The sequence below is a fragment of the Helianthus annuus genome, chromosome 11 (assembly GCF_002127325.2).
Source record: "Helianthus annuus cultivar XRQ/B chromosome 11, HanXRQr2.0-SUNRISE, whole genome shotgun sequence".
NCBI classification, from domain to species: Eukaryota; Viridiplantae; Streptophyta; class Magnoliopsida; order Asterales; family Asteraceae; genus Helianthus; species Helianthus annuus.
The window spans coordinates 46,657,900-46,729,988 of record NC_035443.2 but is presented as its reverse complement, the minus strand read 5'-3'; the positions used below and the strand labels follow the sequence as shown (position 1 = coordinate 46,729,988).

Sequence of the window (72,089 nt, the reverse complement as noted above, 5' to 3'; positions counted from 1 at the left end):
GGGCTTAGTACTGAAGCAAAAAGTCCACGCAGGGACTTAATTACAACTAAAATAAATAAACAACAAAAAGGTCTTCAATGACCCCTCCTCTTGGACTTCCCTTTGAGTAGGTCCGACAGACCCTTAAAGAAGCCTCGGTTGCTTTCCCGTACCGTTCGAATTTCTTCTTCACAGTGGTCCAATCTATCGAGGACCTCTTGCTGGCGCTCCGGCGGGATCAGCTGCGGCTACGGCGGCTGATACAGAGGTTGAGGAGGTGGCGGACGCTGGTACCCATAAGTTGGGTAACCAGTGGTCCAAAGACCACCATAGGGTCCCTCTGGGTGACGAGCGTTGTAGTCCCATGCCTCCTGATATGGGTCCACATTGGCGTAGTCATAATGGGTATGCGCCGGTTGCTCGAAAGGGTTATACGCCGCTGAACCGGCGTATGCAGGTATTGGGTTATCAAAACCCAATGGAGGTGCCATAGGCACTGAGTTGACCTCTGGAATGGGGTTTGATGGACCCCCCCATTTGCGGTTCATCTTTTTCTTCCTGGAGTGGCGGATAATGACTGCCACTCGAGGGCTGGGGAGTGCTGATGCGGACTCCCTCTCACACGGACATCCGTGCGTTTGACCTTCTCCGCCTCGGTGGCTCCGGAGGCGGTTGTTGCTCCACTGGTGGTGGTGGTGGCGGAGTGACTGCCACGAAACGAGAATCCTAGGAAGGATCCTGTTGCTGTTGTTGCTGCTGCTGATAAGGAGATGAGTGATGAGAGGGGGTAAAATAACAGTCAATATTCCTGAACCTCTCCTCGTAGCTTTCCGGACCACGATAAGGTGATCCGTGAAAGGATGACCCATCGGAGATTTCGATGGGGTGGTTCGGTGTTCCAAACGCAGGCTCCACGGGATTGGTGTCTTCGTCCATGTCGTCCGCGGGATCCCCCGAGAAGTGATCCTCGGGTCCTAGTGGGTTAAAACCCACGGGTTCTGGAAGGTAGTTAGCCGGGTTGAACCGGCTTTGGAATGCGGGGGTAGGGTCACCAAAAGAGTGGTGAGAGTTGGATCTCTGTAAAGGTATGAAAGAAGGTGGTTGGTTGTTGGGCTCGTTCTCTGATTGGGGCCCAAAAGAATGTTGATATGAATGTGAGGAACTGAGAGAGACTGACCGCCTCCCTGGTTCCACGTAGAGCCTCCATGGCTCCTGCGGGCTCGTACTCATAGTAATAGAGGGTGTTCGCCGGTGCGATGGTCCGGCCTCGTGATCATGACCCGTAACTGGGCCCTTGCCTCGTCCTCGTAGAAATCTTGATTATGACCTGCAAATATGGTTAAGATAACGACCAACATATATAGAAATAAAAGATCAAATAACAAAACAAAACAGAGTTTGTCCTATGTTCGATGTCTAGACTCGGAACTCGAGGAATGTGCAATTCGTGCACTGAGATTAAACATAAAAGGCTAGTGTTTAATTCACTCAGTGTTGGCTCTGATACCAACCTGTCACACCCCTAATTTCCACGTGTCACCGGTGAGCCCGGTGGGGGAGTATCGTGACGTAGTTGATATCATCATAGTCAAACAACACAAATTATAATGCACAGCGGAAGCAATAAAAATAGATTTATTTCAACCATATAAAATGTAATATCCAGTATCACATAGTAGCTGAAATAGATCCACAGGCGGATCAATATAAAGAGGAAAAATTGTTCAACAGATGAATGGCATCCCAAGCTTGCGAGACTCTAACGATGCTAAGGAGTAGCCAGCCTATTACGTATAGAACCTGCACTTAATCTTTTTGGGGAAAAATACGTCAGTTTACACTGGTAAATACAATTTAACTGACTCATTTTAAAAATGTTGTAAAAATTGATTTAAATGCACATGGCACAAAACTTTTATAACTTGGGATAATTAATTAAATCTAATCTTGTAAAAGAATTACATGTTTGTTATGCGTTCAGTCGCCCGGTTCATGCCGGGTTTAAGGTTAATAGACACACCACTTAGTATAAATCCGCGGCGGGGAAACCAATGGTTATACCTGAATTATATGGACACATTGTCGGGTGTACGCCTACACCCGCGTGTCAAGGTCGTGGCCATTTCATGAATGATGCCAATGATATCCGGGACATGGTCATTAAACTCCCAAAGGTGTAAAACAAACAAACCAATTTCTAAACCGGTCACATTGATAATACCCAACTACTAATGAGTTAGGGTCAATTGCCCGACCAAGCGGTATTTTATATACCGTACCCCAAGCCCGTATAAGGGAAAATAAGTTAAAAGTATTTACCTGAGTAAGTAATAACCACAATAATCAAATGCAAGTGTCTTTTACTGGTCTCCTATTCTGGAACGAAGGTTTATAATAACCTATTAAAATCCTAACGGGTCTTTAGTATAGCCTAAGCTTAGACCGGTTAGTTTCAAGGAATAAATACGGTTTAATCGCATGGAAGGCGAAAACCGGGAAGGAATGTGATTTAGGCCCAACAAGTTTGGAGACTTGTATAACATGGGTAAATTGATCACATTCTGGATTTTGAAACAAAGATGATATGGTTTGACCCGTTTTGGCTAATATGCGAAAACTAGTTACATAAGCCGATCCGAATGCGAAAATGCGTAACGGGTAACCATATAAATCATATACAAGTTTCCTGAGATTATATGCACCAAATATGTTGTAATATCAGTAAGATATGTCCTATTATGCCCCAAATGATTTTAAACTCAAATTACGCCTCATAAGGGCATTTTGGTTATTTAAAAGGGTATAAAAGAGTTAGACTAGCAATCTGAGTTATATATCTGAATAAATCAGTAATTATACTTAGTTAACTAGGTTATAACAGTAGGGTATCATATATATGTGAATTTTATTAATTATAACCATCTTATGCACCAAAAGGGCATTTTGGTAATTTCACATAAGCCTAAAATGTCAAAACTGGAAATCTAAGTTTCAATATTTAGTTTACTGTTATAATATAGAATTTTACTAAATATATCAGTAGGTATTGGTTCTTATACATATAGACTAGTTTTGACATAAACTATGTCGTAAAAATGCCTAAAAAGGCGATTTAGAGCCATTTCCGGGTTTTAAAAGGAAAGCTGACGTTTTTTATAATTCCATAAGGCTCAAAATAACATATTTAACATAATCAATCAGTAGAAAAAGGTTTGAGGTCAAAAGGATTTATAAAATTCATTTTATGGCTCAAAAGGGCAAAACCGTCATTAGCCGAATTAAGTTTAGAACACTAAGTTATACTCAGCCTAAAATTGAATAAAAATCCTTAAAAATCCCAAAATATTATTTTATAACAGTAGGTACTAAGTTTTGTATAAAAATTTGGGTTTGGATAGGCTATATGCAATTTACGCCATTAACTCATTAAGAAAGCTCCTAATTATGCTAATGAGCATAACTTTAATTCTAGACCTCAAACTGATGTCAAATTTCGGGTACAAGTCTATAATTCAGTAACTAAGATGTCTACCCTTTTATATTTTCAAAAATCATATTTTATGGACATTTGGGCATAATAGTCAACATATGGGCATTTAACGGAAATTTGCATAATAATTAGACAACTAGTGAACTAAGCCGTATAATCACAGAGGGTTATACTAACATGTTACTAGGTCCAAAAGAAGCTCTAAGGCAATATTAATCTTGACTAAAACGGGTCAGAACTGAAAGTCAAAGCGAAAGTCAAACTATGCAACTTTCGGTTCCAAACCAGGTCTAAACAGAAAATTGTCGAGTTGAACATGTTTTTATATTTATTACCAAGTTATATTAGTGATCAAACAGGTTGCATGTATCCTACATTGCTAATTATGTATTAATTTGGATTTAAGCATTCTGTTGACTTTTTTAAAGTAAGCTTTGACTCGACAATTTGCATAGTTAGAGTGGGATTCTGGAAATACCCTTTTAAGGGTTCGTTACCCACATCATTACCTTCTTAAAGGTATTTTTAATTCAAGATATTACTGAGTAATTATGGACTAATCTCGAAGTCAAACCTTAATTACGATGGTTTGACTTTTAGCTAATTAACTAAGCTAAAAGGGTTAAGGGAGGTTAAGGACACTTACAAGAGTCCTAATGATGCTTATGGAGCCTAAGAGAAAATGGTTGCTGACCAGGAGCTCCAGAAATGCCTTGAACAAGAATGCAAATGAGCAAGTCCAAATGGTCACAACTTAGCTCCTTATATAGTGAACCATATGCCTTAGGATCTTGACATGTAACTCTATAATAGTTAGGAGATGATCCCAGGTGCCCCTATAAGACTAAATACTGCCTAGCAAGTCCCTGGTTTCGAAAACCATAACATTAAGGCGGTGCAACAGGTTGAACAGGCAGCTGTCCATTTTCTGCTGCCAGCGACAGGCTTACGGACCGTAAGCCTAAGCTCTTGCGGTCCGTATGCAGCTCTTGCGCACCGTATGCTAAGATGATTGCGGTCCGTAACCGACCTTTGCTGAAATCGCCCAGGTATGCACCTTACGTACTGTAAGCCTAGGGCCTTGCGGTCCGTAACCGGTGCTAGAAAACAAAAATTTTACAAACTTCAAGCCTTGACCATGCAACTTCGTGGATTCCGAATCTCATGCCCTCTTTTTCAGTTGAGGGACCAGTTAAGGGTGAGCAAGTTTAGGTCCGGACCGAAAATAACCGAGAACCGAACCGAAAATAACCGAGAACCGAACCGAAAATATACCCAACCCGACCCGAACCCAAGTACCTAGGTATTTAGATCGGTTCCAAATTTTCATATAAAATAGGGTCGGGTCGGGTCGGGTCGGGTCGGTTCTCGGTTCTTTACATGGTGAAACCCGACTTGGACCTATGGACCAGAACCGACCCTATATTTAGGGTAGTGAATCGGTTCTGTATTTTATGTTTGATCGGTTCTCGGGTCGGGTCGGGTAATGGTCGGGTCGGGTCGGGTTTTTCCTTTTGCTCACCCCTAGGACCAGTTTGCTCAGCCATTGCATGCCTAGCATGCTCTTACACATTTGGCATCTTGTAAAAGTTTAAATTGACGGAAACTTCAAGGTTTCAAGTCTTGGATTCTCACGAGGGTTAATTATGTTAGTTAACTACTTTTAAATTTCCTTTATACAAAGGTTTAATCATCATTTTAGTAGTAATAACCTTAATGACCAAATTTCCATATAAAAGATGGAATTTTATTTAATTAGGAACAACCGGTTACAATAAAAGATGTCTATCAAAATGATTTAGGGATCTTGGGATTTATAATGCGGGTCGTTCAGAGGTATTTTAATAACATGACGCCCTTTTTGAATCCTACCATACATCTTTATTTGACCCGGGTCCCTGACACGTTTGTCACATGACACGTGTCTTTACTTTATTGGGCAGGAATTTTTGAGGTGTTACAACAATCATCATCATTATCATCTGCAACAGATCATTGACAATCATCATTTAGTCACAACTCAGATAACAAAAATTTAGTAAAAATCAAAAATAAAAACACATACAATGATTATGGAAAACCACATATCAACAAAAATTAACCAAAAAATCGAAAGATTCAAATCTCAAGCAAACGAAACCCTAATTTCAAAAAGAATAAGCGGTGAACATATTCATAGATCAATAATCAACAGATGTTGTACTCTATATCATAACCCTAGCAATGATTACATGAAAAGACACAAAACACAAAGGATTAGTATAAATAAGAGGCAATCATGAAAGTATTTCAACTAAAAAAAGAAGAACAAACCTTTTGATGAAGTAATCAATGAACAAAAGAAGATTTTATGGTGGCGTCTGCAAGAAGATTAAGGTTTGCAGGGTTTGTGAAATTTGAATTTGAATCGCCGGAATAGAGAGAGAGAAGGAACTCTACGCATTTGTAAAGAAAGAGGAGAAGTGAGAAGAGAGATTATATAAGGAAAAGGGCAGTGGTACTGTTGGGCGGGAAAAGAGAACTGAGGATGCCCTAATTAACACATGTGGCCCAAATAACTTTCATTTATTATATATAATAGGTATTGTGTATTTTATATACATAGATACTTCCAAAGATAATGGCTAACCAATTACCAAGAAAGTGTGAAGTGATAAAGTTGGTTGATTATACGGGTTTTAAGTATAAGATTGCAGTACAGAGCATCGGTTATAAAAGTAAGAGGATAAACGGGCCAGAATGGACCCGGTTCGTTGAAACTTATAGAAATAACAACATAGACAAGCTGTGTTTAAAAAAATTGAAGCAAGCAAAATTTGAGATAAATGTTTTGGACAATGAGGGATTGGAGATTAGAAAAGATGGATCGAACAGAGATTATGTTCATGGATGCTTGATACAGGCTGAAGAAGAAACATACTGCAAGCAGGTTAAAAATTCCTACTTATTTTTATATATTGCCAGTGTATCTTTTGAACTGTTACCAAAACTTCTAATTTATATTTTGTATCCTATATAAAATCTAATATGACATTTCTAAAATTTATGAAAATTATAACATTTACCACACGATTTGCTGAAGCTGTTGTCGCAAAGGAGGTTAAAAATTGATAACTTGTTTGCCAAAGTACATGGACCAAAGCAGAGTAGTAAAGTTGATGTCCATTATGTTTTCTCTCCTAAAAACAAAAAGGGATTAGCTGCTGGTTTTATGGGACCAGGATGGACAACTTTTTGCTTCGAAAATGATATTGAGGAAAGCTGCCAATTGCTGTTTCAATGGATGGGAAGTACTCCTGAAGACGACTTTAACTTTACTGTGAAAGTTTTTAACAAAGACGGGATTGCACTTCACGGAGCGACGAAACATCACTGCAGTTGTACCAATCACCAACACCGCAAAAGGCGTCCACATTATAAAAATAAGTTTGAATACCATGTTTTACAGACATACAACTTGGTATTTACATATCCACTTTTAATATAGTTGATTTTACTTATAATCTTGGATCTGTCTGTTATTACTTAAAGTATATGCTATTTTGAATGAATAACTAAAGAAAAATTTTTCCTTTACAGGCAATACCGAGGAACTTTGTTCGAGAACACTAGCTAAATGATTACCGTAAAGTTGTGCTGTCATTTGGTCATGTGAAGTTTTTGGTACAGCTGGTTGTTAGGAGAGATCCTAGAACACCTGACGACAACAACCATCTAGTGATGCATACAGACTGGCAGCGTATCATGGATGAAACAAGAATATCTGTGGGGAAAAAGCTGAGGTTTGAGATAGTCGAAGGAAAAGTGTAAGAGGAGATAAAATACACTTTGAAGTTTGTTGACATGATCTTTGAACACCGTTTCAGCCTTGTATAATTTATGTTTTAGTTGACATGTTTGATGGACAAATTTCGTGTTTGGAAACTAACTTAGGAATGAAGTCTTAGTATATACTTTCAAAACTGTGGTTTTACCTTTTTATATTTTGTAAGTAAAAATTACTATATTTTGCATCTAAACATTACTATTTTCCATTACATTTCCCGGTCACTCAACAAAAAGAAATATAACACTCAAAATTAATAAAATAGTATACAGATTGGAATTACAAATAACAATGTTTTAAAAACTGCTCCTACCAAAGGGACAAACTCAACATCTGTTTCGCTAAACTTTGCAAACCAAAACATCTGTTGAAGACAACCACTATTAAAAGAAAAGTCTGTTACTTAGACGAAACAACCTCAGCACATGAGGCAAACAAACTCTGCTGATGAACCGAAAGGTCTGTTAACACAAAGACTGCTGAAGCAAAAGTTTGCTAAAGAGAAGCTCTGCTGATGAAGCAAAATGGATAATGAACCTAAGGTCTGTTGTGCACCAACAGATATTAGACAATTCAACAAAAGATCTATAATATAAGATCTTTAACAGATGATGATTAACAGCTCATAAGGTCTGTTGAAGCACGCTATAACAGTGCTTAGCCTTTAACAGATCTTTAACAGTGCTTAAGGGTTAACAGATGTTAGCACGTTATAGCACGCTATAACCTCTTCTGATGAAGCAAAATGTATGATGAACCTAAGTTCTGCTATGCACCAACAGATATTACACAATTGAACAAAAGATTTATAATATAAGATGTTTAACGGATGATGATTGATGTGTGTAAAATGCAACATATAAATCACATCAATTAAGGCATAAAACTAACCCTTTTTAAGTACTAATGTTGGAAAAAGAGTGTGTTTGTCTTCCTTTTGTATTTTCAGGATGAAATGAGCTCAAATTCACAAAAGAAGCAAAAAGACAACTAATTCTAGCATAAATACAAGGAAAGGAATAAAAGAAGACTGCCCGGACCCTCAACGGCATCCTCCAAAGCAAAGAAGAGAAAACAGAAGCCTGAACACGCCCCGTGCTCAGCCAGCACGGGGCCGTGCCCAAGAAGCAGCATAAAAGACAAACTGGTAGAAGCTTCCATTGCCCACCACGGGGCCGTGTCCAGTGAGCACGGGGGCGTGGTGAAAGTACAGCAGGCGCATTAATTGTAATTGCGAATTACAATTAATGAGAAGAGAGAGTGTCAGACAGGCACGGGGGCGTGTCCAGCGGACACGGGGCCGTGCCCAGCCTTCTGTTCAGCCTATAAATAGGGGTGCTTGGTTTCATTCCATCTCATCCCTTGGCACACCACCTCTCTCACACCTCATCCACCACCCACCACCACCATAACACCATCATCCACCACCATCATCCATTGTCCATCGTAGAGTGTGTGAGTCGTCTCAGGATCCAAGATTGATCGTAAGAGTTCTTGACAATCAAGGCCATGTTTGCCTAAGTCTCTTACATCACTTGGTGAAGACAAGTGTTTAGTATAATACTTTTTATTTTTAATCTTTTGCACTTTTTATTTGGTTTTGTATTAATGACTTTAATAACTAGTTGCTTATGTTGAAGGTGATCTTTCCTTATCGTTTGTCCGTGGTGTCTTGGCATTATTTTACTGTCTATATAAAATAAAAGATTTTCACCATTCATATCTCCACGGTCTATATGGAGGTATGTTGGCTACCTGGTCGGGGGTTAAGGGAACGGTTTGGTAAGGGTCTTGCCCTTGTTCAGCGTTTAGAGGTCCTGCTTGGGACCTGGGTCAAATTTAGTAGGATCTCCTTCAATGCCCATAGGTATTGGATGGCGGGGATCCAAACTCTTTGAACCCCTCATAAGTTAACTACTATTAATACTATAACCCGGCTATTTAGTACTGTATCCCTGCTGACTCAGACTACTTAGTCGAGGGTAACGTCACCGCCAAAAGCGGGGCCTACCATAATTTGCATTAATAACTTAATTCATTATCTTCCAATAATCCGACCCTTTAGGATTGTATCCTTGCTGACTCAAACTACTGGGTTGAGGGTAACGTCGCCTTCAAAAGAGGGGCCTACTACAATAACTAAGATAATCTCTTAAACAAGTGAAAAAGTGCGAAAATAATCAAAGGTTATACTAATACACGAGTCGGATCCAAGTGATTCATCTTGTCTATCTGTTTTTATTTTATTTTATTTTTCAGCATTTAGTTAGTTTCTATTTTCTTAGTTTAAAAACATTTTTCTCACTTTTTGATTTGATTAGACGTTGAGGATAAACCGGTATTAAAAGCTCTTGTGTCCTTGGACGACCTCGGTATCTTACCAACACTATACTACGTCCACGATGGGTGCACTTGCCCATATGTGTGTTTAGTGTTAGTAAATATCGTGTTTTATAAATTTAAAACTTGGCTAAAGGTGTAAAAAGGGCTTAATTATACATCTAAATTATATATACACCGACACACATCAAGTTTTTGGCGCCGCTGCCGGGGACACAAGGATTTTAAGAAAGCTTAAAATCGACGGCCTAATCAGTTTTTCAAAACCTTTTCAAAACGCGCGCACATTTTTCTGCATTTTAGTTTAGTTTGCATTTACAGTAGCCTGAACAAGGGGCCGTGCTCGCTGAACACGCCCCCGTGCTGCATATTTTTAGCTAGATACCCAGATACAGAGTCTGACCACGGGGCCGTGCTCGCTGAACACGCCCCCGTGCTCAACGTGACCAGTAACTTTAATTAAAACGCCCAGATACAGACCCTGAACACGGGGCCGTGTTCACCCAACACGAGGCCGTGTCCAGCTTCTGTTTCCGTCTTTATTTTTGTTTTCTGGTCCCGAGGCTCAGTTGTGGTCTGTTGAGTGATTCTTATGGATCAATACTCAAGAGGCTACAACTACACCTATGATAAGGATGATTATAGGGGTAATTATTGCACTAATTGTCGTAACACACGCTCGGTACAATATAATAACTCATATCAACCATCCAATTCATACAACCATTATGAGGAGCCCAGGTACGAGCCATCAACTTCATATACATCCTATGAAGACCAAAGGTATGAACCTCCTCCCTCATACTCATATTTTGATGAACCAAGGTATGAACCTTCATACTCATACTTTGAAGATTCAAGATATGAGCCACCACCTTCATACTCTTATTATAAGGAATCATGGCGTGAACAACCCACCTCATATGAGTACTATGAAGAACAAAGTTTCGACCCTTATCCATCATATACTTACAATGAAGAACAATGGTGTGAACCATCTACTTCATATGAGTACTATGAGGAGCCAAGGATTGAACAACCGGATTCAAGCTTTGAGGATCCAAATTCTTTTTCTCTCACCGAAGTGACCAATAGGATATTAGAACACATTAAAACTATCGAACGTTACATGAAAGAATCTCGCGCAAGGGAAGAGGAGTCCCGCGCAAGAGAAGAGTTAAATAGTAATAATAACGTAGAGATAGTTGAAGATGTAAAAATGGAAGAACAAGAAAGTGAAAAACCGACACATGAGTTAAACAACGAAAAAGGTGAGTCCAATAATGTTAAAATTCAAGAAGAGTCTAATTTTGAAGAAATTAATCTCTTGTCACCTACTTTCGAAAATCATTGTTTAGTAACCCCTCATGCCAAGTTTTTAAAAGAGTTAAGCACTAGTGCTAAAATCAAAGAATTAGTAAGTGGTAAGTTAACTAATGATCAAACTTCGCTAATAAAAGAAGACCCTTTTGAAATTAGCATTACACCGGTTCCATGTTTCTTTCAAAATTCATTTATTAGTAATATCACCATTGATAAAGATCTTTGTGTTAACATAATGCCTAACTACATTTTTGAAAAATTAAGTATTAGTGATTTTACTCCACTTCAAATACCCATTTTTCTATCCGATCGAAAAGTGATAAGATCAATCGGTGTAGTTGAAGATGTTTTGGTTCACACAAATCAATTGGTAATCCCAACCGACTTCGTCATCCTTGATGACGCCCCTCTAGTCTTGGGAAAACCTTTTGTACAAACTCATAAAGCATTGAAAAACCGGAAATTCAACAATCTACCTCTTCAATTAGGGGCATTCAAAAGGAGCATAGATCTTGAGCGTTCAATGAAATATCCTTTTGGCAATAATGACCCCCTAATTGAAGATGAAGCTGAACCACCCGATACAACTAAAGAAGATGACCACTTTGTCGAGGAAGAGATAGCTATAGAACAAACCTTTAAGGTTCTTAATCTAGATGAGCCACAAAATACGGCGTCTTCTAAAGACCCGCCCATTGAGCTCAAAGAACTTCCTAAAGGTTTGGAATATGCTTTCCTAGGCAAGGATGGTAGTTTACCTGTAATTATTTCTTCCAAATTAAGTAACATAGAAAAAGAGAAGTTAGTTAATCTGCTTAAAAAACACAAAAACGCGATCGCTTGGAAGCTTGTAGATATTAAAGGAATAAGCCCTTCTATGTGCACGCACAAAATTTTAATGAATGGTGACTACAAAACAGTAATTCAACCACAACGAAGAGTGAATCCCAATGTTCAAGAAGTGGTTAAAAATGAAGTCATCAAGCTGCTTGACGCCGGACTAATCTACCCTATCTCTGATAGTCCGCGGGTAAGTCCCGTCCAAGTAGTCCCAAAGAAAGGAGGTATGACGGTAATAACTAATGAGAAAAATGAATTAATACCAACGAGAACCGTCACAGGATGGAGAGTTTGTATAGATTATAGGCGATTAAATGGAGCAACAAGGAAAGACCACTTTCCTTTACCCTTCATTGATCAAATGTTAGAACGACTATCCGGTCATAAATTTTATTGTTTCTTAGATGGTTTTTCAGGTTACTTTCAAATACCGATAGCACCAGAAGACCAAGAGAAAACAACTTTCACATGTCCCTACGGAACTTTCGCATATCGACGCATGCCATTCGGTCTATGTAATGCGCCCGCAACATTCCAACATTGTATGGTGGCCATTTTCCATGATATGATAGAAAAGACAATGGAAGTCTTCATGGACGACTTTTCCATCTTTGGAGATTCATATGACCAATGCCTCGATAATCTTGAACGAATGCTATCCCGATGTGAGGAAACTAACCTCGCCCTTAACTGGGAAAAATGCCATTTCATGGTAACAGAGGGAATAGTACTCGGTTACAAAATCTCAAGCGAAGGAATGGAAGTTGATCGAGCAAAAATAGAAACTATTTCTCGATTACCTCCACCATCCTCCGTAAGAGCAATCAGAAGTTTCTTAGGACATGCCGGATTTTATAGAAGGTTTATCAAGGACTTTTCAAAAATTTCAAGACCTCTAACAAAATTACTTGAAAAAGATGCACCCTTCATCTTTGACAAGGAATGCAATCAAGCATTTCTAACCCTCAAAGAAATGCTAGTCAATGCACCCATCATGATAGCGCCCGATTGGAAATTCCCTTTCGAAATCATGTGTGATGCAAGTGACTTTGCTGTTGGAGCAGTCTTGGGACAAAGAAAAGAAAAGCATTTTCACCCAATCTATTATGCTAGTAAAACGCTTAATGATGCACAAGAAAATTATACAACTACAGAAAAAGAATTACTAGCAGTAGTATTTGCTTTTGATAAATTCCGTTCTTACCTTGTTCTTTCTAAAACTGTAGTCTATACAGACTATGCAGCCATCAGGTACCTCTTCAAGAAACAAGACGCAAAACCCCGTTTGATCAGATGGATTCTACTCCTCCAAGAATTCGACATCGAAATCAAGGACAAAAGAGGAGCAGAAAACACTGCTGCAGATCATCTCTCGCGCCTAGAAGACCCAGCTTTGGAAACAACCAGGGACGAGCAAATCAATGAGAAATTTCCGACAGAATCCTTGGAGATGATGGAGTGTAGACAAGAACCATGGTATGCCGACTATGCTAATTACCTAGCTAGCGGTATAGTCACCAAAGGATGGCCACATCATCAAAGAAAGAAATTCTTTGCTGATGTAAAGCATTACTTTTGGGAAGACCCCTATCTTTTCAAAATGTGTGCCGACCAGCTCATCCGAAGGTGTGTCCATGGTAATGAAGCACGAAGAATTCTCCGTCATTGTCATGAAGGTCCATACGGAGGACATCATGGTGCCGCAAGTACCGCACGAAAGGTATTTGATTCAGGGTTTTATTGGCCAACCATTTACAAGGATGCACAAAACCTTGTAAAGACATGTGATGCCTGCAAAAGATCAGGTAATATTTCTACCAAAAACGAAATGCCTCAAAATGGCATTCTCGTTTGTGAAATCTTTGATGTGTGGGGACTCGATTTCATGGGACCTTTTCCGCCGTCAAAAGGAAACAAATATATACTTGTGGCAGTCGATTACTTGTCTAAATGGGCGGAGGCCAAGGCTCTTCCAACAAATGATGGAAGAGTAGTGGTAAAATTTCTGAAAAAATTGTTTTCTCGCTTCGGGACACCAAAAGCTTTGATAAGTGATAGAGGAACCCATTTTTGCAATCATCAACTCGAAAAAATATTAACAAGGTATGGGGTCTATCACCGGGTCTCAACAGCATATCACCCTCAAACAAATGGGCAAGCCGAAGTGACTAATCGAGGTTTAAAACGAATACTTGAAAAAACCGTAGGACTAAATAAAAAGGAATGGGCCGACAAATTAGACGATGCTTTATGGGCCTTTCGAACCGCCTATAAAACCACTATAGGCACAATCCCATATAAGCTCGTCTATGGAAAAAGTTGTCACTTGCCAGTAGAAATAGCTCACAAAGCCTACTGGGCAATAAAAAATGTGAACTTAGATTTAGAAACTGCCGGTAAAAATCGATTCTGTCAAATGAATGAATTAGACGAACTAAGGAATTATGCATATTCTAACTCCGAAATTTATAAGGAAAGAATGAAAAATTTACATGATAAATATATTAAGTCTAATGAACTTCGGGTAGGAGATCAGGTTCTATTGTTTAATTCACGACTTCGATTATTTCCTGGTAAGCTAAAATCTAGATGGTCAGGACCTTTTTCCGTCACCTATGTTTTTCCGCACGGTGCAGTAGAAATTAAAACTCGAAACAATGGCCAACGGCTAAAACTCTACCGAGGATCCATTGAGGATGAGGAAGAGGAGATCTCACTTCAAACGGTTAACGAATAAACTCGTACCCGACATGTTACGAACAGGCAAGTGTACGTCAAAAAACCGGTAAGTCTTCTAACCATTTTCGGAAAAAGGGGCATGCACACGAGCACAAAAAAAAAAAAAAAAAAACTTTGCTCGGCACGGGGCCGTGTCGAGGCAACTGTCGGGATAAAACCCTCTTTTCATAACAGTTACCTCATTCCACACGCCCCGTATTGCCGAAAACGCTCTGGTTCCAGGCAATTTTCCACAGATTTCCGACGTCACTACCACGTTTAACAACATCAAGGTATGATTCTATCATCTTTAGTAGTTAGATTAGTTACTTGCATGTAGTTAAAACATCAAAAATTGGGGAAAAATCTAGGGTTCTTCGTGTTCATCCGGATCGAACTTCAAATTTTTGATGCAATCTGTTAGTAGTAGTTTAGATTAGTGTAGTAGAAAGTAAATAAACATGTATTGTTGATAGATTCGTTCGATTTCCCACAAAAACCCCAAACCCTTGTTTTTGAACCGAAAAAGACAAAATTGGAAGGGTAAAAGGTTTGTTTCGGGAAAAAACGACACTTAGGGTTTCATTTTCGGGGGAAACCGCTGCTATTGGGCTAAAAATTTTCAGGTTTTCGAAACCGGGGCGAAAAATGAAGTTTTTGGGTTACAGACGCCTGGACACAGGGCCGTGTCCACTGAACACGGGGCCGTGTCCAGCCCACTGTTTGCAGTTTCGCTCCAAATATCCTAGTTTCGTACTAACTTTTGGTGTATTCTTTCAGATGTCAAAGTTCACAAGGTTCAACGCAAGCGAACTCGACGCTAGGGCACGATATGAGACACTCCAAACAAGACCCGAGGAGTATCCTAGGCGAGCATGCACGGACCTGTTAACCATGGTGAACCAGCTAGACCGATTCAACAACATCGTGACAGGACCACTAGCAGTTGCATTGAACACTCGGCTTCGGTCGGTGCATCAATGCACCATGGAGTTCTACAGTACTTTCAATTTCACCTCGAGGTGTGACCCGTTTGACAATGAAGGGGTTGCATTTCGGTGTGGCGGGACAAGGTACTCGATCTCCATGGCACAGTTTGGAGCTATAATAGGACTGTACGGGGAAGAGGAATCGGGGAATGAGGATAATACTGGGGGATTACGAGACTTGGATGTAAATGAACGTCAAGCCGCATGGGCTCAGATCGGTGAAGGAATCTACAACCCTAGTAGCACCAAGAGTACCAAACTGAGGGACCCGCTTTACCGCTACATTCACAGGCTCCTCACCTACTCGCTAAACCAGCGTCACGACAGTAGTGGCGTTGTAGGGTTGAAAGATTTGGTTGTCCTTCACTGCATCCACAACCAGAAGCCTCTCGATGTTCCATATCTCTTGTTACGAAACATGCACCTCAATCGCCTTGCTCACGCTCCAACGCCTATCTTCTTCGGGGGATGGGTGTACCGTCTTTTCAAGCATTTCACGAGAATTCCAAGGTCCTTTGAAAGGAGTCCATGGTCGGGACGAGTTGACTACCACATTTGCCGAGCCATGAACTTACTTTATGAGGCGGAAGACGGGACAGTGAGCTTCCAAAGGACACAAGGCTATGCATGGAACCCACAAGAGGCCCTAGTTCTCCATGCACCACCTCCCCACTACCAATACCAACCCCATGGTGATCCGGGTCAATCCTCCTCACAAGGAGGCGGTTTTCCTAACTTTCAAAGCTTACATGATCTTTTGCAGGAAAACCTCATGTGTACCAGGAACACCTACAACCTCGCCAACAACACATACCACCAGGTTGGAGCTATTGAGCGCAACATCAACGATATACAAGATGATATCGGTAGCATCCGGGAGTACATGGCAGGGCATGGGGATGGAGGTGATGATAGCGGTGAAGACATGGACGTTTGAAGAGATAAGGGGCGGGTTGATGGTGAGCCCACAGGTTTAAGTACCCTTTTCTACCGAACAATTTATGGCCTGCGTGCCACTTGTTGAACAATTTACTTTCCTTGACTACTTTTTATTTCCGTTTTATTTTTCTACTTTATGTTTGGAGACAATTAACTGTGGTAATGTAGGATGTTTTATGTTTGCTTGGTGTGGTATTAAGTGATGAAACAGGTACAATGCAAGGGTTAGAGTGCTAAACCTTAGCACTCACAGGCCCAAAATGGAGAAACCGGGAGACGAAACCTGTTTTTTCAGGCTCACAGACTGTCCACACGGGGACGTGTCCAGCCGACACGCCCCCGTGTTCATCTCCCAGACCTGCTGTTTGGTTACTGACCTGCAATTATTTGCCAGACACAGGGCCGTGTCCAGCCGACACGCCCCCGTGTTCATCTTCTGTAAGTTTTCAATACTGGCAGTTCGCCACGGGGTCGTGTCCAGTGGACACGGGGCCGTGTCCAGACTGCCAGTAACATAAATCTTTGCTTTTTAACACCACACCACACATCCAGTCAACCTAAAAATTTATTTTTGGGACACATTTAGGACAATGTGTAATTTAAGTGTGGGGGGGGGGGGGAAGCTAACACTTTGAAATTTTGCAAGTCCTAACAACAAGCCTTACACAAAACTCTATTGGAACCGCTAAACACCCAAATTTTTTTTCAAAAATCCTTTCATTTTTACTTGTCTAAAGTTTAAGTTAGGAATCACAAGATCAATAAGGTTATATTTTTATAAAATTTACAACCGAAAGCGTCGTGATACAAGAACCAACATAAGAAAATTACGAAACGGCATAACAAGTCTAGTTAAAATTTAATTATATATACTTGATCACATTAAAAACCCATTCCCACAAAAGTGAGTTTTGAGCCTTTATTGAGCATACAAATTTACATCTTTAGACTAAATGCTCATTTTTCGTTTCTTGTATGAATAGCCGCTTGGTTCTTACAACTCTAGAACTTGCCACGACGATTCATTCCCGGTCCTTACCAACTTAAACCCAAGTAAGTAAATGATGGAGGCATTAGGACTAACCATTTTTCTTTCTACACCATTATTTTTCAATTTTTTTTACCACCTACCCAAAATCCCCCTAGTTAACCCCTTTGAGCCTAAACCTTTCATTTCATTACCCTAAAAAACCCTTTTTACCCACCAAAAACCTTTTGATTTTTCACCCCTTATTTTAGTAACAAAGCTCGGTTTTTCGCAAGCTCGTTCTTTTATGTGACTAAAATATATATATATATATATATATATATATATATATATATATATATATGATGATGATGAAGTTAAAAACAATCAAAGCTATACAAACAAAAGCTTGTTTGGAGGAATACTTCAAAATAAAAAGTCACTAAAAATTTTTTTTTTTCGAAAACCGACGCTTTTTACGCTTTTCGCCCTTTTACTAACCACTAACCCAACCACCCACCTTTAGCCCAAGCCTAACCCTTCACCCAAAAAGTCCTCTTGATATTTACAAAGGTAAAAAGTTAAAAAGGAGGAGGATTGATTGCTTGGCAAGCCTATGGAAGGTGTGAGTTCCATACCGCTCTCGAGTGATTCACTAAAAATACACCTACGGCCGAGTGTTGAGTGATTTATCCCGTGAGGTATGTGAACTTGTATATAAATAGAATTTTAAAAAAAGGCATGTTATGCCCAAATAAGTAATTTATCCTATGAGACGTTCTCAATAAATCATAACGAATAGAATTGTGAATAAATAAAAATAAAACCTAAAAAGACCTTGGATTCCCGACACTCTATGACAAGCCAAAAACTTTCTCTTCTACCTATTCCATTTGGGAGTGTAAGCCACATTTTAAAGAGTTTTGCTTGAGGACAAGCAAAAATTCAAGTGTGGGGGTATTTGATGTGTGTAAAATGCAACATATAAATCACATCAATTAAGGCATAAAACTAACCCTTTTTAAGTACTAATGTTGGAAAAAGAGTGTTTTTGTCTTCCTTTTGTATTTTAGGATGAAATGAGCTCAAATTCACAAAAGAAGCAAAAAGACAACTAATTCTAGCATAAATACAAGGAAAGGAATAAAAGAAGACTGCCCGGACCCTCAACGGCATCCTCCAAAGCAAAGAAGAGAAAACAGAAGCCTGAACACGCCCCGTGCTCAGCCAGCACGGGGCCGTGCCCAAGAAGCAGCATAAAAGACAAACTGGTAGAAGCTTCCATTGCCCACCACGGGGCCGTGTCCAGTGAGCACGGGGGCGTGGTGAAAGTACAGCAGGCGCATTAATTGTAATTGCGAATTACAATTAATGAGAAGAGAGAGTGTCAGACAGGCACGGGGGCGTGTCCAGCGGACACGGGGCCGTGCCCAGCCTTCTGTTCAGCCTATAAATAGGGGTGCTTGGTTTCATTCCATCTCATCCCTTGGCACACCACCTCTCTCACACCTCATCCACCACCCACCACCACCATAACACCATCATCCACCACCATCATCCATTGTCCATCGTAGAGTGTGTGAGTCGTCTCGGGATCCAAGATTGATCGTAAGAGTTCTTGACAATCAAGGCCATGTTTGCCTAAGTCTCTTACATCACTTGGTGAAGACAAGTGTTTAGTATAATACTTTTTATTTTTAATCTTTTGCACTTTTTATTTGGTTTTGTATTAATGACTTTAATAACTAGTTGCTTATGTTGAAGGTGATCTTTCCTTATCGTTTGTCCGTGGTGTCTTGGCATTATTTTACTGTCTATATAAAATAAAAGATTTTCACCATTCATATCTCCACGGTCTATATGGAGGTATGTTGGCTACCTGGTCGGGGGTTAAGGGAACGGTTTGGTAAGGGTCTTGCCCTTGTTCAGCGTTTAGAGGTCCTGCTTGGGACCTGGGTCAAATTTAGTAGGATCTCCTTCAATGCCCATAGGTATTGGATGGCGGGGATCCAAACTCTTTGACCCCCTCATAAGTTAACTACTATTAATACTATAACCCGGCTATTTAGGACTGTATCCCTGCTGACTCAGACTACTTAGTCGAGGGTAACGTCACCGCCAAAAGCGGGGCCTACCATAATTTGCATTAATAACTTAATTCATTATCTTCCAATAATCCGACCATTTAGGATTGTATCCTTGCTGACTCAAACTACTGGGTTGAGGGTAACGTCACCTTCAAAAGAGGGGTCTACTACAATAAGTAAGATAATCTCTTAAACAAGTGCAAAAGTACGAAAATAATCAAAGGTTATACTAATACACGAGTCGGATCCAAGTGATTCATCTTGTCTATCTGTTTTTATTTTATTTTTCAGCATTTAGTTAGTTTCTATTTTCTTAGTTTAAAAACATTTTTCTCACTTTTTGATTTGATTAGACGTTGAGGATAAACCGGTATTAAAAGCTCTTGTGTCCTTGGACGACCTCGGTATCTTACCAACACTATACTACGTCCACGATGGGTGCACTTGCCCATATGTGTGTTTAGTGTTAGTAAATATCGTGTTTTATAAATTTAAAACTTGGCTAAAGGTGTAAAAAGGGCTTAATTATACATCTAAATTATATATACACCGACACACATCAATGATCAACAGCTCATATAGTCTGTTGAAGCACCCTATAACAGTGCTTAACTTTTAACAGATCTTTAACACTACTTAGGGGTTAACAGATGTTAGCACACTATAACAGTGCTTAGCCTCTAACAGATGTTAATGTATCTCAGACCCCAACAGTTTTCCGACTAAACAATTGATTAAATTTTCATTCATCAATCTTACAATAATATACAACCCTACTACTTATCCAGTCCATCAATATCACCAAACATGTATAATAAAGGTTAACCTTACTTGATATTCAACCAATAGACATTACATAACATATTCATCATTGTAGGCATTACAAACAAAACTTTTAACCACGGTTTGTTAAAACAACAGTTAACAGACATAAATAAAAACCACAAGGATTCTTCAAAAATCAGTGGTTTCTACTTATCTCTCATAACAATTGTTTTTTCATAAGAATCTAATTGTTAACCTTAGTCAGCTTCTTCCGGGTTCTTCTCACATTAGTGGATAGCTCACCAACGTTGGCAACATCAACATCTTGAGCCATCTGCTTTCCATTGGGACTTGATCCAGAATCCACTGTTTGAATATAAATTTATATTGGTAAATACAAAAAACTTATCTATTAATTTAATATATTTATATTTATATAATTAAAAATAGTTTTTAAATCCCGATATTAAAGATTATTATAAGTTAAATAAATAAACAATTACAAGTTAATAGATTTTTTTTGAATGACAATTACAAGTTAATAGATAAATATCTTATTTTCAACAATCCCAATACAATTTCACCTCTTCTTCTCCGGCGAAAAAACTCTACAGTTTCTTCTTCCTCAGAGTTGACGATCAGAAGTTTGAAGTTTTAGATCAGGTATTTTTTTTGTTCTCTTGTGTATTTTATAGGTATGCTTTAACATGTTCCTTTCAGTTTCCTCATTTCAAATTATATAAACATCAAAATCATAATCTATTGATGTTAAAATAGATAAACTTATATGAACTTATTTTCTTTATTTTATAACAAGATTTATATCAACCTATTTAGTTACATTTTGATTCATTCCATTTAAGTACACAGTGTTAGATTCATATTGTTGGTTGTAGGGACCATATTGAAATACACAATATATAAGTTTGGTCCTAGAGAGTGTTGGATATTTTTTTATACCTTAAATAGAATGTTTTTCAAATACAATTAATTTTATATTATAGTATTTAACTGTTATTGTATTTTTTACTTTCAGATAGAGTTTATGATAATTATCAACGTCTCTCAATTGGCAGACCTAAATGAGGGATTGGTAAGCTATATTCTTAAAACAAATTAGCTCAAATCACAATTGTATGCTAAAAATTGTATTTATATAATTAAAGATATATTAAATATTGTGTATTTTATATACATAGATACTTCCAAAGATAATGGCTAACCAATTACCAATAAAGTGTGAAGTGATAAAGTTGGTTGATTATATGGGTTTTAAGTATAAGATTGCAGTACAGAGCATCGGTCATAAAACTAAGAGGATAAACGGGCCAGAATGGACCCGGTTCGTTAAAACTTATAGAAATAACAACATAGACAAGCTGTGTTTAAAAAAATTGAAGCAAGCAAAATTTGAGATAAATGTTTTGGACAATGAGGGATTGGAGATTAGAAAAGATGGATCGAACAGAGATTATGTTCATGGATGCTTGATACAGGCTGAAGAAGAAACATACTGCAAGCAGGTTAAAAATTCCTACTTATTTTTATATATTGCCAGTGTATCTTTTGAACTGTTACCAAAACTTCTAATTTATATTTTGTATCCTATATAAAATCTAATATGACATTTCTAAAATTTATGAAAATTATAGCATTTACCACACGATTTGCTGAAGCTGTTGTCGCAAAGGAGATTAAAAATTGATAACTTGGTTGCCAAAGTACATGGACCAAAGCAGAGTAGTAAAGTTGATGTCCATTATGTTTTCTCTCCTGAAAACAAAAAGGGATTAGCTGTTGGTTTTATGGGACCAGGATGGATAACTTTTTGCTTCGAAAATGATATTGAGGAAAGCTGCCAACTGTTGTTTCAATGGATGGGAAGTACTCTTGAAGACGACTTTAACTTTACTGTGAAGGTTTTTAACAAAGACGTGATTGCACTTCACGGAGAGACGAAACATCACTGCAGCTGTACCAATCACCAACACCGCAAAAGGCGTCCACATTATAAAAAACAGTTTGAATACCATGTTTTACAGACACACAACTTGGTATTTACAAATCCACTTTTAATATAGTTGGTTTTACTTATAATCTTGGATCTATCTGTTATTACTTAAAGTATATGTTATTTTGAATGAATAACTAAAGAAAAAATTTTCCTTTACAGGCAATACCGAGGAATTTATTCGAGAACACCAGCTAAATGATTACCGTAAAGTTGTGCTGTCATTTGGTCATGTGATGTTTTTGGTACAGCTGGTTGTTAGGAGAGATCCTAGAACACCTGACGGCAACAACCATCTAGTGATGCATACAGACTGGCAGCGTATCATGGATGAAACGGGAATATCTGTGGGGAAAAAGCTGAGGTTTAAGATAGTCGAAGGAAAAAGTGTAAGAGGAGATAAAATACACTTTGAAGTTTGTTGACATGATCTTTGAACACCTTTTCAGCCTTGTATAATTTATGTTTTAGTTGACATGTTTGATGGACAAATTTCTTGTTTGGAAACTAACTTAGGAATGAAGTTATGTAGTCTTAGTATATACTTTCAAAACTGTGGTTTTACCTTTTTATATTTTTTAAGTAAAAATTACTATATTTTGCATCTAAACATCACTATTTTCCATTACATTTCCCGGTCACTCAACAAAAAGAAATATAACACTCAAAATTAATAAAATAGTATACAAATTGGAATTACAAATAACAGTGTTTTAAAACTGCTCCTACCAAAGGGACAAACTCAACATCTGTTTCGCTAAACTTTGCAAACCAAAACATCTGTTGAAGACAACCACTGTTAAAAGAAAAGTCTGTTACTTAAACGAAACAACCTCAGCACATGAGGCAAACAAACTCTGCTGATGAACCGATAGGTCTGTTAACACAAAGACTGCTGAAGCAAAAGTCTGCTAAAGAGAAGCTCTGCTGATGAAGCAAAATGGATAATGAACCTAAGTTCTGTTGTGCACCAACAGATATTAGACAATTCAACAAAAGATCTATAATATAAGATCTTTAACAGATGATGATCAACAGCTCATAAGGTCTGTTGAAGCACGCTATAACAGTGCTTAACCTTTAACAGATCTTTAACAGTGCTTAAGGGTTAACAAATGTTAGCACGTTATAACACGCTATAACCTCTGCTGATGAAGCAAAATGTATGATGAACCTAAGTTATGCTATGCACCAACAGATATTACACAATTGAACAAAAGATTTATAATATAAGATGTTTAACGGATGATGATCAACAACTCATATAGTCTGTTGAAGCACCCTATAACAGTGCTTAACCTTTAACAGATCTTTAACACTACTTAGGGGTTAACAGATGTTAGCACACTATAACAGTGCTTAGCCTCTAACATATGTTAATGTATCTCAGACCCCAACAGTTTTCCGACTAAACAATTGATTAAATTTTCATTCATCAATCTTACAATAATATACAACCCTACTACTTATCCAGTCCATCAATATCACCAAACATGTATAATAAAGGTTAACCTTACTTGATATTCAACCAATAGACATTACATAACATATTCATCATTGTAGGCATTACAAACAAAACTTTTAACCATAGTTTGTTAAAACAACAGTTAACAGACATAAATAAAAACCACAAGGATTCTTCAAAAATAAGTGGTTTCTACTTATCTCTCATAACAATTGTTTTTTCATAAGAATCTAATTGTTAACTGATGTCTGTCGTTAAGGACATGCAAAAACCAACTAAACCAGTAGATAGGGTAAGTCGGATATCGAACCAGAGGAGGATTGTGGAAAGTGTATAATGCTCAGTATTTATTAACTACTATTGAAAAAATAAAACTCAGTTTTTGGATTTGATTGGTTATCTAAAAATTACGAACTAAAAGTGAGATTTAAATCAATAGAAAGAACAATGGTTCCTCCAGATTTCAGGTATTATAGCTAGATTCAATTATGTGTTTAATCGAAACACTCACATAGACATAAGTGTTTAAACCTAATTCATCAATTGTGATAACCAACGACTAAGTACTCCGGTCAATACATAACGGGAGGTTATCGAATGATTATCAATTACAATTTACAAACCCTAACCCCATGTCAAATATATCCCAATTACTAGAACTCTCGGGAACTGAATGCTTAGAAATTAAGGTTTAAATAAACGCAATTGTTTACAACCAATAAATCAAATCAAATCAAATCAAGGTGAAAAGCATCGAATGCTTAGATCACCAAGTTAAATGATTGTCACAAACACATAAAATTGTCTAACTTACAAAACCCTCCATCCGGAGGAAACCACTAGCAGATTAGCCGCTCATGACGGTGAGATGATCTTCCTTGCTTCTCAGCCGATCCCCTGTCTACTACTGCCGTCGAGATGTCCTTCTTTTATGTCGTCGATGTTGAGTTGTGGACCCAAACTAATCCCCTCTGGCCTCTCTCTATTCGGCCCACTATCTCTATTGTTAGCCCAATATTAGAATAATATTGTGTTTCTTAAACTTTCCGAAGTCTGCCGCCAAAACATATGTTGATGATGCCCTCTTTTGTCATGTTGACTTATTATTAAAACTCACGTGAATATGCTTCTTCCCATGTATCCAACATAATCCTGCTGTGGACTCCTTCAATTAATTATGCCAGCCGCCATAAGTCCAGCCCACATGTGCACGTCTTGCATGGGTCAAAAGCCCAAGAATAATGATAATATGCCTCACATGTGCGTCCAATATATGTCGCCTCCAATTAATTCCCCTAAGTTGCACGTGCCTCTCTTTTCTTCTCTATTGCCGCCCAAGTAATGATTATGATGATGGAATCTTGTTGATTTCTTGTTCCTGTGATGACTGCCTTCATGTTGGCGGCCCACCTTCAAGTCCATGTGATTTAGGATTTCTAGCCCATTAAATGCCATCCATCAAAACGTATGCGCTGCCATTATATCTACCGTAAGCTACTGTTACGGATCGTAGCTTACGATCCGTATCTTCTGTCCACTTGTTGATTCCTGACCGTAGGTTACGTTTACTTGTTGTGACTCCACTAAAGGCTTGATTTCAACTTTCATTTAGTTACTCACAAGCTCCTAGACTTTATTCTCTCCTATATCTTGTGTTCTTTGAGCTTCAACGCTATCTCTTTGACTTGAAACATATACCGAATAATGTAATATGTCTTGACTTCCATCCACGGTCGTTCCGGTTCATCACTAACCACTCCAACTTTACTGGTTTAAGCCGACTAACCTGTAAAACCACAAACTCTCATAGTTACTATATTCGAAACATATAATCGCATAAACCGCATTAAATCACACAAGATAATACTTTTAAGGCTCGTGTTTCAGACTCCCCATCATTAACCTTAGTCAAGCTTCTTCCGGGTTCTTCTCACATTAGTGGATAGCTCACCAACGTTGGCAACATCAGCATCTTGAGCCATCTGCTTTCCATTGGGACTTGATCCAGAATCCTTTTCAACTTCAACGACTGAAGAGTCGGTCGTAACAGAGACAGCGTCCTTCCAACAGATCACAAAACAACTATTGATCTCATTTAATAAAATAATGAACTCTTTTTAAATGTACTAAACATACTTTAAAAATAAATACTCACCCTTGAAGTTCGTTCAGCAGACACCTGAGAAGAGTCTGAAAGGTTAACGTCTTTAACGTCAGCTACCTCTTGAGTAACCTAAAGGATCATAATATATGATATCATATAAAAAGTACACAATCCAGTGTTTAAAACTCAAAAGAAAAATAAATAGATTGAAAGAGTAATTTTATATGCTACCTCATCAGTATTTTCATCACCATTACCATATCCACCAACCAACTCAGCAATTATTACTGGATCCTCAGTTGTTTTTTGCACAGTATAAACAGGATAGTCATTTTTAAGATTGAACTCTGAAACATCAATCTTAAAAGCAGCATTCTTATCAACCAATCGATATATCTCATGAGGGAATCCAGTATCATTGGCCTTAACCTGCCTCTCTCTTATGTCACTCGTCGCTAATCCAAGAAGCTTCTGAACATATCTATCAAACATAACAAAAGAAACACTACCACTCTCATCCTGAACCCGCACTTGCACCTTGAACCTGAAATATACACAACTAACCAAGTAAACTGCAAAACTATATTCAAATATGAGTCTTAGAATGTTACTTATATAAATATAACTCTAAATAATCATCATTGCTTACTTTGTGGTGATCGATGTACATTTAGTATGACATCTGATACAAACCAAAGAAGTCGCAGGCAATCGAAGAATATCATCTGAAACATTCTCAACATTCTGCAAGTATTTACTTTTACCCATCACCTTCTTGAAACACTTACGACAGGCAGCATAAAACCAACCATACTCTTCTTGCACAATCTTAATTGTCGCAACCACAACACAAGACATTTCCTGTAAAAACACAACACACTTCCTGTAAAAACACGCAGGTGACAAACCAAACAAATAACCAAACTATATACAAAGAAGTGAAACCTCTTCTATCTCGCTAATCTCATCAACATGTTTCTTCACACCTTCAGTTACAAATTCTTTATGTAATGGAAAAATACTCTGAGACGATAGTATCGTCTGAGAAGTAGAACTACTCCCTTGTCCAAACTTCAATATATGCCTTTTGAATACCACAAATGATTAGAATTAGTATGCAAATGACATGAAACCAAGTATTTGACTTTTCCATCTATATATAATAGAAATTATATTAAGAATTACCTCCTCCTTAGCTCATCAACTTCATCAATTTCTTGATTCAGAAAAATTCGTGTTGCAAACTTGTCACTTTGAACAGTATATTCACCTACACGGAAAAGTATATAGATATTTAATGTATACCTGTCTTTATATTGCCAGAAATAAACAGTATAGTTATGATTTGCAGAAAGTAACAAAAATACCTTTCCATTCCTTACACTTTCCATGCTGTATAACAACCATCACATGCTCATGAGGTGGGATTTTAGAAATGAAGTCCTTAATCTGCAGAGCATAACCATTCCACACAGTACACCGCAAAACCTTACCACTACATGAAAAGAATATTCATATCAAAACAACATTGAATGAATAAAAACAGAAAATAAATCAGGAAAACTATAACATTTATTAAAGTAGCAAATGGTTTCAATTTCAGTACTATATTCACTAAGAATAAACTGTAGACCTCATTTATTACCATGATTCAGCATTACATACAAACAATATAAACCTCATTTATTACCATTACATGATCCCACATTAAATATAAACATTCTTCCTCTTATTTATTAACATCATTAAATACATTATATGATCACTACATGACTGAACATATAAACAACAACTTACTCCAAATCTTCAATGTCGAAATTCATCTTCTTAGTCTCCTTTGGAGGTCGATCAAATATTTCAAGATCTCCACAAGAAATCACAGATCCAGCAACATCTACATGAACACATTATACAAGAATATAAGTAAAACTCTCTAGTATTATACAAGTAAGACATGATTACAAAAATATACATTACCAACACTCAAAGCGTTTCACGCCTCTCCTTGAAGAATATCTTCATAAGCTCTGAAATTGAAACCATACTCAACACCTTGCCAATCTCTCACACGAGTAACAGTTGTGCATCTATAAAAGTTGATTTTATAAGGCTGCACTACTACTTTATATAAATCTTTATTTTCACCAACACCAAACTTCGAAAGAATCACAACAGCATCTTCTTGCAGCTGTCCATCAAAAACAGGTATCAGATGACTCTTAATACCTCCTTGAATCTTAGCACCCTGAAGAACATTTAAAGAAATTATGTTCTTAGCATACAAGACTACATTTTCTAAAATAAAACGGAAAAACAGAGATATAAATTACCTTCTCATCAATGAAGATGATCTCCATTTTGTAACCCTGATTCCATTTTCGTATAATTCTCGCCTTCATGTTCCACATATCCTTAGCAAGATTCAAATTGTTAACAAAACTAAGATTATTACTGTCAACTGATATTGACATGCTTCTAATTCGGAATTCGGGTTGTGATTAAATTTCAAATTTCAAAATCAGAGAAGATGAAAGCGTGATGAAATATGAAGAGGGAAATGAGAAGAAAAGCCTTATATAAGAAGGATGATTGACAGGAGTTTGAATCTAAGTAATATGCATTAATTGCTAATTATTTATTCCCATGCATATTCCAATTTGAATTTCCCGGTAATTAGCGTTAAACATCTGCTGATCTAAAAGTATTACGGAAGATAACAACATCTGCTGCTGCTAAGTATACATTTGCCAAAGGAACCAGCTGCTACTTTCTCGTAGATGGGCAGTGGTTGCCCTTTAGAATGTGGGCCAGACCTTTAAAATTTGAAAATACACAAGGCAGTGGTTTGATGTAGGCCAACTTTGAATTTTAAACTCTTTTAATATTAGGCTTTATGATGTAATAATGAGATAAGAAAAACCTTGTTGGACACCCTCTCCTGCTGACACATCAGCTTTTCTTATGTCACTTGGATTTCTTCTTTATAGATATAGATAAGTTGTTTTTGGGGTGTTTGGACTAACTTTATATAACTCAATAAGTACTTACTGAGATGGAATCCAAACACCCCCTTTAGTCTTGGTCTACATCCTTTTGGGTCTTTCTTTCCCTCCAAGCCAACAAGCATTCGCTACTCCCTTGATAAATCATCCATCCTCTCCAGTTCTCCACTCAACATTTTTCTTAACATCTCGCTGCTTGATTTCATCCACAGGTATGTAATCTTCATACGCACATTCAACGATCTACACATCAATCATTTGTCAACCCTATTTCAGATCCAATTTGAGTAGCCATCGTTTAGTGTTTCTCGTAATCTATACAATTCATTATACACAATCACTGTTTAATAATTTACAGTTACGGTTACTCGATGCATGATTTTTGAAATTAGGGTTCGTTAGAGACATGACTGTGAAATTAGGGTTTAATTTAGGCTATTAGATTGATTGATTTATTAATTATAATAATTATAATCACGCGTTTTAATCTGCAGATATGGGAGACAGTCAGTACTCGTTCTCGCTTACTACTTTCAGGTATGATTGAATGTATATGCTAATGATTTGCATTGTTACTGTTATGGTTTGGTTCAAATATTGTAAAATTTGTTTGTATTGTGCTCACATATATGTAGGAAAGCTTATCTGATGTTACTGTGTTACTTGTTATATGCAGTCCTTCTGGAAAGCTTGTTCAGATTGAACATGCCCTCACAGCTGTTGGCTCTGGTCAAACTTCATTGGGGATTAAAGGTAACTGATTAGTTTTTTTTTTCCCAGTTATGTTGTTTATGTATAAGGATATTATGTTGACAAAAAGGTGAGACTAAATTAAATGGAATGAACCCATGCAAAGCAGACTGTGCCCGAACGTGCCATACCCTTCCTTTTCATGATGTTCATGACATGTTGTCATGCTTTTTTGAGTTCTTCATATTCACTTCTGCATTTTCTTAATTAAGTTTTACTTTGTTTGGGTAATTAAGAGTATTAGTGGGTTTGTGGAGTGTTATTTTCTTTTGTGACTTCCTGTCTTGTAGGCTATATAAAAGCCATAGTAACTTGGTTAATGTATGCAGATTATGAATTCAAAAAATTCCTTGAAACTCTAGACTACTTCTGTTATTCTTTTTGTTCCATCTTCGATACACATCAAGACTTGATGTGTATGAAAGAGGAACGGAAAAAAGAAAATAGAAGTAGTCGAGAGTTTCGAAGGATTCTTAGAATTCATAATCTGCATATATTAACCAAGTTACTATGGCTTTAATATGGCCAACAAGAAAGGAAACAACACAAGAAAATAATACCCCGGAGGCCACTAATACTCTTAATTACTGAACACTAAACATGAATCGAGGAAATGTAGAAGTAAATATGCAAAGTCATAAATGCATGGGAACATGTCATGGGGGAAGGGCATGGCACGTATCATCATAGTGCACTAGGATTGATTGTTGTTTGGTTATTGGTTGTTTTATAATTGTTACCAAGTTACCGAACATTATGGTATGGGTTTCTACTGTGACAGTTGTTACTTTTGCCTATTTCGATTTGTTAATCTACTCTTACATTTTGAATTGGTTATTGATTTATTGCAGCTTCTAACGGAGTTGTAATTGCAACCGAAAAGAAGCTCCCATCCATTTTAGTCGATGAGACATCGGTAAGTACGGATTGTATGTTTAAAACTATAGGTGTTAATAATGGCATTCTAATTTGCAGCAAAATATTATTTTAATCACTTTGTGCAATGATCATACATAAGCTTCTCTATTTGTTGACATACTTGTATTTGGATTATGTCTACTATAATGAAGACGAAAGCGGACATAAGAAGAAGCATAATTGTTTAGTAGGTTTTGGACCCTCTGATTAAGTAGGCATCTTAAACTATTTGGATAGGTTCCACATATATGTATGTATGCTAGATATCATTAAAGCAGTATCACTTTTTTTATTTAGTAAAGCTAGACATGCAATACAGATACTTGCTTCTGAAATTTGTTTTTTTTTTGGTCTTAGGTGCAAAAGATCCAGATTTTGACTCCTAATATTGGAGTTGTTTACAGGTAAGATTTCAAACACTTGTCAGGTTACGCATTTTAGTTTCAGACGTCGATATAGTTCTTATTTACATTCTCGCGTGCAGTGGGATGGGGCCGGATTCGCGTGTTCTGGTCAGGAAGAGCAGAAAGCAGGCAGAGCAGTACAATCTACTATACAAAGTACCCCTCACCTTTATTGTTTTCAAACTTACATGATTCGACTTTCTAGTAGTTTGTATTTCCAGTTGTATTGTGTTTTTGGATAAATGGATAATCTGCAGCAGCTTGTAATTTTTTTGGTGTAATATTTGCAGGAACCGATCCCTGTTACCCAACTTGTAAGGGAAACTGCTGCCGTTATGCAAGAATTTACTCAATCAGGGTATGTTTATTCAACAACTCTGCTTTCTGCTCCAAGCAAACATTTTTCAAAACTATTATTTGTATATGGTTTTAGTTGTCCTTTTATTCTGGATAACTACTTTTACATGGTGGCCAAGTAATACAGACTTCTAACTTATGTTTCTTCGTCTAGTGGTGTAAGGCCTTTTGGCGTTTCACTCCTTGTTGCTGGTTATGATGACAAAGGTCCCCAACTATATCAGGTATATAATATGCTTTTAAAATTTCTATTTCTATGTTTTGTTGAACATAAACATCGGTTATAAAGGCTAAGCGTACATGCATTTTGTGTAGGTGGATCCCTCAGGTTCGTATTTCTCTTGGAAAGCCTCGGCCATGGGAAAGAACGTATCTAATGCAAAGACGTTTCTTGAAAAGAGGCATGTTATTATTATTATAGACCGAATTTGGATTCTGTTTTTTATAATTGTGATCTGTAATTTATCATATGATTTTTTTTTTCATTATGTACACCGAATTCGTCTGAAAGCTTGTCTTAAGAATGCTGATGTTGCTTGTAGGTACACTGATGATATGGAGCTTGAGGATGCGATACATACCGCTATTTTAACATTGAAGGAGGGGTAAAAATCTTGCTTTAAAAGTTTTTGATTGTCGTTTGTTTTATCAGTGTGCCAGTGATATGACGTGATTTATGTTGGTACTTTGCACAACTAGAGCGTTTTTGTAAATTTAGGGTTGCAAACGTACCAAAAACGTTCATCGAACAGTTCGTGAACCGTTTGGCGGGAAGTTCGTTTGTGTTCGTTCGCTTATTAAACAAATGAACACGAACGAAATTTCGTTTGTTTAGTTAAATGAACGAACAGATGCCACATTCGTTCATTTATGTTCGTGAACGTTCGGTAACGTGCTCGTTTATGTTCCATAGTTCATTAGTGTTTTTACTTTTTGTATTTTATTTAAATAATTCTAAATTCCGACCAATAAAATATTTAATAAGTGTTGGTGTATTATATATTCTGTTCATGAACGCTTGTTTTTGTTCGTTTGTTTCCATTTGTGCTTATGAACATTAGCCTGTGTTCATCAACGTTCGTTGCCTAAAATTGACAAACGAACACGTTCATTTCCTTAACAAACGAACACGAAACATAAACCTCGTTCGGTAAGTGTTCATGAACAGTTCGTGAACGCATATTTTTTAACAAACAAACACGAACAAGGTCTTGTTCGTGTTCGTTCGGTTTGCTTGCAGCCCCATTTGTAATGTTTTTATCTTGTGTATCAGATTTGAAGGACAAATTTCTGGCAAAAACATCGAGATTGGAGTTATCGAGGCTGACCGAACATTCAGGCAAGTTCACGAGTATTATTACATAGTTGGATGTGAAAATGTGAATAACTATGACTGCATTGTTTGATAAACAGTTTGTAATAACTAATAAGTGTGTTCCTTTGTTTCAGAGTCCTGACTGCAGCGCAAATTGAAGACTACCTTCAAGAGGTGGAGTAGTTGTAATATGTTCTATTATCGGGGCTTTACGTTTCCTTAAATCTGATGAACTAAGTTGCAATGATTTCAGTTATGTACTTGTTTAAGAATCTTCCGAGAACCAATGTGCTGAAAGAACCTATTTATGTGCTTGAAATTGAACATCTCTTGGTTATTATCTGTCTTTTGGCCAGTGAACAAACATGACTGCATATGCTGATACCAGTATTAAATGTTTTCAACTTTAAAAACCCTTATTCCAACCCCAGATGGCCATATCTAACAAATTAAAGTTGTAGCTTTCAGAGTAAGGGGATGTTTGGTAGCCTTCTTAACTCGGTCAGAGGTAGAGTGCGTGTGGTTCATCAAAAAGGCAATTCTCAGTTCATAGAGCCTCTTAATGGGTACATTTTAGAAAAATGCTGACCGATTTAGAGGCTACCTCTTAGTCGCTCAGCACAGGGTTGCCAAAAAGCCCCAAAAGTTCTTTCAGTAACGTACGGAATTGTAGTCTTTGGATGAACTGTGGCTTTGTGTTGCGGCAAACATTGCGGCAAAGATTTTGTTTTATCGGTTATGCATCGCAAGAGCATGTGCAAAGTAAAATAAATAAATAAAAGATGTGAGTTTGTCACAAGAGAATAACATATCATGTTTCAGAGTGTGTTCAAATTGTCAATTAACAATAGGAAATAGGTGGGTTTTTTTTATTTCCAGATTCTTTGGATGAACTGTGGCTTTGTGTTGCGGCAAAGATTTTGTTTTATCGGTTATGCATTGCAAGAGCATGTGCAAAGTAAAAGAAATAAATAAAAGATGCGAGTTTGTCACAAGAGAATAACAGATCATGTTTTAGAGTGTTCAAATTGTCAATTAACAATAGGAAATAGGTGAGGGTTTTTTTTTTTTTTTTTTTTTTTTTAATTTCCAGGAGTTCCTAAACTCTGCAAACTTTTTGATCGTGGATGATGATCGGAAGCGATACCTGAAGGAGGTGACCATGGGTAATGATCGATTGGTCTAGTTGTTTCAAATTACTAAGGTGAAATGATCATTTAATAAACAAATGCTAAAACTATGACAGTGATATTAGACAAAAAGTGTACAGGTGGAGCGAACCGTAAGGACTAAAATTGTAATCGCTCAAACCTAAGGACGAAAGCAGGAATTTCAACTTATCATAGGCGCAATTCGCATAACTACTCTAAACTATTTAACTTCATTAGGTTGGGTGGTATGGTTTAAAACTCCCATGTTAATTAACGCGTCACGTAAGCGGGGGGCTTTAACGTTAACTAGCATAGTGTGGTTTAACACGGTGTAGCTAAAGGTGAAAAAATGAAAATCTGATTGGCTAGCTCAAGAATAAAAAAAAAAAATGAAAACAAAACAAAAAGAAAAAGAGGAAATCACCGGTAACGCTGGCCAGTGGTTTGGCGGAGGGGATGATAGTGCCGCCCTTTGGCGTCATTGGATGGCGTAGGGGTATCATTGGCTGATGTGGAGGTGAGGCATGAGGCGTACGCCCACACCACCCAACCTTAGTACTGGTGATCAATACCTGAGCAAAATGTTGGGACCATAAGTGTCCTCTTCGAAAACTTAAAACCAAAATCGTATTTAAAGCTCTAGCTAACCTATAACATTTTTAACGTGACAAAAATACCATTAAACAAGAAGACTACCAAGGCTTTAGAAAAGCAATACAAGTTACAATTAGAAATAGAAGAGCAACACAATTCTAACCAAGCCAAACTACTTAAATTAGCTCTATTTCTAAACCAGTTAAATGAAAAGGCTTAATCTTATCCACCGTCTTTAAAGGCAGGACAACAAATACCATTCCTAAAGAGTAAAATGTTAAGCACATAAAGTTAACTCTAAATTAGAAGAATATATAAAATATTAAAAGCACAAACGTGAAATTGCCGGATTTACTGGTATTTGCAGCATCAAGTGGTGGAAGGCTTGCATTTTTCTTGGGAGATGCAAGTTCAACTCCCACTTGAGCCAAACGGGTTTATTGGTAATTTCACTGTCGTGCCTACAGGCGGGTGGGTTACCGGGTTTTCCCCGGAATTGGTGGTAGACTCGGGTTACTCTCGGAGTACTCCGTTTGGTTCAATGAGTGCCCTGAAAATGATCAGAATTGATTACATTGACCATTAAAAAAATTGTATTTGCAGCATCTGTTGACCATTAAAAAAATTGTATTTGCAGCATCAGTTGGATCATGATAATATCACTGGACATTAGGCATGACGTAAGCAGATCATCATGTTTGCTTAAGAAAAAAACTAACAACATTAAATGTGAGCATTCAAGTTGTTGCGACAACTTTATCATCTATCATGAAAATTAAGTACTAGTATTCAATTTATAGTACAATTATATAAAATAATGCTCTGTAAATTTTTGTTTTTGTTTGTGATCAGTTCTTTCATCTTTATCTAGATAAAAAAAAAAATCTGGTCAGCATGAACTATGTTATATGAACTAGTTGAATGCCCCACCCGTGTTGCGGGGCGTCAAACCGAAAATTTCTTAGTTTCATAACATGCACGCATGTATTTAAATTACTTATGCATACTACTTATAAAACGATCTATAAAAAAATCGAGTCAACCAATTAAATCAAAACACTATCATACTTTTCCTAAAAAAAAAACCAAAACGATGGCAAACCTTTAATTTTGAGTTGGGGGCAAATAGTAATTTGTCAGAAAGAACCAATGAGCGAGTGCTAGACACCTGATTGACACAAAAGTTAAATTGAGTCAACGAAGTAAAATAAAAACTACTATAGTTTTGAAAAAAAAAAAAAAAAACTAAAGCAATGGCAAGACCACAAATTTTAACTTGGGGCAAAATTGATTTTTTTTTAGCTGAGGGCAAACTTATAATTTTAAGCTGAGGGTAAATTCGTAACTTTAAGCTGGAGGCAAAACCATAATTTTATTTTGAACTGGGGCACAATAATAGTTTTGAACTAAGGGCAAAATCGTAATTTTGAACTCATGGCGCATTCGTAATTTTTGAAAAGGGGGCAAAATCATATTTTTAAACTGAGAAAAAATCGTAATTTTTAGCTAGGGAGGAAAAACTAAAACGAAGGCAAGACTACAAATTTTAGCTGAGGCAAAATCCTAATTTTTTAAATGAGGGAAAATTCATAATTTTAAAATGGGGGCAAATTCGTATTTTTTAGCTAGGTCAAAACCATAATTTTATTTCGAACTGAGGGAAAATTATAGTTTTGAAGTAAGGACAAAATCGTAATTTTGAGCTGGGAGCATTGGCATAAATTTATTTTGAAATGAGGACAAAATCATAATTTTGCACTTAGGGTGAAAACGTAATTTTTGAAAAAGGGGCAAATTCATATTTTTGAACAAAGGGCAAAATCGTAACTTTGAGCTAGGGGCAAAAACATAACTTTATTTTAATCTGGGGGCAAGACGGTAATAGTAAGCTATAGATAAAATCGTAAATTGATTAGACCAATGAGATTACCTATTTATATTAAAAAGTAAAAAAATAGGGGGGGGGGGCACCGCCCTTTTCCACCAATTGGAGGGTGGAACTATTGCCGCAAACCTTCTTTGTATATGTAGGTAACTAGTAGTTGCCCTGCCCGCGTTGCGGGGCGATGGCCGAATAATTTTCAATCAATTAAAAAAACACTACGATAATTTTGCTAGGAAAAAAACTAAAACAATGATAAGACCGTAATTTTCAGCTCAGGGCAAAACTGTAATTTTTCAGGACTAATGAGTGAGTGTTAGGCAACTCCTTGACACTGAACAAAATTTAACGGAGTAAACCAATAAAAAAACTTTTATAGTTTTGCTAAAAAAACTAAAATGATCGGAAAAACGTAATTTTGAACTGAGGGCGAAATCATATTTTTCATTCAGGGATAAAATCGTAAATTAAATGGACCAATGAGGTAGTCGCAGGCAGCTGCCGGCATGACTGTAATTTTCACTGGGGGCAAAATTGTAATTTAACCAGGAAAACAAACAAAAACGATGGAGAAAATGTAAATTTAAGTTGAGGGCAAAATCGTAACTTGGCTGTGAGAAAAAAACTTAATGACAAAACTGTAAATTTAAACGGGGCAAAAATCGTAAATTTGAACCGATGACAAATTTGGAATTTTTAGCTGGGAGCAAAAGCGTAAATTTATTTTTATGGGGGGGGGGGTAAAAATATAATTTTGAACTGGTGGCAAAATCGTAATTTTAAGGGAAAAAAACTAATAGTAAAACTGTAAATTTAAACGGGGCAAAATGGTAAATTTGAACCGCGGGCAAAATTGATATTTTTAGCTGGGAGCAAAAGCGTAAATTTATTTTTAAGTGGGAGGTAAAAACATAATTTTAAACTTATGGCAAAGCGTAAATTTAAAGCGGGATAAAATCGTAAATTTGTTGGGCCAATAGGAGAGTGCCAGGCAGCTGCAGCTGCCTGACACTATTCTCTTTGCCGCCCATGTGAGCCAATAGATGGCTACCACCGCCCATTTCACCCAATAGGTGAAAACCACTATTCCCGCCAATCTTCTTTGTATACGTTGAATAATTAAGCAAGTGTGACGATTATTTTATGGTTGGGTGTAGATTACCATTTTAGTCCTTAAGGTTTGATTAAAATTGCCACTTTAATCTAAATAGTTTTTTTTTTGTCCAAATAGTTTTGTTTTCTGTCATTTTTGTTATTTTCATCCACCACCACCACCCACTCCATCACAACCTTCTATCATCGCCACCACCTGCATTGAATCAAACACTATTACAAGTAATTCTTTTAGGTCCTTTGGACCAAGGGCGTAGCTTTCAAGGGGCCGGGAGGGGCGCCAGACCCCCTGAACTTTTCGCTCAGTAGTGTTGTGTATGTATGTTTCGTGTAGAATGTTTTAGGTATATACGTTTTCGACCCCCTTGGTTTTATAATTTTTTTTACTTATATAGAATTTTTAGGTTCGGTGACTTCCGATCCCCCGGTGGAAATTTTCAAGCTTCGTCTATCTGTACTACTTTTTGCCTATTATCTAAAACCTCTCTCAAGATCATCCTATGCTAGAACTATATATATTTTCTGCTGACTGTATAATATGTCATAGGGATGAGCGTGGTACTGGTACCGTACCGAACCGATACCAAAATTCGTCAAAATTGGGTACCGGTATAGGTACGTGATCGGTACGGTACCGGTATTTGAATGTAAAATCCGGTATTTTACCGGTACCGTACTGAACCAGTACCAATACCAAAAGTACCGATACCGAAAATGCCAAAAAGTGGGTACCGGTAATGGAAAAATTCGATACGGGAAATTCGATATCGGTACGGTATCCAGTACCAAATGCCCATCCCTAATATGTCATGACTTCCAAGACTTCTTTATATTCTTTCACACCATTCTTTTAAGGGTTAGAAATACGAGGATAGTGTCACTGGCGAAGCTTTATTGGGCCCGGTCCTACCGATTTTTCGTTCGTAGTATTAATTTTGTCGAAAATTTACGGATTTATTTTATTGTAAAATATTGGATTTTTAGAGCATGTTTGGCTAAGCTTTTTTCATCCAACTTATTGACTTAATCAAAAAGCCAATAAGGAGTTTTAGTGTTTGGCAAATGCAAAAGTCCTTTTCAAAATGACTTTTTGAGAAGGAGAAAAAGTCATCAAAAAGTCATTTTTGAAAAGTTAGAATGTTGTGCCTTTTTGAACTAACTTATTAACTTATTAGCTTTTAGTCATTTTACATCAACAAGCTAAGCCAAACACTTTTTAAAAAACAACTTATTGACTTATTGGCTTTTCCCACCCCATAAGCTAATCCAAACACTTTTTTTAAAAACTCATTTTCAAAAAGTCATAAGTCAATAAGTCATTTTCTCAAAAGTCCCTTTTAACTTACATAAGCTTATCCAAACATGCCCTAAGAGTCCGCCCCACCAATTTGAATTTTGAGAGTCCGATCCCCACTAAGTTTCCGTTCAAGCTCCGTCACTGGATATTGTTATACTTTTCTTAAAGAGTCATGATCCTTATAGAGTGGCCTAGGAAATACGAGCATGACGATTAAAATCTAGGTTGTGTCGTGACATTATACTCTTTCTTGTGTTCACCTAGTTAACTAGTGATATCACACAGATTATAAATTTTTGTAAGGAGATGAAATTTGCTTTTATAAAATATTTATGGATTTTTTTAAAGGTTAACATATTTATGGATTTGAGCGGTCTATGTGAATCCTGAGCGGTCTATATGAATCTGACGGGATGAAAAAACAAATATTGAATAACTTTAGCTCCGAGTTATGTAACACCCCGAAAATATAAAACAGTATATCATAATTATGAAGCGTAAATGAATGGGGGTTTACTAACTAGTAATTCTAACCTAGCTAGTTAACTAGTCTAAAAATAGCTTATAAGGTGATTAAAAGTTACCAAACTATATGTGGAACAAAATGGAGGGGCCCTAATTGTTAAAATCTGAAACTTAATTAAAAACAAACCAAACACTCCAAAATTTGAAGTGTTGGTCGACCAGGAAAGGAGCAGGGGGCGACATCCCCATTCCAAAACCCTAACTTCACAAAACAATCAAATTGAAGGCCTAAATCTGGTCCAAACGAAAATCCGAGCATAGAATCGTGACCCTCATCACAAGAGGATCTCGAGGTATGTAAAATTTATGAATTTCTCTCAACTTGAAATTTTCATGAATTGGAAGAAAATCTGAAATTAGGGATGCATGTGTGTGTTATGATGATGGAGGAACAACTATAGTGTCTAAGGACAAACCCTAGATTGATAGAAGTTGAAATCATAAGAAATTTTAGGTGAATCCATAATCACCTTGGTAGGTGATTAGTGGGTTATGTGTATTTGGATGAACACTAGAAAGTAGATTGTTAATCTAGTGTAAATTAGCAATCTGGAAGTGATTTCAGTAATTAGAAGCTAATATACATATAAATTAGTTGAATTATACGAAAATAGGGTTAAATGATAAAGTAGAGATGTGAAGTTTAATCATGTAAAAATCTGCCTATGAAGTGTTTGTTGAAATGCCTCTATGAAGGCTTAAAAACTGAAATTTCGAGTTTAAACGCATAATCATGATGTTCGGTGTATAATGCGTTTTATGATTTGAAAAGAGTTCTAAACATGACTTGAATTGAACTCTATAGGACAAGATACCGGAACGTCGGGTGGACAAGCCGGTGGTGACTCACGGTTGAAGGGCGTGCGCTAAGGTATGTAACTTGTTTCCGTTACATTTATTATATCGGATGATTCAAATATGTAATTGAATTATGAATATGAGTGTTTGGAATAAAACAATGAAGTCGTCGTATCGATTGATCGACTAAATTCGGTTGGCACTCGTTGGTAGTCGTCATATAGGAGGATTCCTTCGACGAGCCAAACGGGTCAAATAATCAAGTAAAACATGATTTATATTCCGGGATATGATGGATTGTTGTAAGTTATTGGTTGACATTTATCACATGTTAGAATTACTAGAATTGGATGTAACGAGTCTTAGAAAAGCGAATCACAAGATTTTCTTTGAGTAAGATGAACAAAACCAAAACAAGACATGGATTTCCAGGACCCACCGTAAATTACGGTAATACCGTAATTTACGGTAAGGGTCAGACATTTTATGGTAAATGTCTCCTGGTTTACGGTGACCAGAAATCTCCAGGACTCACCGTAAATTATGGTGATACCGTAATTTACGGTAAACCCAGAATAGTTGTTTTGCTTTCATTATTTTAAATGTGATGTTCAAACTTGTGATTATTTTATATATTAACATCAAAACTAATGTTTTAATGGTTTTGATCATAGGTAAATTTGCAAATCTTACGGGTGGCGACCAAGTGATATATGAAGAACCGAACACTACATTTCTAAGCTTCCGCTATGTTTTGAATCTTTAAAACTTTGTATATGGGGTGTAAACATGTTTTGAACATATTTTTCAATGCTTTAACTTAGTCATTAGTCGACTAAGGCCTTTGTTACTTATGAACCTTTTTAATGAAAGTCATGTACGTAAACAATATTTTCACTAAAATGGTGTTGTTTATTAGTATAAACGAGCGAAAAATTTAAGGGTGTTACAAGTTGGTAATCAGAGCCTAAGGTTGTTTATAAAGTGTTCGGTTCAAGCTTGATCGACCATCCGGTAAGAACTAACTTCTGTTAATAAATTTTATATTACGTAAAGAATGAGAAATGAACAAATATGCATGAAAAGAGCAAGTAAGCTCATTTAAATACAAGAAATCAAAAGCAAGAACGATCAAATCAAGTTGTGAACTTGATTGAATCAAAAGCAAGAACGATCAAATCAAGTTGTGAACTTGATTGAATCAAAAGCAAGAACGATCAAATCAAGTTGTGAACTTGAGTGAATCAAAAGCAAGAACGATCAAATCAAGTTGTGAACTTGATTGAATCAAAGCAAGAGCGATTAAATCAAGTTATGAACTTGATTGAATCAAACAAGTACAGCATGTGTTATGAATGGAATGTTTTAACAACTTGTGTAAACATTTCAGAAATAGAGATGGCTGATAAAGGTAACGATGATGCGGTGCCAAGAGTCACCGAACAAGTGAGGGAAGTGATTGCCGAAGAGGTTGGAAAGGCGATCGAAAACAGTTTGACAGGCTTCATTGATAGAATTCAAACCACAGTTTTATCAATGGTAGAAGATAGAATCAAGAAATTAGAAGATGATTCGAAATCAGAAAAGGAAAAGCATGGAGGACGAAAGCCTTGTTCATACAAGGAATTCATGGCTTGTAAACCACCGATATATAATGGGGAGGTTGACCCAATAGTGTGCCAAAGATGGCTAAGTGATATCGAAGGGGTATTCGAGAGGACCCATTGTGATGTAGATGACTATGTAGCCTATGGTACGGGTCAACTAAGAAATCAAGCGAAAGATTGGTGGGATAACAAGAAGAGAGAGATCGGTATTGAAGTTGCTAAGGTCATGACTTGGGAAGAATTCAAGACGCCATTTCTGAAGCATCATAGCCCCAAAGCGGTTATGAATAAAATCAAGGAAGAGTTCATGCAGCTTAGGCACAAAAATGAGACCATAGACAAGATTACGGCAACGTTTATGGATAAGATGAAGTTTTGTGACGATCTGGTGACAAACGAAGAGAAAAAGATATACTACTATCATAACATGTTGAGTGCCGAGTATAGGGAATTTATCACCCCTTCCAAATACGAGACCCTTACCGAGATTATAAATGCTGCTCGGGAAAGGGAGATCGAGCTAAAAAAGAGTATCGAAAGGGGTGAACGGAGAGCACATGATGTAAATCCAAGCCCTACTAAGAAGGCACGAACAAACGAAAGCGCAAGGAAACCTGATACGAAAGGCGGGTCGCCAAGTTGCAGAATCTGCGGGAAGGGTCATAAAGGCGAATGTCGTTACAAGGATAAGCCTTGTCCCATATGCAAGAAAACGGGACATATAGCCATATCATGCCCGGAGAAGGTGACGGTTTGTTACAATTGTTATCGAACGGGTCATAAGAAGTCTGAATGCCCGGAATTGGTTGAAAAGAAGGATGGGAAGGAACCGAAGGGTGAAGCCCCTAAAGCAAAGGCAAGATCTTTTCAACTAACCGCCGCAGAAGCAAAGATTGAACCTGACGTGGTCTCAGGTATATTTACTGTGAACTCGATTCCTGCACGTGTGTTATTTGATACGGGTGCGAATAAATCCTTTGTTTCATATGGATTTATTCGACATCCTTCATTTGTTCTAACTAAATTACCTGTGCCCTTAGAAGTAGAGATAGGTAATAATAAAAGCTTTATTGTTTGCGATGTATGTGAAAATTGCAAACTGAGCATTGACGATGAAGAATATTTGATAAATCTAATCCCGATGTCGATGGGAGAATTTCAAGTAGTCGTTGGGATGGATTGGCTATCTCGGCACCATGCAAAGGTCGTGTGCTTCCGTAAAGAGATAAAACTGACATCTCCGAGCGGGAAACACGTCACCATTTATGGCGAAAAAGGAGACAATCCCGTAGTATGCTCAATGTTGAAAGCTCACAAGCTAATGAAGCGAGGATGCAAGGCATTTATGATATACGCTAATGAACCCGAAAAAGAATCACGAAAGATTGGAGATGTACCGGTAGTACGAGATTATGAAGATGTTTTTCCGGAAGATTTACCGAGGATACCGCCTGAACGGGAAGTAGAGTTCGGGATCGAATTGATTCCGGGCGCGAAACCCGTAGCAAAAGCCCCGTACCGACTTGCACCGTCGGAATTACAAGAGTTGATGTCCCAAATCCAAGATCTGCTTAACAAGGGATTCATAAGGTCGAGTGTGTCTCCTTGGGGCGCACCGGTATTGTTCGTGAGAAAGAAAGACGGGAGCATGCGCATGTGTATCGATTACCAGGAGTTAAACAAACTCAACGTAAAGAATCGATACCCGCTCCCGAGGATAGATGATTTATTCGACCAACTACAAGGTGCGAACTGGTTTTCTAAAATTGACCTTAGATCGGGGTATCACCAACTAAAGGTCAAAGAAGAAGATGTGCCGAAAACGGCTTTCCGCACAAGATACGGACATTACGAATTCCTCGTGATGTCATTCGGGCTAACAAACGCACCCGCGGCTTTCATGGACCTCATGAACCGGTTTTGCAAGCCAATGCTGGATAAGTCGGTCATCGTGTTTATCGATGATATATTGGTATATTCGAAAAGTGAAGCTGAACACGCACATCACTTACAAGAAGTGTTAGAGACCCTTAGACGAGAGAAGCTATACGCACAATTCTCTAAATGTGCCTTTTGGTTACGAGAGGTACAATTTCTTGTCCATGTTATAAGTGCCGATGGAGTATTGGTGGATCCGTCAAAGATTGAGGCGGTGTCAAAATGGAATTCCCCGAAGAACCCATCAGAAATTAGAAGCTTTTTGGGGCTTGCGGGATATTACAGGAGATTCATTCAAGATTTCTCCAAGATCGCGTCACCACTAACAAAGCTAACACGAAAGAAAGAGAGGTTCATTTGGGGTGTTGACCAAGAGAAAGCGTTTCAAACGCTAAAAGAAAAGTTAACTCAAGCTCCGGTACTAACATTGCCGGACGGAGTCGAAGACATGGAGGTTTATTCGGATGCTTCACTATCGGGACTCGGTTGCGTGTTGATGCAACGGGGCAAGGTAATAGCCTATGCCTCGAGGCAATTGAAGATACACGAGAAGAAATATCCCACACACGATCTCGAGTTGGCGGCGGTAGTGTTTGCATTAAAAATATGGAGGCACTACTTGTATGGAGTAAAGTGCACCATATTCACCGACCACAAGAGTTTGAAATACTTCTTCGATCAGAAGGAGTTAAATATGCGACAAAGGCGATGGCTGGAAACGGTGAAAGATTACGATTGCGAAATACGTTATCACCCAGGGAAGGCTAATGCGGTGGCGGATGCTTTGAGCAGAAAAACGGATTATGTCCCGATACGAGTAAGGTCGATGCAACTTGTGGTAACCTCGGGTATACTTGAACGTATTCGAGGGGCGCAATTAGAAGCAGTAAAAGAAGAGAATTGGAAGAAAGAAAGAATAATTGGTCAGTTGAAAGATTTGTCGGATGGGAATCACGGGTTAAAGACTCGATCCGGAAGGATATGGGTCCCACATACCTGTGGAGTAAAGGCACTCCTACTTAATGAAGCCCATAAATCCCGTTATTCAATTCATCCGGGTGCGACCAAGATGTACAATGACTTGAAACAAAACTATTGGTGGCCCGGAATGAAGAGAGATGTGGCGAAGTATGTGGAAAAATGCTTGACATGTTTACAAGTCAAGGCGGAGCATCAGAAACCATACGGCAAACTCCAACCGTTAGATATTCCGGTTTGGAAATGGGAACATATAACAATGGACTTACTGACCAAGTTACCTAAAACGAATCGCGGTTTTGATGCCATATGGGTAGTGGTAGATCGATTGACGAAAAGTGCTCACTTCATTCCGATTCGTGAGACTTATACGTCAGAAAAGATGTCAGAAGTTTATACCAATGAAATCATAGCACGTCATGGGGTGCCGGTGTCCATCGTGTCTGATAGGGATACCCGGTTTACTTCGAATTTCTGGCGAGATTTCCAAGAGCAAATGGGGACCAAATTGTTCATTAGCACTGCGTACCATCCTCAAACGGATGGACAAAGTGAAAGGACGATACAAACATTGGGGGATATGCTACGGGCGTGTATAATCGACTTTGGAGGCAGTTGGGATGTTCACTTACCGTTAGTTGAGTTTTCGTATAACAACAGTTACCACTCTAGTATTAAGATGGCACCATACGAAATGATTTATGGTAGGAAGTGTCGAACCCCAGTATGTTGGGGTGAGGTGGGTCCACGAGAACTCGCCCACCAAGATATAGTACGAGCCACGAATGAAAAGATCGATAAAGTTCGGGCACACTTGAAAGCGGCTCAAGACAGGCAAAAGGCGTATGCCGATAAAAGGAGAAGGCCGATTGAATTCCAAGTTGGTGACATGGTCTTGCTAAAAGTCTCCCCATGGAAAGGTGTTATTAGATTCAGAAAAAGGGGGAAGCTAAGCCCAAGGTTTATTGGACCATTTAAAATTATTGAAAGGATCGGCAAAGTAGCTTACCGCCTCGAGCTACCGGCAGAACTAAGTGGAATCCATAGCACGTTTCACGTGTCTCAATTAAGAAAGTGCCTAGCAGATGAAACTGCTTATATTCATTTCGATGATATTGAAGTAGATGATAGCCTGAATTATGCGGTGAGACCGGTGGAGATTTTAGACCGGAAAGTCAAATACTTAAGAAATAGACAAATTGATCAAGTCAAAATCAGATGGGAGCATAGAAAAGGCTCGGACACTACGTGGGAGTCCGAGGAAGAAATGCGACGACTCTACCCTTCATTATTTGGTACGTATTTCAGTTTCGGGGACGAAACCCCTTTTAAGGGGGATGGAACTGTAACACCCCGAAAATATAAAACAGTATATCATAATTATGAAGCGTAAATGAATGGGGGTTTACTAACTAGTAATTCTAACCTAGCTAGTTAACTAGTCTAAAAATAGCTTATAAGGTGATTAAAAGTTACCAAACTATATGTGGAACAAAATGGAGGGGCCCTAATTGTTAAAATCTGAAACTTAATTAAAAACAAACCAAACACTCCAAAATTTGAAGTGTTGGTCGACCAGGAAAGGAGCAGGGGGCGACATCCCCATTCCAAAACCCTAACTTCACAAAACAATCAAATTGAAGGCCTAAATCTGGTCCAAACGAAAATCCGAGCATAGAATCGTGACCCTCATCACAAGAGGATCTCGAGGTATGTAAAATTTATGAATTTTTCTCAACTTGAAATTTTCATGAATTGGAAGAAAATCTGAAATTAGGGATGCATGTGTGTGTTATGATGATGGAGGAACAACTATAGTGTCTAAGGACAAACCCTAGATTGATAGAAGTTGAAATCATAAGAAATTTTAGGTGAATCCATAATCACCTTGGTAGGTGATTAGTGGGTTATGTGTATTTGGATGAACACTAGAAAGTAGATTGTTAATCTAGTGTAAATTAGCAATCTGGAAGTGATTTCAGTAATTAGAAGCTAATATACATATAAATTGGTTGAATTATACGAAAATAGGGTTAAATGATAAAGTAGAGATGTGAAGTTTAATCATGTAAAAATCTGCCTATGAAGTGTTTGTTGAAATGCCTCTATGAAGGCTTAAAAACTGAAATTTCGAGTTTAAACGCATAATCATGATGTTCGGTGTATAATGCGTTTTATGATTTGAAAAGAGTTCTAAACATGACTTGAATTGAACTCTATAGGACAAGATACCGGAACGTCGGGTGGACAAGCCGGTGGTGACTCACGGTTGAAGGGCGTGCGCTAAGGTATGTAACTTGTTTCCGTTACATTTATTATATCGGATGATTCAAATATGTAATTGAATTATGAATATGAGTGTTTGGAATAAAACAATGAAGTCGTCGTATCGATTGATCGACTAAATTCGGTTGGCACTCGTTGGTAGTCGTCATATAGGAGGATTCCTTCGACGAGCCAAACGGGTCAAATAATCAAGTAAAACATGATTTATATTCCGGGATATGATGGATTGTTGTAAGTTATTGGTTGACATTTATCACATGTTAGAATTACTAGAATTGGATGTAACGAGTCTTAGAAAAGCGAATCACAAGATTTTCTTTGAGTAAGATGAACAAAACCAAAACAAGACATGGATTTCCAGGACCCACCGTAAATTACGGTAATACCGTAATTTACGGTAAGGGTCAGACATTTTATGGTAAATGTCTCCTGGTTTACGGTGACCAGAAATCTCCAGGACTCACCGTAAATTATGGTGATACCGTAATTTACGGTAAACCCAGAATAGTTGTTTTGCTTTCATTATTTTAAATGTGATGTTCAAACTTGTGATTATTTTATATATTAACATCAAAACTAATGTTTTAATGGTTTTGATCATAGGTAAATTTGCAAATCTTACGGGTGGCGACCAAGTGATATATGAAGAACCGAACACTACATTTCTAAGCTTCCGCTATGTTTTGAATCTTTAAAACTTTGTATATGGGATGTAAACATGTTTTGAACATCTTTTTCAATGCTTTAACTTAGTCATTAGTCGACTAAGGCCTTTGTTACTTATGAACCTTTTTAATGAAAGTCATGTACGTAAACAATATTTTCACTAAAATGGTGTTGTTTATTAGTATAAACGAGCGAAAAATTTAAGGGTGTTACAAGTTATGTCTACCACAATTTGTTCCTACTTTAGTTTGATATACCGTGATATTCATACTAATGACATAACGGACATTTCAAGTTACTATGTTTGAAACTAGTATTGGAGCCCACGCTTTCCGGCAAAGACGTAGAAGGGTGCTGGCGGTGATGTATTTGTTACATGATATATCAATGGGTTATTATAGCACACATGCTTTATTTTAAATGTTGGTAAAAATAAGCAATGAACACAGTTTAGTAAATAGGGTCTAGAGTTAAAAGTTAGCTTTAATTATAATAATTAAATAAATAAAAGTAAAACAAAAAAAAATGAACTTACAAAAAAGATAAAAGAACACATATTTGTTAGAAAAGAAAGAAAAAAAAATTATCTTTATTAAACTTTAAGGGTCATACGAGAACTCTATTAAAGTTGAGGGAGGGGGGAATAATTGAAACGTAAATCGTTTATGGAAAAAAAAAATATTATTTAACTTTTGCATTATAAATCTATTAAAGTTCAGGGGTAAAATTGTTTATGCAAAAAAAAAAAAATATTATAGTTCATAAATCATAGGATAACTCTACTAAAATTAAGGATTAGAAACATAAATTATCTAAAAAACAAGAAGCCTATAAATTGAAGTTACATGGACCACTAAATAATTATAACTGTTCTATTTAGAACTGTTAGTATATAGAATGTCATTGTCATACATAACTACTTTTTTTTTTTCCTTTTGTTTAAACTATATATTAAAACTCTTTGGATGATTTTATAGGGTAAAGATCTTATACAAATAGTCTTATCGTACAAAACGTATGAAATGTATGAAAAGATAAAAAGACATAGTGACATTTTCGTAATTATTTTACTCGTAATTACCCTACATGATTAAAATTACCCTACAAGATCATTTGTAGAGTAATATGATACTTTACAAATTACTCTACAAGATTAAAATTACCCTACAAGATCAAATCTACCCTACAAGATCATTTGTAGACTAATTATGATGCTCTACAAATACTTTACAAGATCAAAATTCCCTACAAGATTAGTTGTAAAGTAACTATGATAGTCTACAAAATTACCCTACAGGATCAGAATTACCCTAGAAGATCATTTTATAAAATTACATTACAAGATCAAAATTACCCTACAAAATCATTTGTAGGGTAATTTTGATAATTACTCTACGAATAAATAATTACGAAAATGTCACCGCGTTTTTTAACTTTTCATGTTTTTCGTACGATAAATCTATTTGTATTGATCTTTTGCCTGATTTTATATGTATGGAGCAGTTTCATTAAAATGTCAATTTTGTGTAAATCGTTTAAGAAGGATTATATAAATTACATATGACACTCTTTGTACATTTTGGTCCTAAAACACACACTCCCATCCATTTTGTTATCTCAAAATATATAAAAATTTTATAAAAAAAAATCTAGCACAAAAAATTCAGCACATAAATATAGTACAAAAAATCTAGCATAAAAATGTTATACAACATAGAAATATAACACAATTTTTGGTTTTTTTAGAATAATGAATTTTAATAATCCCAACTATTAGCCATTGGCCGGCAACGGTCCCAACTTAAAAAATAACAAATAGTGGTCCAACCTTTTCACATATTGTAAACCAATGGACTTTACTAATAGAACCTTAATTTCCTTTTGTCCCCTTATCTTTTTCGGTTTAGTAAAAGTCCATTGGTTTATAATATGTGAAAAAGTGGGACCACCATTGGTTATTTTTGAAGTTGGGACCGCTGCTAGCCAACGACTAATAATTGGGATTATTAAAATCCATTATCTTTTTTTTTTAAGTTTTCATATTTTATATAGCGATAGGGTACTCAAATTAAAGATAAAAAAATACTCGATTTTAGGGTTCGATAATTTTTTTAAATAATGTCGTATGCAAAAAGTTATAAACATTTAAAAATGGGAAATGTGATATACGTGTGCTTTGCATACGAAGCGAGAAAGTCCACAAAAAGCTTATTCTAAAAATACCTAACCATTAATTTGAAAAATAAAAGGTTAAAATTATTTCTTACCCTAGTTAGACAAAAGAAACTTTTTATTTAATCCCACCCTTTCATCTTTTATATGTATATGATCTATTATTATATATTTTTTTATATTTCACTATTTCAGTAGATATTAATTAAGTTGAAGTGTTGAACAATTTTGTTTAATCATTAACTGCACATGTTAATGAGAATTTGTTGTCTATATAGAATCATACATAACTTCTCATTATATGATTCATCTAGATGAAGTGAACATAATCCTATAAATTAAACATTACCTAGTCGAATTATGTGATTTGAGATTGATATACAAAACTCTTGATAATTGTTAATAACAAAAGAATCAAGTATTTTTTTCGAACGGCAAATTAAAAAAAAAGAGTAAACGACCTCATATAACTTTGACACCGACCCCTATTTTTTTTTTTTTAAATAACATAATATACTCTGAATGACATAACTAGTTTATATAATTATTTGACCTTTTGACTGTTTGGGTCGTATGTGTGTTTTAATGAAGTTTGATTTTTAAAAAAAAAAAAACTACTTTACATAATTCAAAATTGCTCAAATCCATGTTAGTTCTTATGCAAGTAAACAATTTGGCCCATTCTAAAAAAAATTAAGCCCATTAAGAATCAAACCATCCTAACCTCAATTCTAGGTTTTTTTTTTTTTTTTTTTTTTTTTATAACTTTTCTCCAAACTTTTCTTTGTTACTTTATTAGTTGATTAATTACTAATTTCATCTGATAAAACTCCTGAATATATTCACTTGTATAATGTTCGTTTTCTCAAGAAGAAAAAGAACAACCCAAAATTAAGGTAATTTCTTTAACCTTTTTTTTCTAAGTAATGCTTGATTAGTTGGTTATTTTGCTAGATTTATATGACCCAGCCGATAAAAACCAAAACCGAAAAACAATTAATATATAGCAATAGACGTCCTTCAGAATCTTCCGACCCCATAAAAATATATGGGTCCGCCACTGATGATATGTCTGTTTTTTATACTTGTGCTAACGAATGTGATCACTATGTGCTACAACCATTGGCAAAGCTTCAACCCCGACCCCTATCGATTTTTCGTTCGTAGTATTAATTTTACCAAAAATTTCCGAAATTTTTTTATGGTGTAAAATATTGGATTTTTAAGAGTCCGACCCATACCGATTTGGATTTTGAGAATCAGGCCCCACTGAGTTTTCGTTCAAGCTCCTCCACTGGCTACAACATAATGTGTAGTATTATGATAACTAAATATTGAGGACTAACAACACTAAAATTGACACTAGTTATCTTATGCGCATTTTATGCTTTAGAAGTGATGCATGATTCTTTTGTGTTCTGATCTAGGAAGAAGCTTTTTGTCAATTGTTAGGAGTAAGGTCATGTCATTATATAAAATTCCTCTAAATTTTTGTCAATTGTTAGGAGTAAGGTCATGTCATTATATAAAATTCCTCTACACACTCAAGAAAATCAATCACCCTCATCTTCCAACATGCTTAATTGTGTCCATCCAAATATGGAGGTCTTATCGACCCTCCTTTTTAAAGATATTTGATCTTCATTCACATCAAATATGTTTGGTGGAAGATCTAATGTCAATTGCAATATCATTTCGTGCAATATCATAATAGTAGATGCTAATTATAATATCATGTCGTGTATTAATCCAGGGGTGGACCTAGGTAGAGGATTGGGTGGGTGGGCGCACCCCTTGAAAAAATAAATTTTAGTGTATTTTACAGGCCAAAATCCATATCACACCTCTTGAAAATTGGTTAAACCCTTCGTTCTCACCCCTAGAAAATATTTCCTGGGTCCGACACTGTATTAATCGTGCTTCATCTGTAACAATTTTCTCTCATATAATTATTATGTGTTCTCATAAGTCAAGACGTGTTTTACAACTTTATCTCATGTATGAAATTATACAAAAAGAGGAGGCCCGTTGAACAGATATGGTCCCGGACCCCGCAGGTCCGGGCAAAACCCATATCTGACCCACAAAATGACTAGCCGGCCTTCACAAGTCATCCATGGGACCCACCCGTCATGTGAACCTATGCCAGCAAGAGGGATACAAAGAGTACAAGACGAAGCGACGTGTTGCCAATGGTGGTTCGCGTATTACCGTACAAGGTGATCTTCACTAGCGGTTTTCGCAAAGGAGACAAGAGGTACAATTGACAGCAACATCTGACCAATCACACCTTCCTATACCTCCACTAATGGTTAACGCTAGAGAGACAAGAAGGACATTCTCAAAGCGACGTATGGCCAATGAGAGCCCGCGGGTGCACACCCACCTCTGCGGATACTAACTGTCATGACAGAAGACCAAATGAATATTCCTGATAACGACGTCTCATCCAATCATCTCTCATCCTTTCGGCTAGAAATACCATACTTCATCAAGGTGAAATCGTTCTACCTCTTTACTATCATTCTTACTACAAATTTTGTTTTCTAAAAACACTTACTTATTCTCACGTTAGAGGATGGTTACGAGAAGAACTCCTCACCTTTCTTTCTCGTAAGGAGCCTTACAGTGTTCTTAGTTTTGCAGATTCACCAAAAGATGAAAAGCTTGTGAAGATCGGATATCTCCATACCCTGTTGAGAATTGTATAATCCACCCAGTTAAATTGGTGTTTCATCACCCATCTTTACACAAATACAACAAACTTTTTTTTTCAACAAGGAAAAAGTTTTTGTTAATTTACAAAACATTTAACCATATCTTCAATATGATCAAACCACACTTTTCACTTCTTATTTTGTAATATCTCTTAAAAGAATCATTTCAGATCTCAACTTGTAACTGTTTTGTTTATATAAATTCTTTATTTCTTTCACAAGAGTTTGGTTATTTATAAATATAATGTGGGTTTTTATGAATTATTTTGTGATAACCTTCCAACTTCCAAATCCTGTATATGTCTTCATATGATAAATGCAAATATCATTGACATTAACTTAATTTTCTGCCCTTTTTTTGAAAAATATGTCTAGTGGGTCGAAGGTCTACGCATGTTCAATCTGTCGAACGAATCGCAGCTATTCAATTTGCAGTTGTTGGGTGTTTGTATATGTTGATGCAACAAATACGGGACCAAGGATGGTAGCTGGGCTGGTCAGGCAAAAGGGCTGAAGGGGTCAGTTTTGCCTAACGCAGGTCGCGGGGTCCCTCCACGTTTGCAAAACGTGGAAGGAGGTTCACTAGTATGTTTGGGTTATTTGCTTTGAAGTTCTTTCTCCAAGGCCGGCTCGGATCCAGAAAAGAAAGCAAATAGAATGAATGAGGTGAATTTGATGAAGAGTTATTTGGAAATGACAAAGAACTCTTTGAATGACCAGAGATTCAGGAATCTCTCTGCCTTTTGGAATGTCTTTGAAGTGTTTATGAGCTGTCTTCTTATAGTGGAAGACACCTCCCGAAATGGTATGGACTATACTAGCGAGACCTGTTTGCTTATGGAGGGTTTCCCCTTTTGGGGTTGAAGGCTTTGGACCCCTGGTTAATAGAGTGTGCTTGTGCAGACCTGCTCTGACTTTGTGGGTTGGTGAGCGTGAGTTGGTGGGACGAGCTGTTTGGACATGACTAGTTACTGTTTCTCGATTCCCTCAATTTACAGCTTTTCATCCGATGAACCTTTCAACCTTTTAAGCTCTTTGCATATTAATCATTTTGTTTATCCTTGGGCTACCCCCGTCGTCAGCCCCCCAAGTCAGAGGTTTTTGGGGCAGTACACTCAAAGACTTCTGACTTTTATGCATGTCTTTTAAAGGCTTGAAAGGTTCGTTGCTTGGAGGCTTGAAAGGTTTGAGGTAGTTACTTTTTTGAAATTTGAATTTGAAACGATTTGACAGTTGATTTGATTGACATGTGTCAGGCGGCGGATTGGCAGAGATTATTTATTTACCTTTAATACCCCTACTTTACTTTCATATTTATTTTAACAGTTGCAAACTTTCTTCATTTTCCTTACAATCGTTCACAGTTTTTCCTTCCTCAGGTTAGTTTCTCTTCTCCATTTTCACTTTTACTTTGTTCTATCATGGGTGCCCTTAAGGATTTAGCGAGGTCATTCTCTCGGATGACCCAAGAGGAGGTAGACCTATTTTGCCTTGAATATGGTATTGATAAAAAGTTTAATCCAACCGCCCCTTCTTGTGATGTTTCTATTGACAAACCGATTCCGGGTTCGATTGCTTTGTATTGTCGCCATTTTCAATGGTCCAATCTTCGTTACCCTTTCTCGCTTTTTGTTCTAAACTTGCTTGAGTATTACCGAGTATCTTTTGGGCAAGTTCATCCAAAAGGAATGGCTAGGGTTTTGCACTTTGAAGTGCTCTGTCGTGCTCTTGGCTATGATCCATCTCTGTTGCTTTTCCGGAGGTTTTTTCGTTTAGCCAAAAATGGCGATTGGTTTACTTTTGAAGCGACAAAGGTTGATACTTGCCTCGTTTCATCAATGGTTACAACCCTTGGGTCCTGGAAGGATCAATTTTTCTGGGTTTCTGATTCTATCATTCCTTTTAAAATGATATGGAGGCGTCCGGATGCTGTTCTCAATGATCCGGAACCTTCTGAGTCTGATTTGAACGATGCCTTTCTTTCAGCCATTCGGGGGTGCCCTTCGAGGGTTCGTCCCTTTCCCGAACATTTGTTAGTGCTTTTAGGGGTTAGTAATATTTGGGCAAAAGCCGATCGGGATCCGGTGTTAATGAGAAATGGCGTTGGTATGCATTTTCCCCTTTTATGCCTTTTTACTTTACTTTGTTTGTGACTTATTTTTCTTTTTTTGTTTTTTGGCAGTTATGTCTGCTTTGGACTTCATCAAGAGTGACGATACGTCCGATGTTATTTTTGAAGATGCTCCAACTGTTCCGGGTGAGAATGTTGTGGTGAGAACCTCTGAGCAAAGGTTTGAGGGCACGGGTTATGCTAATGTTGCCAATGTTAAGGGTTTTACCAAGTCTACTGCCCCTAAGTCTTCAAGTCGCCGATCTTCTCGTCGTTTGCTGAAAGCTGGGCCTCAATCCACTTCCACTGAGCCAGTGGATTTGACTGATGATATTGAGGTTTCAGAGGATCAGGTTGAAGCGGGTGTTGAACAAGATAAGGAGTTGGTTGTTCATGGCAAGAAGGTTCGAGGTAAGAAGGTTACCCCTGTTCAAGAATCATCAAGCAGGGACGCTGGAGGGTTGGATCCTGAAGGTGTTTATGTGCCTGCTTGGCAAGTGAAGAATGATGATACTTTCAAGGATGCTGCCGTCTGTGAGGATGCTCTTAGTCATCTTGCTCCTCCCTCTGTTCGTGAAACCATTGCTGAGATGGACGATGACTTTATGTTATCTCGCATGGTTCTAACTACTTGCAACCTTGCTGCCATGCTTCCTCAAGGGATTACACGCTTTCGCCAAAGGATGCGGGAGTATGAGGATTTCTCTAAGAAGAAGGACAAAATGAAATCCTCCCTAGCATCGATGAAGAAGGAAGTGGCCGGGTTTGCAGAGAAGGAGGCGGCGTGGAAGAAAGAGGTTGATGATCTGAAGAAGATGCATGCCATTGAGATGGGTGACCTGAGGAAGAGCTTTGAAGCAAATTTGTTGAAGTTGAAGGCTGATCGAGAGGCCTTGTCTGTCCAGCAGCAGGCTTTTCGTGAAGAAAAGGAAGGGTTGAAAGCTTCAGTTGGTCAGGTGACTGCTGACAATCAATGGTTGATCGAGCATGGTTTCCAGCAGGTGGTTACTTACCTTTTGCATTCCAAGGAATTTAACTCTGCCCTTGGTGATGTTTACACAAAGCTGCTGAACCTGGGGAAGCATCAAGGCCTTACTACTGGCTATAAACTTCATGAATCTGGACAACCTTTAGAGAAGTCCCCCATGTTTCGCCCCGAGGCTTCTGATATCTTCAAGGCTTCTGTTGAGCAGATGGAGAGGCTAACCTACCCTTACATTCATGAGGTATCCTCTTGCTCTGGTAAGCCTTTGTCTGTTTTACAGGGATTGAAGCCTGAGGGGTTGAATGAGAAGGTTTGTGCTGAGGTTTTGGGTTCTTTGTCGAGGAAGAGGTCTTACTCTGGGGACAGTGATGATACCCTTTCGAGTCTGCCTGAAACTTCAAAGGATGCTGGTTTGGAAACCTCTGCTGTTGGTGGTGAAGAAGGTGCCAAGATGAAGAAGACTAAGAAAGCCAAAAAGTCGAAGGGTGAAGGTTCTAGGCCCTCTGATAACTGACATTTATTCGTAGCTTTCTTAGCAAACACTTTAATGTTTTGTAATGTTTTAAACAATGTTTAGGTTTTGGGAACCCTTAAGGTTCCTATGGTTGGTTAGGCCTATATGGCCGTTGAACACTAGTTTAATTTGCAAGCCACTAGGGCTTGCTTTGACTATCTTATGAAGGTCTTTTATGGCCTTTCTAACTATGACATGATGGTTATCGTTGATGTTTTTGTTGGTTCCATTTGCTTGGTTTTGTTTTGTGGGGTTTCAACCCTTCAAGCTTTTTGTACAGTTGCTGATGGGTTGAAGCCTTTAACCTTTCAAGCTCAGTACCTGTTGGTTGAACTTTGGGTAGCTTCTGATTTGGTTTGTATGTTTGGTTGATAGGCTTGTTTGTTTTTATTTTCTTGCCTTGTCTTTGTTTACTTTGTCTTTATGTTTTTTACACTTTAAAGGGTTCAGTGCTGCAGTCACTTTGCCTTAGTGTTTATCATCAAGACGTAGTATCTATCCTTTTCTTTATTTCGTTGTAATTTGTTTGATTTCGTAAGTCTGTTTATTGAGTACATTTTTTAGACTTAAGGAACGATTGGTGTAGGCTGTTCAAACCTGTCTATGAGACACTGTTGTTTTTCTTTGATAAGTCTCATGGAGTTGTATTGATTTAGGAACTCACCTCTTATATAGGTCCATTCAACCCTTGAACCTATTGAGCGATATGGCCTGGGAGCTCATCCCCTTACATGGCCCTTGCCATGGAGTTTTTTGCTAGGTTCTCAACCTGATATTAGGATAGAAAGACAAGTTTGATAAAGTAACTTCATTCATTCAAGCAACATTTGCTTTTACAAAAGGTTTTTGTTTTGCTACAAACCAAACTTTCTAAACATAGAACTTTCTTAAAGTTTTTCCGTTCCAGTGCCTTGGGAGCCTTTTGCCTTCTAGATCTCCCAGCTTGTAGGATCCTCCTTTGTGTGCTTCGAGGATGGTGTATGGACCTTCCCATTTCGGTCCTAGTTTTCCCTGATTTTCTTTTTTGCTTGCTTCGTTGTTTCTGAGGACTAGATCCCCTGGCTTGAATCGTTCGTTCTTGACCTTCTTGTTGTAATAGCTTTCCATCCTTTGCTTGTATTTGGCTTCTTGTATTGCTGCTTGATCCCGGGCCTCTTCTAAGAGTTGTAAGTTCAACATGGTCTCTTGTGTGTTTACCTCGGGATCCATGTTGACAATTCGTTGGGTTACAACTCCTATTTCAGCGGGGATTACGGCTTCGGATCCGAATACCAAGCTATAAGGTGTTTTTCTGTGACTTGCTTTTTCTGTTGTTCTGATTGCCCATAAAACGCTAGGCAATTCTTCCAGCCAATTACTTTCGTATCTCCCCAATCTTGTTTTGATGCCTTCCACTATGCTTCTGTTGGTCCTTTCAACCTGACCGTTTGACTGCGGGTAAGCCACTGAGCTGAAGATTTGGTTGATCCTGTATTCCTTGCACCAAAGGCTGAAGGGTTTCTCAGCGAATTGTTTCCCATTATCGGTGACGATTACCCCTGGCAGCCCATAGCGGCATATGATATTCTCCCATACAAAGTCTATGATTTGCTTTCCTGTGATCTTGGCAAGGGGTTTGACCTCTGGCCATTTGCTGAAGTAATCAATTGCTACCAACAGGAATTTTACTCCCCCTTTGCTTGGAGGGAATGGTCCAACAATGTCCATTCCCCATTTATGGAATGGCCATGCTGAGGTTATGGGGACCAAGTCATGTTTGGGACTTTTTGGTATTGGGGAGTGGATTTGGCAGGCATCACATTTCTTCAATTGCTCGACGGTATCCCGATGCATTGAAGGCCAGAAATATCCCAAGTTCATGAGTTTTGCAACCACCGACCTAGCTCCGAAATGAGCTCCACATATTCCTTCATGCACTTCTTTAACCAAATACTTGCTTTGTTCAGGACCCACACACCTTAGCAATGGTGCAAGGTATCCTTTTTTATAGAGGATTTCTCCTTGCAACACATACTGTCTTGCTTTGATCTTTACCCTTTCAGCTTCTATTTGATCGTTGGGTAGTTCGTTGTTTTGAAGGAATTTCTTTATGGGAGTCATCCAATTTGGATCTTCCTCGGTGACCACATCTTGTACTTCCAATTCGTCAATTGAACGAGCCTTCAACACTTCAACCAACACCTTTTTTGTGAGGTGGGCGAATGTGAGGGACGCTAATTTGCTTAAGGCGTCAGCCTTTTTGTTTTGGGATCTTAGAATCTGTTTGATGTTGCATGCCTGGAAGGTGTTCATTAATTCCTTCGATTTTTCTTTGTACCTTCTCATGTTGGGCTCCTTGGCGACATAGCTGTCATTGACTTGGCTTGATACTAGTAGCGAATCAGTGAACACTTCAAGCTTTTTGACTTTCATTTCTTTGGCTAGCCGGAGGCCAGCGATCAGTGCTTCGTATTCAGCCTCGTTATTAGTGGTCTGAAAGTTGAAACGAAGAGCATATGTGAATTCTAGCCCCTCAGGGTTGATTAGGATTACACCAGCTCCTGACCCTTCAACGCTTGAAGCCCCGTCGGTGAACAGTTTCCAGGCTTCAGGGTTGGAGGGTTCAGTGGTTGTGGTGTTTACTTCTTCAGTCTTTTGGCTTGGGACTTCTACTAGGAAGTCAGCCAAAACCTGAGCTTTGATTGCTTTTCGTAGGTGATGTTATGTTCACCTAGTTCCACTGCCCATTTTGCCAATCTACCTGAGTTTTCAGGCTTTTCAAGCACGTTCTTGACAGGTTGGTCAGTGACCACTTGTATAGGATGTGCTTGGAAGTATCTTCTAAGCCTTCTGGCTGTTTGGACCAAGGCTAGGGCTAGTTTTTCAAGGGGAGGATATTTGGTTTCAGCTAGTTTTAAAGTTTTGCTGAAAAAATAGACGGGTACCTGAGCCTTGTCCCTTTCAATGGTGAGGACTGCACTGATGGCTTCGTCGGCGACTGAGAGGTACACCGATATGAGCTCCCCAGTTTCTGGTGCTGCAATATCTGGTAGTGAAGCAAGGTGCTGCTTCATTTGATTGAAAGCTTCCTCAACCTCATCGGTCCATCTGAAATCTTTCTTATCTGAACAATTCTTGAGCGTTTTGTAGAATGGTAGAGACCTTTCGGCCAGTTTTGAGGTAAAACGCTTCAAGGCTGCAAGCTTCCCATTCAAGCTTTCAACCTCCTTCTTGGTTCTTGGTGGTTTAGCTTCGAGAACAGCTTTTACTTTGTTGGGGTTGGCCTTGATGCTTTGCTTTCCAACAATATGACCCAGGAATTTTCCTTCATCAAATCCAAACGAACATTTTTCCGGGTTAAGCTTCATGTTGATTTTTCTAAGATTCTTGAAGGTTTCTTGGATGTCATCAAGCATCTGGTATTCCGTTTTGCTTTTGATCACCAGGTCATCGACATACGCTTCCATGTTTCTTCCAATTTGGCTTTCGAAGGCTTTATCGACGAGTCGTTGGTAAGTGGCTCCCGCGTTCTTGAGGCCAAAAGGCATCTTTTGGTAACAGAAAATGCCCTTGTCTGTGTGGAAAGCCGTCTTTTCTTCATCCTCTTCTTTCATGAGGATCTGGTGATAGCCTTTGTATGCATCAAGAAAGCATTTGAACGGGTATCCCGTGAGGGAATCAACCTTAAGGTCAATTTCTGGGAGCGGGTAGCAATCTTTAGGACAAGCTTTGTTAAGATCCTTGAAATCTATACACATTCTCCAAGAGTTGTCGGGTTTCCGGACCATGACAGGATTAGCAATCCATGATTGATACTTAACCTCTCGGAGAATGCCAGCTGATACAAGCTTTTCAACCTCTTGGCAAGCTGCCAGGCTTCTTTCAGGTGCCAAACTTCTTTTCTTTTGAACCACTGGCTTGACATTCGGTGGTATTCTTAGCTCATGTTCAGCAATGCTTCGAGGGATCCCGGTCATGTCTTCGGGGGACCAGGCGAACACATCGCTGTGATGTTTTAGCAGCTTTTCAAGGTATGAAAGAGTATCTTGAGAGAGGTTGGGATTGACCCTTATCCGCTGTTCGGGGTACTTAGGGTTGATGACTAACCCCTGCTTGTCTTTCTCGTCATTAGAACTCTCTCCTTCGATCAGGTAAGCTTCCTGAGAGGGTTGAAGGGTTGCAATTCCTCTCTCAGTGGGAAACTTGACGGTGCCATGGCCAACAGATACAGCCATGTAAAATGCACATTGTCCGGGCCTCCCTATGATTACGTCGTAATTGGAAGGGATGTTGATAACCACGAAGGTTAATGATCGGGTTCTTTCCTTTGATCCCTCCTTAAGACAGACATCAAGGGTTATTTGCCCCAAAGGCTTCAGGGTTATGTCAGCGATACCCTTTATGGAGGTCCCGAAGGGTTGAAGCCTTGAACGCTCCTCGTTGCTTAGTTGATTGAAAAACTTCTCGAACATGATTTCAGTGGCTGCTCCCATGTCTATGTATGCTTTGCATGTTTGTAAGGTACCCACGATGGCTTCAACCACAAGGGGACCAGGGAGCGGGTCCTTCCTTGTTTGAGGGAAGCAGACACACTGAAGCTCCCAATCCTCCAACCGTCGCTTCTTGTAAGGGACCTTTTCGTCAGAACATACCATGTTTACTTCCTTCCCTTTGTTTTCAGCCATCTTGTCTCGAACTCCCTTGACCAAGTGGGCAAGTTCTCCTGACTTGACAGCTTCTTCAATTCTCTTTTTCAGCTGGAAGCAATCGTTGGTGTGATGTCCCTTTTCTTCATGGAATTCACAGAACTGAGTGGAGTTCTCGTTTTTCCGACTTTTGGGAAGAGGTCTGGGAGGTCTGAAGTTTTGCTTGACCTCTTCCGTTGCCAGGATTTCTTGAGGGGTTTTGGTGAGAGGAGTGAAACTCATACTCTTATCACTGCTTGGAGGGTTTCGCCCTTCAACCCTTCGAGGGTCTGAACCCTTTGAGCGTCTGTCGTAAGAGTTAAAGTTTCCTCTCTTTCTGGCTGGGCTGCTGCTAGGGATGGCAAAAATACCCGAGCCCGACGGGTATACCCGAAACCCGACACAAATGGGACGGGTATACCCGATACCCGACGGGTATTGGGCCGGGTATGGGTTTAATTTTAAAAACTTTCGCGGGTATGGGTCGGGTATGGGATTAGGTGATACCCGACCCGATTACCCGAAACCACATACCCGTTTACCCGAACTATATACCCGATCATATACCCGAAGTTTTTAATTTATATTTTTATTTTCCATTAACCCTTATCTATTAATGATTTATTTTAGTATGTTCATAATGTGAAAAAATAAATTTTGTATTTATTTGATGATAGTATTTATATTTTGTATGTTGTGAAGTATGTACATATAAGTATATAAATATTATAAAGTTATTATTAATTTATGCTAAAACTTATATGTATGTAATGTATATTTTAATTTATAATAGTTGTTACATAAATAAAATTATATAATAATTATAATAGTAAAAAATGTATTTGGAAATCCTAATGTAAATTTTTTAACAAACTAATGGGTATACCCGATACCCGCGGGTATACCCGGTACCCGATGGGTAATTACCCGACATATACCCGATGGGTATTGGGTCGGGTATGGGACATGATTTTACAACCGGGTATGGGTATGGGATTGCCAATACCCGACCCGAACCCGACCCATTGCCATCCCTAGCTGCTGCTTCGCCAACCGGAACCCCTTTTTCTTTGTTCTTTGATATCAACAGCTTCCTCTCCTCGGATGTGAGCCTCGGCTCTTTCAAGGGCTTCTTCCAAGGTTTTGGGTAGAGATTTGTTGAAATCTCGTGTGAGATACTTAGAGGTTATGGCGTTCATAAAACCGGCAACCCTCATTTTCTCATCAGCCCCCACGTAGGTTAGCCCTTCTTTCTTGTACCGTTCAATGAATGCTCGTAGGCTTTCACCATCTCGTTGTTTTATCTGGAAGATCACTGTCGCGTCTTTAACGTATCTCCTTTGTTGGGAGAAGTTTGCTAGGAAGCCTCTGCTGAGATCGTCGAAGCTTCGAATGCTTTGAGCTGGTAGGTCGTTGAACCAGATTCTAGCGGACCCAACAAGAGTCTGCATAAACATTAGGCAGCATTCAGCGTTCGTCCATTTTTCTATTCGAGCAGCACCAGTGAAGATCTGAAGATGATCTTCGGGATCTTCAGTCCCATCATACGTTCTGATGTGAGCTGGCATCTTGATTTTAGACTGAAAATCATAATCAGCTATTTGTCTAGAAAAGCATGAAAGGTTACTTGGCCTGTAAGGTTTAGCCAGGTCGTCTTCATGTCTTGTACCTACGTTGTTGTTGTTGCCAGGGTTTCCCTGGGTGGCAAGCACCTGATTGATGAAGTGTTGCCAGGGGAAGTTGGCCATCATCTGAGACATCATGTTGGGTATGAAATTGAAACCTTGAAGGGTTCCCGGCCCAACTGAGCAACTCACCCCAAGAGGGGTGCTGGCCACAGCACTTCGTGCTAAAGGGAGCACGGATAGGGCTTGCTCCCATGTGGTAGTTAGAGAAGTGGGACAACTGGTCACCGGGGATTGTAGGAGTTGGTCGAGTGTTAACTCGTGTCCCAGAGGAGTACCACTAACAGTTGGTTGGGAAGAGAGAATAGGATGAACAGTGGGGTTTGTCACAGTGGACAGATAAGGGTGAAGGTTTGAAGGGTTGCTAGGACCGGCTTCACTTCTTGTAACGAAGGGTGGTAGAGGTGGTCCAGGAGACAACGTTGGCTCAGGTTCGTCGTAATCTAGACGAATCCTTACACCCTTTTCCCTTTCTCTGTTCACATGTTGGTTAAGAAGTGATCTCAGCTCGAGGAAGTTATGAGCGACCCCCTCGGGGGTAAGTTCAACGCGTGTCGGAGTGTCAGACACACCAACGTTGGGAGACGGAGCTCCAGATCTGGATGGGGTTGGTGTGTTAAAGGTGAGGAACTCGGGTGTACTCCCCGGAGTTGAAAAAGGCGTTGTTATTGTTGTGTGAGCTTGACCACTTCCCGGGGTAGAGGTGTTAGGGATCTGGTTTACCTCTCCCGGAGATCCACTTTCTGACATAGTGGTTTGGAATGGAAGGAGCTACACGTACCAGGTCTCTTTTGAGGAGAAACAGCGACGTAGCCCCACGGTGGGCGCCAACTTGTTGATGCAACAAATACGGGACCAAGGATGGTAGCTGGGCTGGTCAGGCAAAAGGGCTGAAGGGGTCAGTTTTGCCTAACGCAGGTCGCGGGGTCCCTCCACGTTTGCAAAACGTGGAAGGAGGTTCACTAGTATGTTTGGGTTATTTGCTTTGAAGTTCTTTCTCCAAGGCCGGCTCGGATCCAGAAAAGAAAGCAAATAGAATGAATGAGGTGAATTTGATGAAGAGTTATTTGGAAATGACAAAGAACTCTTTGAATGACCAGAGATTAAGGAATCTCTCTGCCTTTTGGAATGTCTTTGAAGTGTTTATGAGCTGTCTTCTTATAGTGGAAGACACCTCCCGAAATGGTATGGACTATACTAGCGAGACCTGTTTGCTTATGGAGGGTTTCCCCTTTTGGGGTTGAAGGCTTTGGACCCCTGGTTAATAGAGTGTGCTTGTGCAGACCTGCTCTGACTTTGTGGGTTGGTGAGCGTGAGTTGGTGGGACGAGCTGTTTGGACATGACTAGTTACTGTTTCTCGATTCCCTCAATTTACAGCTTTTCATCCGATGAACCTTTCAACCTTTTAAGCTCTTTGCATATTAATCATTTTGTTTATCCTTGGGCTACCCCCGTCGTCAGTATATTTCAATCTTCTTGTGAGACTTTTGGTTGGTTAGTAACAAAAAACTTGGATTATGAATATAAACATTTACAGATAACAGAATAAACCCCAATTTGTGTACTTGTGGTTTGTTGATCTTAAAACTTTAAGTCGAACAATTTAAAAATTGCATTTATCGTCTATTAGTTTGCTGATTTTAACAGTTTCAATCCACACCACTAACACTGGTGTGGACTGAAACTGTAAAGATCTAACACCGGTGTTGACTGAAACGGTTAAAATCAACAAACTAATGGATAATAAATGCAATTTTTAAACTATTGAACTGAGAGTGTTAAAATCAGTAAATCACAAGGATAAATTGAGGTTTACTCTAGATAATATTTGGCTTGTATATTAATATGGGAGTAAATTGTCATTTTAGTCCCTGAGTTTTGTCTAAATTTGCCATTTTAGTCCAAATAATTTTTTTTTTTGCCTCTGAGTCCCTGACTTTTCCCTTTTATTGCCATTTTGATCACATACACTAACTCCATCCAAAAACTCCATCTTTAACCAGGGGTATTTTGGGGATTTTCATTTTAAATGTTTTCAATTGTCATTTTGATCCAATTCCAAAAATCAAAAAAATTCCAAAAAATCAAAAAAATTCCAAAAAATAATAAAAATTCTAAAAAATCATAAAAATTCAAAAAAATTCAAAAAAAAATCCAAAAAATCCGTTTCGATCCGAACCGTTTCGAGCTGAACCGTTTCGACCAGTACCGTTTCGACCCGAACCGTTTCGAGCGGAACCGTTTTGACGCGAACCGTTTCGACCCGAACCGTTTCGAGCCGAACCGTTTCGACGCGAACCGTTTCGACCCGTACCGTTTCGAGCGGAACCGTTTCGACGCGAACCGTTTCGAGCTGAACCGTTTCGAACCGAACCGTTTCTAGCTGAACCGTTTCGAACCGAACCGTTTCGAGCTGAACCGTTTCGACCCGAACCGTTTCGAGCTGAATCGTTTCGACGCGAACCGTGCCTTATCGACGCGAACCGTTTCGAACCGTACCGTTTCGATGCGAACCGTGCCTTATCGACGCGAACCGTTTCGAACCGTACCGTTTCGATGCGAACCGTTTCGAACCGAACCCTTTCGAACCGAACCGTTTCAACCCGAACCGTCGAAACGGTTCAGCTCGAAACGGTTCGGTTCGAAACGGTTCGGCTTGAAACGGTTCGGCTTCGAAACGGTACGGGTCGAAACGGTTCAGCTCGAAACGGTACGGGTCGAAACAGTTCGCGTCGAAACGGTTCAGCTCGAAACGGTTCGGGTTCGAAACGGTTCGCGCCGAAACGGATTTTTCAGAATTTTTTAGAATTTTTATGTTTTTTTAGAATTTTTATTATTTTTTAGAATTTTTTGGAATTTTTTTGATTTTTTGGAATTGGATCAAAATGGCAATTGAAAACATTTAAAATGAAAATCCCCAAAATACCCCTGTTTAAAGATGGAGTTTTTGGATGGAGTTAGTGTATGTGATCAAAATGGCAACAAAGGGGAAAAGTCAGGGACTCAGAGGCAAAAAAAAAAAACTATTTGGACTAAAATGACAAATTTAGACAAAACTCAGGGACTAAAATGGCAATTTACTCTTAATATGGAATAATGGAATTTAATAATCCCAACTTTCATCAGTTGGCCGGCAACGGACCTAACTTCAAAAATAGCCACTGCCGGTCCCAACTTTTGACATTTTGTAAAACATTGGACCCTTGCTAACACCGTCCAAGGGATGTTAGTGGTGACCGCCAGTGGTCCAATGTTTGAAGTTGGGACCACCCTCTCCTACTCTCCCAGCAAGGGTCCAATGTTTTACAAAATATCAAAAGTTGGGACCGCCACTGGTTATTTTTGAAGTTGGGTCCGTTCAGGGTCGGCTCAACCATTTTGGAGGCCTAAAGCGATCCGTAATTTGGGGCCTTTCTATGAGAAAATAATTATTTTACCTATGATGAACAATGAATAGATTGCAGCTAAAGAAAGGAAATAACTAATAAAAATCAATATTCAAATTTAACAATGTTCCCATGTATAGCCTTTTCCTACTTTTACACCGTGACACTAAATCATAATAAGAATCATGAACTTCAGATAGGAGTCAAACAAAATAAAAATTTTGACACACAAAGAAAGTACTTGAAATCGCTTACAGTCAAAAAAGAAAAAAACTATATGTAGCTGCATCAAACTCAAACCACAATATTTTCTTTTTCTTGTTGTATAAACCGAAAATAAACCAAATGAATATAAATCATTTGTAACCAAGAGAAGGAGATTGAACTCATGAACAACGTTAAAAGATTTTGTGTAAATTTAAGAAAAACTAACCTGATTATATAAAATATTTCAAACCCAATTTACCCATATAATAAAATTAGGAACTGGAGGCCCTATTTAGGTGTGGGCCTAAAGCAAGTGCTTGACTTAAATTACCCTAAAGCCGGCTTTGGATCCGTTGTTGTCAGCCAACTGGTGAAAGTTGGGATTATTAAATTCCATTATTCCTATTAATATTTATGTAAAATTTTATTAATGAGCAATGAATGTATAAACAGCATTTTTGGACTCTTTGATAGTGCTGTATCTTCTTTTATTTACAAATTTATAAATTTATAAATTTTACGTATATTGGGTTTTAGAAAATACAAGTTTGCCATTAAAGTAAAAAGAAAAAGAGAAATATTGTACGAAAAAAAGATACAAAATTTTAATCTCTTAGTCGTGTAGGCGTCTAGTTCAACGACTCAACGTATTCAAGTTTGATATAAGTTTATATTAAATGCTACATTACATTTCTTACGCATTGGGTGTTGTACATCTTTTATTGCGATATAATTGATTATATTAAATTAGTTGTGGTATTAAATGCCATAATAAAAGTCATTAAATGATATGAGTGTCATCAATGAATTTATATTTCATACGCATTGGTTGTTGTCCATCGGTACCATTATAACATTCAATTATTTTATTCAGTTTTCCATACCTCTTTGCGTCTAAAAATGATATATTTCTTATTTTGTTGTATTATTTTATTATTAATTAAATAAACTATAAATTATAAACTTCAACTTGTTATAATTTGATGAATTAGTGATGAATTAACTTATTATTTTCTTTTAAAGAAGATTCAAAATATTTTAGGTGAGATTGGACATATGAAATGAAAAGGTAACACAACAATAATTTATTAACTAACTAACTAACACAAAAGGTTAGAATAATTATGGATATTTAACTGTCATTTTCTTCCCTGTGTTTGATGGAAAATGTTACTTCAGTCAAAAAAAAAAATTGCGCCAGTTCCGTCCTCAGCATTTTTAAAACGTGTCACTATAGTCCAAAAAGATAACGTCTTGCGCCAGTTCCGTCCTCAATGTTTTTAATGGGCGTTATCTTTTTGGACTGAAGTGACACGTTTCAAAAACGTTGAGGACAGAACTGGCACAATTTTTTTTTGAGGACTGAAGTGTCATTTTCCACCAAACCACAAGAACGAAAATGACAGTTTTTTTTTAACGTCAAATTTATTTTATTTTTGTTGTTTGTTAGACTTAACGCAAAACCTCCTCATCCCAAAGTTTTTTAAGATTTTTTATTTCCCGATAAACATATTTGTAATACAACCTTTTTTTCTTGGATTACGTTCTCTTTTGTTTTTTTGATGGACAACCGTTAATTCAACATGGTTGATAGTATGTTTTTACTCATTATTTTGTACAAACATATTTGTTGACCATAAATAATTATGCCTTTTTGGTATTATTTCAAAAAATCACTTATCAACAATAAGAAAATGTAATCTTCTTCTTCTTCTTCTTCCCACAATTACAAATCGTCTTCATCACCCCCATAACTCTTTAATCACGTCTCCATCTAACATTGTATTTCTTTTTTCCTATTTTTTAAACTAGTCAAACAGAATTTATTGTGTTCTTTTAAAGATGGATGGAGTAATAAATTTCATTAAATTCTTGGTCATGTCAATATTTATTAAACTTAATATTTTATAGACTTTAATACATTAATTAATTAAATAATTAACTTCACTTTATATTAATGACTTTGAAGTGGGGATGGAGGCATGGAGCTAAATTTAGTATGCATTAAAGTTTAATATGATAATTTTCATTTGCATTAATAATTATTAATTAACAATAAACTTTGAATTAAAAAAATCATACAAATTGCATGCGTATTCAAAGTTTGTTTAATATCTCATTCATTAATAGGCAAGTTGAAATATATTCAAATTATTAAATTTGGAAATAAAAAAGTTAAATAAAGAAAATACAAGAAAAAGGTGAGTATTGAGTGTTAATTAATAATATAGTAACAACAAATATATTTATGTCAACTAGGTTACTTCTCTTCCTAAATCTTCCCGATTAAATGTCCTACCGGCTACCACCCACGTCAAGGCTGGCCTTCACCTCCAACGGGCCGCCTCTCTATTCTCATGAATTTATCCTTCATTTTAATGCACTTTAATGGAATATAAATGTTTTTCATTTGCAATTCATTTCTTAATAACATTTTTCGTTTTGAGTTATTGGTTTTTTATGAGCCATAAAGTCCCATTATATTCATATATAAGATAGAGTAGGGTTTCTGCGTAAAGTGTGTTTTTCCTACAAAGTGTATGAAGCGATCTGAGTCATTTGATAGGTGTTTTTGATGGTTGAGATCAAGTCAGTGGCATTTTTATAATATTTGTGTGTCATAAATTATTTGTCATAATAGGTTAGGGGTAGTCTTGTCATTTTACGTGTTTTAAATCAATCAAAAAATTGTCATAAATCACACGCCTCTAGGCTTGTAAACGAACCGAACGTTCAGTGAACCGTTCATAAATCGTTCGGTAGGAAATTCGTTCATGTTCGTTTATTTAATAAATGAACGAACATGAACAATTTTTTTTTGTTCATTTAAATAAACGAACGAACATGAACAATGTCCCGTTTGTTCATTTACGTTCATGAACGATCGTTTATGTTCGTTCATTTACGCTCATTTATGTTCGTTCATTTACGTTCGTTTATGTCCGTTCATTTAAATTCGTTCGTTCGTGTATTGCTAATTAACTTTAAAAATCTATTTAATTTTCTTTATCATCCCATAACTAGCTTTGACTTTCCGATTTCAAAACTTTCTTTTATATGGTATTACTATATCTGATTTATATTTTCCAATTTAAAAGCAATCTTTTCTATCATATGAAACGTGAATTAAGGTTTACCTATATTTAGGTTCTTATTCTCCTCTACTATTGCTATACAATTCAAAGCCTTGTTAAATTATGTTCCTTATGATTTGTTATGTTCAATTATGTGTGTTTGTGTGCGTTTATGTTCCTGAACCGTTCGTTTATACTTTTAGCGAACAAACATAAACAAACATGAACCTGATCATTTTCTTAACGAACGAACACGAACAAGAAAATCCGTTCATTTAAATGTTCGTGTTCGTTCGTTTGTTCGGTTAAAGGTAAATTCACGAACATGAACATGCCTCGTTCGTGTTCGTTCAGTTCATTTACAAGCCTACACGCCTCCTACAATCTCGTGATCCCCCCTCTCTCTAAAACCAATTATAGAAAAACCCTCTTTCATACAAAAAATAGCTAGAATCATGGATCAAGATAACAAATTCAGATTGAAATATAAGCACGATTGATATCATGTTTGCCATTCCATTCGCAATTCATCATCTTTTTCTAAAGCACATTCAATTAGTATTTCATCTGGTTCATCACATTGTGTTTTATCACTAAAACACACTGCTATGAAACACATCCAGTGTCCAGCTTCAAGTGTAGTAAAACACAACACTATGATAAAATACAATGTGAAGAAACTAGAAACTGATAAAATACAACGTCAAGACAGTGTATTTCATCTGGTTCATCACATTGTGTTTTATCTGGTAAAACACATCAATATCTCTTAGTGAACTGTTTTTATTAACTGTTAACTGCTAAAACACAATACCAATATCTCTCAGTGAATTGCGTTTCGTTAATTAAAACAACATTTAATACCAAAGGAAATATAATACATTAACATTAACCTTTTAATTGGTAAAACACACCGTCAAGAACTTGTTGAAGAAGCCATTATTTTTTTATTAGGCAGTTGATTTACGAAGAAGATATGAAAGTCGCATGAAATGATAACCTCCGGTAATTTTGATAACCTCCAATACGAAATCAAGGAAATATTAAATTTCCTTAAAATTATCATGAGTTAGTTAATAATAAAATAAATTCCATAAATAAAATAATTGTCAAATTACCTTCATGCTCTTTTTATTAAAAAAACCTAATTGCCACATGTCACTCTCATATAGCTTCCTACACTTTGTAGGAACTATTGGATCAAATGGTGTGTTTTAAATGGGTAGATTAGAAAGTAATCTTGATCATCCATTAACTAATTAAGGGCTTAGATTAAATGGGTAGAATGGATCAAAATGGAAGGCACGTGAGTTTTCATTAAGGGTATTCTAGTCCTTCCAAGTCAATAGTTTATCCCTCCTCCAATTCTCCCTCGTTTTTAAAAATTGCACACGACATTACTTTTTTTTTTTTTTTATAAAAATTGCATGATAAAAATGAGCATTTTTTATCTTTAAAATGAGTATACTCTTGCTATACTTTTGGAAAATAGTTCGAAAACCCAGATGCGTAAAGCGCAATAGATAGAACAACACACTATAACCCAGGTTCTAAAACGCAATGGGATTTCACATGGTTGTGTTTATGTTTTAACATGGTCATGCATTTGTTCTAACATGATCATGTTTCTGTTTTAGCATGATCATGTTCTTTGCACTCAAGTTCTAATACATACACTCCAGGTCTAAAACGCAATGGGTTTCTGTCACACCCTAACCGATGGCGGAAACATCAGGGCGCAACACTGAGCGAAACAGATTGTCCAGAAGTTTCCATAACAACTACGATTACCAATTATTTAAAGCATCACGTCCCATACCATGACATAATAAGTAGCATAGTTATTACAGACAAAATCAAGACAAATAGTTCTATTTCGACAACTCAGAATTTAAATACACATTCCGTTTATTTGTTTCTAGACCTTTCCTAGCCTCGATTTCACAGCAAGCCAAGCATTCTAACATCTTAAGCACCTGCCACATACGTTAAAGTAAAAGTCAATACACATAGTGTAAAGGTGAGCATACAAGTTTAATAGATATAATAGAGTTCGAAATTGATTACGCATAACCAGCACGTACACAGTGTGAAATGAAGCACGTAAGCTATCGACATGGTCCTATCAATACCAATGACTGCGGGTTGACTGCGCAAGGCAGTTCGTAATACATATTCACCACTGTGAATCATGTGATTAATTGTCCTTAACAACCCCTGAGTGAACAGGTGCTGAGTCCAAACTATAGTACTATCGTTGCTAAGGCAGGTAGACAGCAATCCATATGTAAACATAACAAACAAGCATTCATTAAGTCACGTATAACATGCAGTAGTGGTTAGCGTTAAAGTATTGCATAGTGTGTTCGATGTGATTTAGAATAAGTAACGTATGTAACACCCAAAAGTGCGTAAAGCAAAAAGGGTTCGAGTATACTCACAGCGATGATGGATTGAAGGGAGCGCTAGAATGAGTTTAGCCTGATCAGAATGACAGCAAAAATGATAAGCGACGCGTAAAACGGTGCAAAGTGTCAGAGGATCGGACGGTAATCTGATTGGATGGCAATCCGATCGGATGGCCAGTCGATCGGGTGGCAATCCGTTCAGATGGTCACCCGGTCGGATGGCCATTCGATTGGATTGTCACCTCGTTTGGTATGGATGTGTTTGTGTATGATGGTTTGCCTTTTGAAGTTTTCGTTGTAGCATTTTGAAAATAGAGAAGTATCTCTACCCTTCAGGTCAGTCGATCGAACGGCCGTTCGATCGAACGAACGGCGATCCGATTGGCGAGGCTTCTCAATTTGAGAACAAGTTCACCGTAGGACGGTCACTCGATCGGATGGCTATCCGATCGGGTGGCAATCCGCATGTATTGAACATGTTGAAAATTGTTTAAGTGTTGAAGTCCCAAACGTCACATGGTCAGATGGTCGCTCGATCGGGTGGCAACCCGATCAGACGGCAATCCGTTCGATGTTCAGTTCTTCTAAAATTTAAACAAAAGTCTAAGTGTGGGACCAAGGTGCAAGCCGATAGGGTGGCTGTCCGATCGGGCGGCAATCCGTCCCAGTCGACCTGATCGTCTTTACACTTGGTTGTTTTGATAGTTTATAGTTTTGAGCGAGACGATGTGACACGTGCTAA

The 72,089-nt window shown here is 37.8% G+C and overlaps 2 protein-coding genes and 1 long non-coding RNA gene across 3 annotated transcripts; 1 reads left to right on the top strand and 2 right to left on the bottom strand.

Annotated features, from left to right (window-relative positions):
• Window positions 1–25,797: 25,797 nt before the first annotated feature.
• LOC118483938 lies at window positions 25,798–26,157 on the bottom strand. Its single transcript, XR_004872465.1, has 3 exons — window positions 26,075–26,157; window positions 25,895–25,972; window positions 25,798–25,821 (listed from the first exon to the last, which is right to left on the bottom strand). It is a non-coding gene; the product is annotated as an uncharacterized LOC118483938 (long non-coding RNA).
• Window positions 26,158–26,177: 20 nt separating this feature from the next.
• LOC110888190 (replication protein A 70 kDa DNA-binding subunit A-like) lies at window positions 26,178–27,886 on the bottom strand. The gene is made up of 8 exons (XM_035979876.1): window positions 27,841–27,886; window positions 27,641–27,737; window positions 27,211–27,338; window positions 27,029–27,113; window positions 26,789–26,927; window positions 26,493–26,704; window positions 26,277–26,387; window positions 26,178–26,190 (listed from the first exon to the last, which is right to left on the bottom strand). The coding sequence occupies exons 1-8, from the start codon at window positions 27,884–27,886 to the stop codon at window positions 26,178–26,180; spliced, it is 831 nt and encodes a 276-aa protein (XP_035835769.1).
• A 1,015-nt stretch (window positions 27,887–28,901) lies between these two features.
• On the top strand, window positions 28,902–32,931 carry LOC110890155 (proteasome subunit alpha type-2-A). Its single transcript, XM_022137727.2, has 12 exons — window positions 28,902–29,057; window positions 29,340–29,382; window positions 29,522–29,598; window positions 30,447–30,511; window positions 30,871–30,917; window positions 30,998–31,073; window positions 31,208–31,275; window positions 31,429–31,498; window positions 31,590–31,675; window positions 31,817–31,879; window positions 32,548–32,613; window positions 32,724–32,931. Exons 2-12 carry the CDS (start codon window positions 29,342–29,344, stop codon window positions 32,770–32,772), a joined length of 708 nt encoding a protein of 235 aa, XP_021993419.1. The 5' UTR covers window positions 28,902–29,057; window positions 29,340–29,341; the 3' UTR covers window positions 32,773–32,931.
• The last annotated feature ends 39,158 nt before the right edge of the window (window positions 32,932–72,089 follow it).

Bases quoted from the DNA above. Each gene is read 5' to 3' on its own strand.
- LOC110888190 (XM_035979876.1), bottom strand. From the start codon at position 27,886: ATGGTTTCAATTTCAGAGCTTATGAAGATATTCTTCAAGGAGAGGC. The intron at 27,339-27,640 runs GTAAGTTGTTGT...CTTTTCATGTAG, and splicing joins TTCGACATTGAAGATTTGGA to TGGTAAGGTTTTGCGGTGTA. The intron at 27,114-27,210 runs GTATTTTTGTTA...TTTTCCGTGTAG, and splicing joins AAAGTGTAAGGAATGGAAAG to GTGAATATACTGTTCAAAGT.
- LOC110890155 (XM_022137727.2), top strand. From the start codon at position 29,342: ATGGGAGACAGTCAGTACTCGTTCTCGCTTACTACTTTCAG. The intron at 30,512-30,870 runs GTAAGTACGGAT...TTTTGGTCTTAG, and splicing joins TTTTAGTCGATGAGACATCG to GTGCAAAAGATCCAGATTTT. The intron at 32,614-32,723 runs GCAAGTTCACGA...CCTTTGTTTCAG, and splicing joins GAGGCTGACCGAACATTCAG to AGTCCTGACTGCAGCGCAAA.